The sequence below is a fragment of the Pyrus communis genome, chromosome 10, assembly GCF_041283825.1.
Source record: "Pyrus communis isolate YQ-2024b chromosome 10, ASM4128382v1, whole genome shotgun sequence".
Classification (NCBI taxonomy): domain Eukaryota; kingdom Viridiplantae; phylum Streptophyta; class Magnoliopsida; order Rosales; family Rosaceae; genus Pyrus; species Pyrus communis.
Window position 1 is genome coordinate 4,078,425 of NC_142574.1, and position 70,886 is coordinate 4,149,310.

Consider the following 70,886-nt stretch of genomic DNA (forward strand, 5'->3'; position numbering starts at 1 on the left):
ATGGAGATATTATGTGGGCGACTCATAACCCTTCATATATAATTCTCCATTCATATGAACTCCTTTACAACCTTGTGTCATATCATGTGAGTGTATTTCACAGTATTACAAATGCCCACATGTAACCTTTTAGGTTCAACATCTTTTGGCTATTTGTATTGTATCCAAGTATATAGGTCTATTTTTCTACGTTCTTACAAAATTATAATGGAATTTGCCTTTCTCCATTTCTTGGCCCATAATTTTGTTGATGGAATAAGAACGGGACTCAATATCACCACAGCTCATTGATGAATTTAGTAGCTACTTGTAAAAACCAAAATTACCATTGGTTATCATCAATCTGTGATCCCATATTCTCATGTGTATGCGCATGCATAAAAGCTTTTCATTTCTTTTGGATATCCATTGCCTCTTCAAGGGCATTACACTATCTCTTTTAGGATAGTTATAATTTAGAGAATGCGGATCATAATCTCCTTTTGAGCGTTATAGAGCTTGGATTTTAATCTCCACTTCGGGAGTTGAGTCATTGGAACTTATACGTCTATCATGCTTCATGCATGAGACATCAATATTCCCATGTCCGCGGATTGACCTTTTTGGGACAAGTATCCTTGCGGCAACTGTCATGCATCTGGCATGTGACAGTTATGCTTCAAGAATGCAATAGTTCAGTAGTGTCATATCCTTCTTTTTTCTAAGGACTGAACCTTTTGAGTCTTAGGGGCTGCCACACTTCAGGCGTGCAACAGATAAATCATTTGCTGCCATATTATTTTGTCCAACAGGGACATTAATTCTTGTAGGCACATTTGCAGTAAGTATATGTGATTTCATCACTTTCGTTGCATCATTAAATGCATCATTCAATTATTCTCACTTCGTTTGTATATTGATTGCTTCATGAATCAAAATAAGACAAATTCTCTTCGTTCTTCTGGAACGGTTTTTTCTCATCATTCTTCTGGAATGATATTTGTTCATCGTTCTTCTGAAACGAAGTTATTTTCTCCCCCTAACGGCGGGAAAATTGTCTTAGCAAAATGACAGTCCGCAAACCACGCGGTAAATATATCCCCAGTCAAGGGTTTTAAATATTGAATGATAGATGATGTTCAACATCAATGCCTAATTTGCAATGATGCTTCATTTCAGTATGTTGTGGCAGTGCAAGAGGCACATAGATAACACAACCAAAAACTCGTAAATGTATAATGTTTGGCTGGTTTCCAAACACGAGTTGTACTGAGAAGTATTGATAGTTGTCCATAGGTCTCAACCAAATCAATAATGCATCATGTAAAATGACATGTCCTATGTAGAAAATTTGGCAATTTCATTTTCATCAGCAGAACGCGGGTAATCAATTTCATCCGCTTAATAAATGCTTCTGCTAAACCATTTTTTGAGTATGGACATAAGGAACTTCTGATCCTTATTTAATAGTCTGTAGACTAAGATTCTTATGGCTTTTATTGTAATTAAGTTGAGGCACTTTGGCTCTTCAAATTTAAGGAACTTCATGTCATGATCTTTTTGTTTGATGGAACTTCAGGTCCAATCATTTTTATTTGATGAGGATCAAGAAACTACAGGTTCTGATCTGATCAAGGAACTTCGGGTCCAGTATGTACTCATCGTAACAAAAGAAGTACAATAAATAAATTAAAGCAATAGGCGGTAATTCTAGCCATAATGAATAAATTGCATTTAAGTAAATAAAGCTTGTGACAATGGCTTTAATTTAGCACCATTCACATAAATCAAAACTTAAAGCGGTAGGTGGTAAAACCGTCCATGATAAATAAATTGCTTTAAGTAAATAGAACTTGTGAAAGGGTTTTAAACCAACACCAATTCACATAAATAACAAGAAGTATCATACCTCCTTTTATTTATTATTTTTCTTTCTTTTTGTCAGCACTTATTCAAACCTTACTTTTCTTATTTCTGCAGCATGGTGCCATGCACCAACAGAAACCATTTATATCATTTTGACTAAATGGTGTCATGCACCATTATGATCCTTTATATATATATATATATATATATATATATATTCTTATGTTGCAGTCAACATCCCTTTTTTTTCTTCTTCACAAGTGCCTTGCCATTCCATCAATCCCCCTTTTCTATTATTTTTCTTCCTTCTCTGTCTCTGCCAGTCTCGAAACACAAGGCCAGCTGGGTAGTTATGGAGGTTGCCCAAATTCAATTCAAAGGCTACTAGAGACTGGCGTTGTTCTTGCATGACCCAGGGAACATGACATCGTTTAAGCAAGAACTTCCTTACAGAGACATAGATGACATTGGGGTTGATGGAGGCACAAGAGAGGGAGGCCTGTGTGGATTCATTCTTGCCATCACCATCTCAAACAACCAAGTATTCATGGGAGTTCTCGAGATCCGTCGAAAACAACGTGATCTGGGTTTCCAAGTCTGATGAGATTCTTCTGGATCTCTGGAAACCAGTTGTCAAGTACAAGTTTTCTCATCTCGTGACGACTTCAGGTCGTAAATTTCAATTTTCACCGGAATTCGGTGGGGCACTTCTGGCGCAGTGGGAGAGACGAAAAATGGACATACCTTTTATTCTGTGAGATTTTAGATGACTGAGGTGAGAGGTGGATAGTGCTTCACCGGATTTATGGCGTTCTGCTTTCCACTGACATGAGAGCTTTTCATGCTGATAACGTGTTGTAAAATAGACGATGTATGTACAGTGGAATAAATAAAACAAGACACAAATTTTACGAGGTTCCTCTACAGTCAGTGTGACTGGAGTACGTCCTCGGGCAGTAGTGGTGCTTTCATTATAATTGGAATAATAAGAGTACAAAGATAACTCTATTTATTCTCTCCTCTCCTCTTCCTCTCTTTCTCTTCCCTCGTCTCTTTTTCTCTGTGCTATATCTTCAAAGCATACAGAGTGCTCTATTTATAGAGCAACTCCAAGCACACATCTTTGACAATATAATCTCCACATATCAATATTCTGCCAAGGTTTTCAACCCTTTGGCAATGTTTTCAATGTTGTGGCAGGTATTCAATACTGTGGGCATTCATTACCCACTAGTATTTTCAACACCTCCGGCTTTATATATGGAAGACATATTTTGTAATTGTATAGTGTGGTCACTGTGGTGGGGTTACAAGGGGAGGTTGGGAGGAATCACATGTACATGGATTCAAATCAAATAATTATATTGATGAACAAATCCCTACGAGTCTCTTTAAGATCCATGTGTTCCTTGGAGGGTCCACCTATTCAATGCCATGTTTCCTCTTCTTTTCCTAGTTTTATTTTTAGTTTTTAACTTTTAATATTTCTATTGCCAAAATTAATAGGAAACAAATTGACACGACAAACAGAGAGAGAGAGAGAGAGAGAGAGAGAGAGAGATAGAGAGGTCCACCTATTCAATGCCATGTTTCCTCTTCTTTTCCTAGTTTTATTTTTAGTTTTTAACTTTTAATATTTCTATTGCCAAAATTAATGGGAAACAAATTGACACGACATACAGAGAGAGAGAGAGTTTCTTTGATTCAGAATTAAGTAGCCTCCAATCAAAGATAGCTGGTGCCTTCAAGCATTCATTTATATATATATATATATATATATATATATATATATATATATATAATGTTACCGAAACTAAAATTTTAAGCTATGTTTTATGGAAGCAGATTGTCTGCTCTCCTGTTACCGTGTCATTCCCATCTTTTTCTATTTATACGGTCATGGTTAAGTCACGTCAACATTTTATATTCTTATTACTTTTTGTCTTAGTATCTCTATAAAAAAAATCAATATAAAATGTTAACGTGGATTAACCGTGACCGCACAAATAGGAGGGGATGGGAAGGGCACGGTAACAGGAGGGTAGACAATTTGCCTCTATATTTTATAAACTAGATGATGTGATTGTTGATAATTAAATTATTACTTAAATATTGATTAACGTGCTTATTTTTTAATAATAACATACCATTTAATTTCAAATTTTAATCCCCTATCATCACCATATATCTTAATCACTCTTCAAGAACCTTTCTATTTTCCTTAACAAATTTAAATAGTGCAAAACGAATCGATTAATGCATGATGTTAATTGGTGATCAGAGGCATTAATTCATTCAATACTGTGGAAGTGACCGTGAATAAGCCCCATTCAATAGGAAAGTGAGAACCCCGATGACTTTACAGTTGCATGAATTACAATAGTGCTAATTTTTTAGTTTGGTACGAAAATCCTCTAATTTCATATAAGTTGTCATTTTTCTATACTCTTTATCTGCTTGATTTAAGTGCATCTGAAACATTTTATATTTCTTTTGTGATAAAAAAGAAAAAAAAATAACACAAAGGAAACATCTTCACCTTGCGTGGAATTTTATCATGCACAACGTTGTATTCTCTGACTCCCAAAAGTTCTTGTATTATTTTCATAGGCTTCCAAATAAGCACAGGATTAATGTGTTGGAAGTTTCTCTCCATGTCCAAAACACACTCATGGTGTTGCATTGTGGGCCAAAAATCATTGCCAATTGGCATCAGAAGCTTATTTATTCGTGTTTTTTTCTTCCAATTCTCCTCAAAGATGTAATCATTACAACATTGAAAGCGTGCTAAAAGAACATATGATGATGCAGAAGTTCATAAGCATTTAGCTTTTCGGAAAATTTCCAAACAAATAATTTCAACGGAATCATTTCAGATGATTCAGGTAGGAAGGTATATCTTTTCAATTTTAACCTAAAATGTTTCACGTCATTTAGTATTATCGGTCTAATACTATTCATCTTCACTTATAAGTGAGAGGTTTAGGTTCAATTTCCACCAAAGACAAATTTGAACCATATTATTGCTAGCCCATTGTGAGATTTAACTCACTTCCCTACCTCCTTAATGTAGATAATATCGTTTGTTAAAAAAAAAAAAAAAAATTCAGAAATGGATGTATATTCCAATATCATAAATTCATGCAGATTCGGAAATTTAATAATCGGATTAAATTTCAAATTTTCAAAATCATAGAGTTGTATGGCTTAATACAAAGATTAAAAATATGCCATCTCTCTACATAAGATATATTTTTATATTTCTCCTTTTTTTTAATGTACTTTTGGAGTTTTGGTTTCGAATTTACATCAAATGGAATACTTGAAACTTTATGAATTTTGCCATCCAAGTTGCATCCCTAGTAAGAGCCTTGGTAAATTTCCTTACTTAGGGAGGGAGGTAAATAGACTTGGACAATACCCTAGCTAGGCCAAGCACGTAATGAAGAAACAAGCTAAAGCATAGCTAGTTTGTACATTGCTAACTACGTAATGATGACAATAAACTACTTGATGACTCACACGTGAGAAAGTACTTTGCAAATCGGAATTGAGCCCAAGAAAATTCCATAGAATCCCTAGATTGAGAGGGCAGAACTGCCCAAGTCACGCAAGTCCGACCCAATTTGAGAGGCTGGAGGTGCGTTTGTCAACCAATCCTACTGAAGTTTCTTTGTACAATGTGTATATGTTGCATAACCATGATCGTGTGAAAGCGGAACTCAATAAATAGCCAAGCGCTTTATTTGCTAGAACGATTGAAATTACTACGCATATGAGAATTGTTCCCATAAGAAAGTAGTTTGCACCCAAAAGAAAGAACACACAATGAGAACAAGTGGCATACAACATGTTTTTGTGAGTTTCCTTATCAACCCCATTACCCAAAACATGAAATACACATTGAACAAAATGAAACAGAAGCTCTTCAACATAAAATTTGAAGAGAACTGCATAGATTTCCTCAAAGTTCAAAATCCCAGCTTACTGGAATAGAACTACACAAATTCTCGCCATAGTTGAGGGAAAGAGATACGTAAAGGTGTCTCCCAAAACACTAACCTTTTCCCCATTCTTCACCAGAACATGTTTTTCGATCGGCAACCACACAAGCCTATGACCACTTTCATGGTTCCCCAACCACTCAATCCTTTTCCAGCAAAAATTTCCACAACCAAATCCCATGTAGTGCCTTGTTACTTTTAATCACATTCCTAAGTCCTAACCCTTTTTGCATCAGGACATTTTATTATACACTATTGTTCTATCCAATGAACCCTGTTTTGCTCAACCATATTGCATATATCGAAGTAACTTTGCCTTTCGAATTCTTCCTTGTCAACCAACCCTCGGCACTCATAAGAGTCTATTTAACATAAGTCCCAAAAAACACAAACAAAAAGAATGATAAGAAACCCGGTTTCACAAGAACCACCGTTACGCATGTAACAATTTGACTACTGTATTTTCCACACCCTACATTACATCCAGATATTGACAGACAGGAAGACATATAACTTCTTTTTATCAGTCCAAAACGAAGCTGAAAGTGTACAAAGTAGACCCTATCTAGCCTATAACCAAGAAGGTCAAGCAATCGAGAAGGTTAAGCCTGGGAGTAAGCTTAATGGAGATGGCCGTTAAGCACTATTAAAAAAGACTTCACATATGAACCAACGGTTAAGCAGTAAATAGGTCTAAAATGACTTTGCAGTCATCAGATTAATGCCAAACAATCAAACTGAGTGGGCAGATAAACAAACCGCTTGTTTATTGATTCCCACAAACCATCAAGTAAGAAAGCTATTGGTTCACACATTCAAACCAACACATCAATATCAAACACGAACAATAATTCTAAACACACATTATATATTACTGTTAAACGTAATGCACTATCTCCCTGTTAGTTGTAACGGTTGTTAAGTAGAGTTGTGTCTCTTGAGAAGAGCTATGTTTAGGAAGAGTTGTATCTCTTTAGAAGTCTAGGGTTGTGTCTGCAACTCTTGGAACTAATCCAAGAGTTATGTCTGTTATGAAAAGGTCTGAATGTTATTATAAATAACCAATAAGATGGCCTGGTGTTGTAATCAATTTGAAATCAATAAAGTCAGTTATCAATAAAGCTTCGGTTTCCCGTTTTAGACTCTCTTCCGTATTCTCTCATATCCATCTTCCTCCAACAATTACTGGGTTGAAAAGATCCAACGAGACGAGATGCGGCATCAGTGAAGGGAAAAGTGAATGCCAAAAACAAAAACAGATAGAGCATCACTGGATCAGATGACAATACAAATGATAATGTATTACAATGACGAGATGAAATGAGAAAGCAATAATACGTAAATGATAAGCTGCATAAATTACCAGACTTTAAGTAACTAACAGTTCAGTCAATTTTGCAAGTACAAGATCAACAAAAAAACAATACATCGCTACTTAAAGAAATACACAAGGGCATAGTTCATAACATTTAACTAACCACAAGAAAACTTGTAATCAAAAGTTACCTCTCACTAGGATGGATCTACAAACACAAATCACAGACTGACAATCATACAACATTAATCTACAACACCTGCTTTCATCAGTTGGATATATAGCTATACAACATCCAATGTGCAAAATCAAATCAGCATACAAACCAGCCAACTACTTACTCATTTTGAGACCAAAAACACTTCTGGTTTCTTAGCTTTGCTTGGGGTGTTAGCATTTGAAGACGAATTAGCAGCTGCAACAGTCTTGGCAGCCTCACGTGTCCTCTTATCGAGCTGAATGAGACTCTGGGTAGCCAAAATTGCCTGGGGCACCAAATCATGAGACGCCCGCGCATACAATCGCCTTACTGCAACGGAAGCTGCATCCTTAACATCCTGAGAATTCAATGGGGCCAACAAACAATGCCCCAAAATTCGCAATGCAGGCTGCAAAAGCTCCCAAGGTAATGGAATTCTGGACCCCTTTGGCTCCAAATGTACACCATTGCTACCAGGTTTCTCAATTCTCACCGTCAACTGGTCCATTTCTTCGGTCACAACGTCAATCTCATCGCTGCCCTCCAGGAACAATCCCGGATTCATATCGGGCTCGTTGGTATCATCATCACCGAATTGTCGCAGACAAGAGCAATCCTGGCCGGCCCAAGAAGCTAGGAATCGACAAAAATCGATCTTGGACCAAGTGGGCATCTGGGAAATGTGTTTGTAATAGGAATCCAGGGCAACGCCGACGATGCAGGCACGTTTGGTGGACTTCACCGCGACCTGGGGTTCAAGCGGCGGCGACAAAACCCCAATGGATTGGTGGGGGGCGGTGGAGGCAGTGAGGGGGTTGGGTTTCTGGAGGAGAGGGGTGTGGTAGAGAGACGGTTGAGAGAGATCGGGGATCGAAACGACGACAGGCTTGCCGTTTCGAGCCTTGGTCTCGGCGGCGTAGATGGCGAGGAGAACTGCTTCGAAGCCGGCGAGGGAGGGAAGAGAGGGGGAGTCAGAGGAGAGAGAGTGGACTCGGGAGAGGTAGAGGCCGGAGAGGAGGGGGAGGAAGGAGAAAACGACGAGGCGTAGATGGGGGTCGGAGGAGAGGAAGGTGTCGTAAAGCCAGTGACAGAGGGGGTCGGATCCGGAGCCGCAGAGAGGGGAGGAGAGGGCAGAAGAGACGGCGTCGTAGGATTGAAGGGAGGAGAGAAGGGAGAGGGCGGGGCGGTCGGAGTCGGCGAGGGAAGAGAGGGACTGGGAAAGGGAAGGATCGAGGAGTGACGACAAGGAGTGGATGCGGGAGCGGGCTTTGGAGATAGACTCCCACCAGGAGTGCATTGGGTCGTCGGCGGAGACAGAGTTGGAGGTGGAATCAGGGTTAGGGTTGGGGTTGGGTGCGATGGCGGTGGTGGTGGAGGAGGCAGAGGATGTGGGGGAGTTGGTGCTGTGGTTTAGGTGGAACTCCATAATGTTGACTTTGGGTTTGGACTGGGTGCGCAAAAGTAATCTGAGTTGTGGGAGAGAGAGAGAGAGAGAGAGAGAGAGAGAGCTTGGTTTAGGCGGTTTCTCCTCTCTTTGAGTCGAGTGTTTAGTCTTCTTTTCTCCAAGGAGGCGCAGACGCGGACGGCGGCTGAGTTTAAGTGACAGACAGTGGGAGAAGATACCAAGACAAAACAAGACAAAGCGTGAAAAGAAATGGGGTGTTTCCTCCATATGAGCGAGTTTCGGATTTCGGTAACTGCATTTTTCACCACAAGCTCCGGTGTAATTTGTAAAATGAATTACTTTTAGGGGTGTATTTAATTGAGATTTTGAGATATTTTAATTATTTTAATGAATCTAAGGCATTCAATCAGGATTTTAAATGATTTTCTGAAATTCAAGATGTATTCAATTAAAATTTTAAGATAGTTTATTTAAATCCTTAGAAATCTAGGTTATTCAATTAGAAATTGATTTTAAAGAATTTGAGAAAGTTGAGGAATTAAAGGAAATTAGAAAGATTTCGTAGTGTATTTTAAAAATCCACAAATCTCACCTCTTCCCATAAGATTTCGAGAGAGTTGAATCAAAATTTATATAGAATCTTTACAAATCAATTAAACTTCATAAAAATCCATGAATTTATAAATCTATTAAAGTCTCTCAAATTTTCAATTGAATACACCTCTTTAATTTGTTGTGATTTTATAATTGTAACTTTTTTGTAAATTTCGTCCTTTTATTAATATTATTTGGTCTCTAAGCTGAATGATTGCGCTTAGTTCAAGCCGACTATGAACTTTTTTGCAAAAAAAAAATTAAGCTGTTTGCAAGTTTTACAAGCCGAACATACATAGTATTCAAGTTGGATTTGTTTCTTAATCAACTTAAGTTAGGTTTGGTTGGTTCTTTTACGAGTGGAGCTTTGAGGAGCTAAACACGAGCTTAACTCTATGAGAGTTCAAACAGTTTCGACCCCGTTTACAGGCCTAATTATGTCTATTTCAAAAAAAAAATTATTTTCAAGTTAAACTACTAGACGCGTTCTCAAATTATAAAAAATAAAGTAATGTTAGGTAGATTAAATTTGTAAACTAAATTTGCAATCTAAGTTATGCGTCACCATTAAAAAGTAAGCACGTTAATCAATACTTAAATAATAGTTCAATCATCAAATTCTCTATCAATTAGTTTACAAAATCTAATTTACAAATTTTATCTTCCTATCATTACCTATCCAGTAAAGTTGTTTTGTAAAACTAAAACGAAAAATTTTCATAGACTTGATTTTGTAAACTAAGTATGCAAACTAAAATGATATAAAAGTTGATGATTTTATTATTACTTAAATATTAATTACTGTGCTAATTGTTTTATTAATGACACTTAGAGCATCTCCAAAGAAGATGTCAAATTATCCAAATCAGCAATAACTGTAACAAAAGGCAGCATTAATGTTTTCCAACCGAGAAGCCAAATCTGATGTGACATGACATGGATTGACATCTCTACCCTTGCTGCCAAATTTGACAACATCTTCAGATTTTTTTAATTAATTATTAAATGCTTTTTATTAATTATTTTATTGGTTTAAAACATTATCCTTTTGTTTCTTTTCATTCTCAATGCAAAGAAAATACATATGAATTATTATTTTATGTTTAAAATTTGATTTATCGGTTGGAGAGCAAAGATTTAAAAGATGTCAAAATATCATATAAGCCTTCAAATTTAAATTTAAAATTTAAAATTTGACATCTCCTTTAAAAATTATCTTAGTATACAATTTTAATTTACAAATTTAGTTGCATTACTTGACCGAATCCCATGCCTGTACCAGTCACCAAACGAGCTCAAGAAAATAGAAGTCCCAGCGCGCCTTTTCTCCTTGAATTCTGTACACCATTCTAATGGTTGAACCGCCGCCGCTGCCGCTCCCTCAGGAAGCAGAACGACAGCGAGCCACTACTTCCCCCGGCACCAAAATCGTTAAATTACCATTGCCAACCACCTCGGATTAAACTGTATAATATTTACCCATCCCGACCCACCTAGGGCTACCATTCCCTCCACCACATCACTAGGAGCAACCCGCTGCCTGACCTCGGCCACTCCCGGAGGAGCTCCCCAGTCTTAGCCCGTACAAACTACAATACGTATCATGGTGTTTATTTCCAAGGGTGATTACTTTACTTAGGTATTTTGGTTTGAATTTTAAGAATTTAATTAAGAATTGGGTTAAGAATTTTTTCCAAATTTCCCGTCAAATTCATTGTTAGGATCGGTTTCGGTTGACGCCCAAAATGTTAGCTTCTTCAGCTTCAGCTTCTGCTAGAGCCGTTTTTCGCTCTTGCCCAAATGCGATCAAAAGGTACTTTTTTTTCCATTCATTTCACTTCCTCTCCTGTTTTTTGGCATTTTCATTCATATTTCTGCCAAGAATTTTTAGCATTAGGGTTACGAAATTATCAAACTCTGGATTGATTGTGTTGGAATGTGTATGTTTTCTTATACAGGGACCCTTTTCTCTGGTTGTATTGTGTAACCCAAAATGTTTTCGATCACTCGGTGCCATCCACAACATGTTTTACACACTCTCCTTCCGAAGCTTCGTGTACATCCTCCGCATTGGACTGGTTATCCGTGCGGAGGTCAAATGTTTTTACGTCTCATAGCATTCTTCGAAACTGCCTGCCTGCTATTGCTAGATGCATGAGCAGTACATCATTGGAGGTGAAGACAGACAATGATGTTGTCAGGTTTTCAATCGGCAAGCCACTCGATAAGACTGGTCCCTCAAACAATGGGAACAAGAAGATGGCTGTGACCCGACGTGTTAAAATGTCCAAGAAGGCCAAACTGAATGAACTGCGATTTTACCGCCTCAAGGCCAGAAAGAAGATGAACTCTCCAAACCCACAAGTTAGAATTATATACAAACTTGAAAAGGTTGGTTAGATGCCTTGTTCTCTTTGAATGCCTTGCTGCTACTATCTCACTATCTCATCATCTATAGTTTTACACTTAAGTGCCTTGATTTATCTTTACAAATAACTTTTTTCTTTCTAACTATATTCTTTTATTACTTTTATCTCAGTAAATTTCTGTATTCTTTAGGCAAAACAAAAGGAAGCATGGTTGATTGAGAAGTTGAGGAAATTTGAGGTTCCCAAAGCCCCCGCTGAAACACATGATCCTGAAATTTTAACTGAAGAAGAAAAACATTATCTTAAGCGAACCGGTGAGAAAAAGAAGAACTATGTCCCAGTAGGAAGGCGAGGAGTATTCGGAGGGGTGGTTCTAAATATGCATCTGCATTGGAAGAAGCATGAGACTGTTAAGGTCATTTGCAAGCCTTGTAAGCCAGGACAGGTTCATGAATATGCTGAAGAGCTTGCTCGACTGAGTAAAGGCATTGTGATTGACATAAAACCTAATAATAGCATAATTTTCTACCGGGGAAAGAACTATGTGCAGCCGAAAGTAATGTCACCTCCGGATACATTATCCAAAAATAAGGTAATTTTCAGCTACCATTAGATTGTTCAATTTTCTTAATGTGGAAGTTAGCGCCAGAAAGTATAGGAGGTTTAGACTGGGATTTTGTCTTGTCCTGAAAATAAAGTGTTCGTAACATTTTTGCACGTTATAAGTTCTCAATTTGTTTGAGTGAAATAATTTTCTGTTAATGCTGAGTAGATATGATGTGATTATTGAGCTTTTTGCATTACAAGGAGTGTGCAATATACTGGATGTGATACACCATTATTTCTTCGTATTTTGGGATTTATAGTTTGAGTACACAGGTTCCTTTCTCTTTCAGAAATTTCTGTATTTGCCAATCTACCGGATGTAACACTTGTTTATACTTCTCCAGTTGATTGTCTTTTTTTTAATCCTGCTACAGCATTGTGTTTTTACTGTACTCAATTTTGACCAAATATGAATATTTTTGGGAGAATCGCTGCTGTCTTTTGCATTGCTCTGCTTTTTATCTTTTTGTGGATAACAATTGACACGAAAATTTGACACAGAAAATGTGATCTGAAAATGAAACTTTTCTTTAAATGCGTAGTTCTAATCTCTGTTTTATAGGAAACATAAACTACTTTTAACTAAAAGAAGGGTGAGTTACAAGAAATTTAAATTTTGATTCAGGTTAAATTGTCGTTTTTGTTTTAGTACCTTTATGGAGAAGAGATAAAGTATATTGTAGAGTAGGACTGAAATTTCACAAATTGTTAGATTCCAAGTAAGAAATTTTGTTTTCCAGAATGCATAAATAAGAAATAATTCTGGTTGCCCATGAATGATTTTAAGTCGTCTAACTATTTTCCATGGAAGTATTTTCTTTAAAAGCGTGTAGATGCTTGAGACAATAGGACCTCCTGTACCCATTTCGCTACACACTTGTAGTTGATTCACTTCGTGGACTGGTGGAGATGGCTACGATTTTTAACATGATTGGAGATTTTTTATCGCTGGGGAATGAGTTTATCCCATCTGCAATTTTCTGACGACAATTTCGTCAAGATTATTGAGCTGTTTGGGCTAGTATCGGCGCATAGGGTTGATATTTTCAAGAGTGTTTTCTTGACATCAATATAGGGGACAGTAGGTTAGTTTCATCGGAGAGTTGAGTGGCCTCAGTTATTCAGGTCTCATTGGTGGCAATCCAATGTGTCTTAGAATCTGCAATTCAGTGGTAGAGAAAGTTAGGAAGAATTTAGAAGGGTGGAGGAAAGGTTGTTCTTCAAGGGTTACCCTTATTTGATAGAGTCGCATGCAACTTATTGCCCAATTGGTTTTGGGTTGTGTGGTCATATTATTTCAGGTACCTTGTGCAAATAACCAAGGGTGAAACTGTTAGCAATGAGAATTTAGAGGAGAGAAATAGGTCTTTTCTTGGTAAGTGGTTGTGGAGGTTCCTCTTGAGCAAACCTTGCAGGTCTCAATCCTTGGATGGAACCAGGCAGAGTAATAGTAGAGGGTGGACTGTGGGATTCTCAGCTTTGAGAGTGATTCTCTGCGAAGTCTTTTGAAATACAGTTAGCAATGAGAATTTAGTTTTTGTGTCCTGTTTCTTAGGTTGAGGATGGTATCTTTTGTTGGCTGCTAGTCAAATTTGGTTATGGCGTTCGTCTTTGATAACAAAATTATTCTGTTTTCAAAGGTCTTAAATAGAATGAAATTAAATTTACAGTTTTAGCTTATCTTATTTGTACTCCACATTATGATTCTATTATGAAATCATCACCCCAGAAGGTTGAGATATTGGAATTGACTTTTTCATGAAGGCCAATTGATCAATTGGTTTAAAAGCCATTGATTCTCACATGAATGCAAAGGTTAACGTTACAATTGCTTTTGTGTTTAAAACACTGCAGGCACTGGAAAAATATAAATACGAGCAGTCCCTCGAACATACAAGTCAGTTCATTGAAAAGCTTGAGAATGAACTAGAAGAGTATCAAAAGCATGTAGCTCGATTTAAGAAAGCAAATGAGGATGCAACACAAGAATCTTTGGTCAAGACATGAACAGTAAGGTATTTTACATGCCCTCAAACCTTATTTTGACCTCGAGTTCCCGTTTGCTTGAAAGCATTAATATTTCATTAACATGTGAAATGTTTTGACACCTTTGGATTTGGGATAGTCTGGATTGGTCTCAGACCAAGCTCTTAGAGCAATTGGGCCAGTAATTTGATTAGCGTTTTGAGTTTGCAAGATAGATCATTGATTAAAGATCGTGGGTTTGGGTAACTTGGTGTGTTTTTGGAAGATGGGTCTTCCTCAAAAACCATGAAAAACTTGAATGTTGCTTAGTGTGGTAGAATGACTAATTTTGGGGTCTCGCTTTTGCAGCAAACGTTTATGAAGCTGGTGTTGGAGGTGTGTCAGATTCTGCATTTCAATATCTTTGAAAAGTGAACTTGTCTTGGCTAAAAGATGGATGCAGCACCTTTGTGCTATATGCTCTTCGTGGATTCCGAAACTTTGGTGTTTAGTATTTGAAAGTGATCAATCTTTATCTGAGTTAATTTTCCAGTTCTGTTGATTTCTTGGCTTCCATAGCTGACTGGGAGAGGCGGAGAGGGAGAGAGGGAGAGAGGGGAGGGGCTGCCGTGGGGATGGGAGATGGTGTATGTGAAAATCCATTGGAAATTTGACAAACTAAAAAAAAAACAAAAAAACAAAGAAAGGTCACTTAGTACTACGGTATAGTAATATTCCTTTTCGTTTATAAGAGTGATCTTAAGTTCGATTTTCGTTAAAGGGGAATTTGAACTAAATTATTGCTAGTTCATTTCTGAGACTAAGCCTACCTTTTTTCCCTTAGTATAAATAATATTATTTGTTAAAAAAAATATGTATATATATAAAATAGGGTTTTTATCACAAATGGTTCTTGAAATTGACCATGACCATCAAGATGGTCTTTGAAATTGACAATCAATCAATGTAGTCTCTGAAAATAGGTGTTGCAAATCAATATGGTCATTCCGTCACAATTCTGTTAAAAATTTTGTTAAGTGCTGATGTGACATAAATGGCCCCATAAGATTGACAGGTTTTTATCACAAATGGTTCTTGAAATTGACTCACACTATCAAGATGATCCTTGAAATTGACCTACACCATTAAAATGGTCCCAAAAATTGAAAATCGATGAATGTAGTCATTGAAAATAGGTATCGCAAATTAATATAATCATTTCGTTACAATTCTATAAAAAAAAAATAATTGTTATGTGCTGATGTGGATTTAATAATTAATTAAAAAAATTGTCTAAATACATTTTTGCACAATAGAATTTTTTTCTTATAATAGGACCTAGTCCAAAGAGAGATCCCTTCCATAAATTCTCAAAGGCACAAAGCTTAACTAGGCCTAAGAGGGGGTTTGGAATTAGTTTTCAGCCAACAATAGACGCATCTCGGTTATAACCTCATTATCTCAAGGCATACCTCTGATCTTTGAGTCACCAAACCACCAGAGAAGCGTCGAACAAACTCTTCAAAATTAAGGTTCTGAGGATGTTGACCGCTTAAATGTTAGCAGTGATGTCTCAAAAGTCGTTGCCAATCAGTCAAGCCGTCGTCAAAGGTGATCTCGATCTAGGTTAAATTCTAAGAAGGGTGCCGAAGTGTGTAAAGATTGGTGTATTGAGTTTTTTTTAAAGAATAGACAGCGAATGAGGTAGAGGAATGTGGATTAGTATTGGAGCTGATTGCAGGACTGTGTTTTTGGGTTCTCAACTTTTTATTAACTATTAAATTATTACACCTATTTGTAATTTTTTAAAATTTAATTAGATTCGTGTTATCTATTTATATGTCACATCAGCACATAATAGAATTTTTGACAGAATTGTAATGGAATGACTACACTGATTTGTGACACTTACTTGCGGGACTACATTGATCGATTTTCAATTCTATAGACCATTTTGATGTCGCATGTCAATTTCAAGGACCAGTTTGATGTTGCATGTCAATTTCAAGGACTATTTGTGAGGAAAAAGAAAAAAAAAATTATGTGACCTATTTATGTGCCACATTGGCACTTGTTATGTTACATATGGTAAGATGTAAGTCGCAGAGAGTACCAGTATTATTAGTTGTGGGGCACTGGTCCATTTTGGTTCATAGACGAATTTGAATCAAATTATTGCTAGCCTATTTTGAGTCTATGCCCACCTTCTCCCCTTTAGTATAAATAATATCATTGTTTAAAAAAAAAATACAAATATATAATACTATTGTATGCCCACACATGAAATTTTCTATTTTTAAAATTGAAGGTAAGAGGAAGGGAATGAGAGAGAACTTGGGAGTGGAGGTGGGGAGATAGGTTTTTTTTTTTTTTTTTTTAATTTTTTTTTTTTAAATTAAAGATGTTAAAATCATCTATAGAGGCTTAAACACAAACCAAAAAATTTTCGATTTGTGAATTTACGTTACTGTCCTTAACTTTTTTGTTATGATAGAAGGTTAAATAGCTTTTGTCACGCCCCAATCCCGACATACGTCCAGGATCGACATGTGACGTTACTCAAATACTCGTAATCTCACATACCCCGTCTCATAAATATGGCAAATCACAATTCGAGAATCAAATCTCAAGGAAATTTTCGTTTACCTTAAGGCTGCATCTAACCTCCTCGTTAGACTGCCTACGTACCCTCAAATAGGGATCAAGTCATTCGTAGTTCATTAACACAAAATCAGACGTTTATCCCACTAAGTTCATAAAGAAAACAAAGCATTCCTCAAACATTTATTATAACCTAATAACATGTAATTCCTGGACTCAGGCTACATAAGCAACCCCCATGAAAACATGATTTCTCACCCATCCAACATATAAATCATTATGTATCATCATGATATCGCAATTCACAACATACATCATATTTAAGAACCGACGACACACAAAACCATTCTCTAGCCGCACTAATTAATTAATTTGATCAAAGTAATAACAATCATTCCCGTATCTTTTAAATTCATACCTTATGAAATCATAATCGAATCATGAAAACTCCCGAAGGAGTCACCCGGACGTCCAACATATTTTCTAACTCAATTCATAAGACTCGAAACCATTGACACAAATATATATAAAAACTAAGGCTAAAGTGACTTAGTTAGGCCAAGCCTACTTCTCTAAATAATGGGATTTTAGGCCACTCCACGAAAAATAATAACTCGGGTTCCGGACCATCACTCAGCGAAACTAAACCAAATATGATCACCTACAAAATGTACCAAGTACAATCAATCATCATCACCTCTAGAATGTGCATGGTCCCCCATCATGGGTATACCAAGCAGGACCATCCATGTACCACCTCCACGTGGTGCAATGTCATCATAACACATTGAACACAATGTTACGCATACATGCTATCGATTCCACATATCAACCAGCATCTAGTCATATGGCGCACAACACAAGGAATTCCCTCAATTACTATTTCCACTAAAAATCTAATAAAGTACCTAACTCATCTTCTGACTTCCATCCCCATCTCATGCTAGGTAATAGTGCCAAGTTCAAATAGGTATTCAGTTGGCAAGCATATCCAAATAATTATCAAACAATATTTAATTCCCATAATTGCCATAACGTTCATCATAATTATCAATCACATTATTAAAAAGATAATTAAACACATATATCACTGACATCATCAATACCCAAGCCAAATCTTATTTAATAAGCATAGGTTATAAGTATGTAACATTCACATTTCAATAGAAATCACATTATAAAACCAACTCACATTTTCATACTAGTAAACATGCATAATATTTCTCAACTATGCAATCAACATCGTAAGGTTCTATGCCTATGTTTCGTAACCTTCTTTCTTTATCGTTTAATAACCAACCTAAAGTTAATGGTTTTTCAAAACACTACCTCTTCACTTTTGCCACTACCCCTTTTCGACAAGTATAAGCCGCAATTATATACATATACATATATATATATATATATAGACACACATATATACATATATAAGAGAAGTTGGTTCGTTTACCATTGATTTGAATATAAATACTCGTAAACAAACTAAACTCTTAAACCCCAACCAAACACACTGAAATAAGCACAAAATTAACAAGGATGTTATTTCAACTAGAATTCCCTTCTAGGTCTAGATGATCAAATGTTACATATCAGAAAATTCGATTTTTCCCAAAAATTCCCAAATTTCACAAGAATGAAGATCTCAACAAGAAGAGTAAACTTTATACCTGCGGCCAAGGTCAATTTGGTTGGAAAACACCCCAAACTGGCCACGAACCGTCGGAACCCAAAGATGGGTGCTCTTCAATTCGACTTCCTCGGTATCCCAACGCCCCTACAACCTATTGGGTCTTGATCCTGGGTCCAAAGGGAGTTTACTAAGGGTGGTGATGGGTGGTGAAACTCACCGGAACGGCGGAATCGCCGTCGAAACTCCATGGGTCACCCACATGATTTTTACATGGTTTTGGACCCAAAACCTTTCAATCCTAGGCGAGAAAGGTAGAAAGGAGGTAGTGGAAGAGATTGCAGGTAGTTAATGGTGGTGGTTCAACGGAAAAGATGGCGAAAATCGCTGGAATTTGCTTGGGGTGGGGCGCGGGTGTACGGACGGGAAAGGGTGATCTCTTTCTTCCTTTCTTTTCTTTTCCCTCCATTTTCCTCTTAAAATGCCAGTCCCCCCATCCCAAAAAGGGTTTTGCCCACTTATACTCCTAAGTGGAAATTATAATAATTTCCACAATCTCTAGTTTCACAACTTCAAACGTCCGTAACTATACCGTTATAATTCGGACTCGCAAACGGCTTTCGCCTATGCGCTCGTGGCTTCGAGACCTATTTGAAAACGTTACTTGTGACCTCGAAAGGTCAACGAGTAAATAATAATTTTCCAAACTTCACCCTTCATACCTAGTTTAATTGAAATCTAATTTCAAATAAATTAATATAATTTCTCAAAAATAATATAAAATCTCAATAATACAAATACGTAGATTATAACAGTGAAATCCGGGAACGGGATTTCACAGTTTTTGTCCTTTTTAGTTGACAAAGAACATTCTATTAATATGTGGTTTAGATAAATTAATGGTTCTAATCTTAAGGGTACCCAGACCTGAGACCTTGTGTAGAAATCTTCGGTACTTGTTATGTTACATGCGGTAAGATGTAAGTTGAAGAGAGTACTAGTATTACTAGTAGTGGGGCGTTGGCCCATTGCCGTAAAAGTTTAACATGGTATCATAGTAGGTTGATTGCTTGAATAAAAAATATTGTTGGGTTTTTACTTTGCATGTACGAATTAACAAAAGAAAATTAATGATAGATGTTGAATTATCTGCACGTATTGATCAATATTGGGAAGTTAGCTACTATGTAGCAGTCTCACGTAAAATAGAATATAAAATGAACGGTTCTACTTAAGACTAGTTTTATATTGTTGTGCTCTTGAAAAAAAAAAAAAAACTGCATGTGTTGGGCAATGAGAATAAACAGTTTTGAAATAATTAGTAAACTATAGTTGTAAAGTTGTTATGATGTTTGGTAAACTTTTATATAAAATAGCGTTGACTGTGTAAAATGATAAAAAAAGACTTAATACGTATGTGTATTAATTTCATCATTTGGCAAATAAAGGTCAATTAATAAAAATATAAATATCTATACTAAAGGGGAGGGGATAGGTTTAGGGTTGGTTTTGTATTGCTGTACTTTGAAAAAAAAAACTGCTTCTGCTGTGCTGTGAGAATAAGTAGCTGTGAAATAAAGCAGCAGAGTTTTTGGTAAATTTTTTTGTAAAAGTGCTTTTGAAAAAAAAAAGCAGTATTATAGTGTTTGGTAAACTTTTATGTAAAACAGATGTGAAAAACAACCGGTTTTTCAAAGCTAGGTTTCGCAACTTCTTGTTTTTGGCTTTTTTTCACCCAAAACTGTGAAGAAAAGATGAAGCTGAATGTTTACCAAACACAAAAACAGCTCCCAGTTTTTTTTTATACTAACTTTTTTCAGAATCACCTCAATACCAAACCAGGCCTTAGTCTCACAATGGATTAGCAATAATGTAGTTCAAATTGGCTTTTGGAGAGAATCGGACCAAAGACACCTAAGACCGCTCACTTACAAGTGAAGATGAATACCACTAGACCGTAGTACTAAGTGACAATTATTAAAAATATTTATATTTTAGTTTAAACCTCTCACACTCTCATATCCCCAAATTTAAAAACCCAACAAGAAAATCAAACAAAACAAAAAAAAAATGAAATTTGGTTGAAATTTTCAGACAAGAGAAGCTTACCAGATAAAGGACGTGAGCTAGGAGAACGCAACCTAGGAGAGGAGAGAGATCGCTGGGAGGAAGGATGCCCTAAAATTCAGATCTGATTTCTACAACTGGTAGCGTATAATAAACGAAAAAATGAGGGCATGATTGATTTTTGAAAAGTTCATTTAACGATATTGTTTACCCATGCTATAAGACCAAAAAAAAAAAAAAACCAGTTTTTCGAAGCTGACTTTTGCTATTTCAGTTTTTTGGCTAAAAATTGTGAAAAAAAACTGGTTACAAGTGTTTACCTAGAAACACCCAATTTTCATTTTTTTATTTTTATTTTTTTAATTTAAGCGGCACTGCTACTAGTAGGTGGTAAGATAGGGATTTGGATCCTCTCCAGAGCTAATGGAGAGATCCTCCTAACCAATCATCACGAGCTGTTGGATTTTTATCTAAAGGCTACAATCATTATAACTTTAAAGGGACCCCTTGTTTGTAGCCGTTGGATAAAAATCCAACAGCCCACGATGATTGATCATGAGAATGCTCTCCATTAGCTCAGGAGAGGATCCAAATCCGTAAGATAGCAACAAAATTGTAGTTCGGAACAAATAAAGCTTTTTCTCTGCTGTGCAAAGTGACAAACCAATACAAAATTAATTAATAATTTTTTTGAAGAAAACTAATTAATAATTAATTACAGTAAAATATGTCCAAATGCATTATCTACACACATATATATAAACTAACCCAAAATCCTCCATATCAACGTCGACAACAATGTAAAAACAGCCCTGTCCTAGGTTTTTTCAGCAAGAATGTGCACCATGTCCGTCCTTGTTTTTATCCTCCATCGACATAGAAACATTTAAATAGCTAGCTGTACGCAATAGAATTTTATGGGAATATTTGCTATTGCTTAGCTACAAATCGTCGGTCGAGATTTTCGATTACTTATTGTACTTATTGATCTTTATGCCATCAGTTGCTTGTTCATCATCAGAACAAGTATTGAATATTGATGATGGAAAAACATTACCTTATTGCTGTTCTTATTCTTGTTCCGTGTTTGCTGTTACGTGTTAGATGCGCTACAGCCCAGGTTGGGTACAGCGGAAAGGAGAAGGATGCTCTTACTGCCCTCAAGACTAGTTTCAATCATCCCTTCCTGAATGCTAACTGGACGGGTGATCCATGCTTCATGAGTCAGCCTTCCATGTGGTATGGAATTCAATGCACTAATTTCAGTGACATTGGCCGCGTCACTGGAGTTGTGTTACACAGTATGGAACTCAGAAGCAACATCAAGCTCGACGCGTTCATGGACTTCACTGAGTTGGTAACCCTGAGCTTGAAGAACAACTCTCTATGGGGAAACATGATGGACTTTAGTCTCAACCTGAAATTGACGCATATTGATATGTCCGGCAACATATTACATGGGGAAATTTCACACTCGCTTTTGAGTCTTGGGATGTTGGAGTCGTTGCTGCTTCAAGATAATGACTTCGGGGGTCCTGTTCCAGAATTTAACCAATTGACCTTAAAGGCATTCAACGTCTCGAATAACAATCTTAGTGGATTGATCCCAACAACTCATGCTCTCCAAGCATTTGGCTATGATTCTTTTTCTGGTAACGCAGAATTGTGCGGGCTGCCTTCTTCCATTTTATGCAAATCTTCTAGCACCATTCGTGGAATTGACAACCCAGCATCTGGTCAAGTTGGTAAACCTAGTTCTTCCAAGTCCAAGGATAAGTTAAGCATGTACTGGTTCCTTTTGGATGTTGCTGCTCTTGTAGCTGTAATTTTGCTTTTCCTTCTTTACTATAAGAAATCACAGAAGCTAAAAAAGATGATGAAACAATTGGAGAAGACTAAATCGGCATCAACGAATCAGGACGAAAAAGGTGAGCTTGGTGATGATAAAGACAAGAGGATAGAAGAAGGCCGTCAAGATCAGACAATGAAAGCTTGCGAGGTTAAAGGACAGGATCAACACAAGAGAGGGAAGCTGGAATTCATTCAGCCCCACGGAGCAGATGATCATCAAATATTTGAAATGGGAGATCTTCTAAAAGCATCCGCGGAGAGTTTAGGGAATGGCATCTTTGGGAATAGCTATAAGGCGGAGATAGTGACGATGAATAACGTGGCAGGCAATCAAATTAAGCAATCCGTGGTAGTTAAGCGGCTAAGGGATCTGAAGCCACTGGTTAGTGAAGATTTCACAAAGCAGTTGCAGCAGATTGCCAGTCTGAAGCACCCCAATTTGCTGCCTCTTCTTGCTTACTACTTCTCCAAGGATGAGAAGTTGTTGTTGTGCAAATACATTCGCCAAGGGAATTTATTCAACCGATTGTTTGGTACGTACCTATACATTATGAATACGAGTGAGTTAATTCTTCTAATTGATATTTACGAAGATAGTTGTTTATATATATGCAGGAAAAAGAGGTCCAGACCGCATTCCATTTGGATGGAGGTCAAGACTAATAGTTGCTCGAGGTGTAGCCCGAGCAATCGAGTATCTCCACAGGAATGCGACCTCATCAATACAAAGCGGCAGCAGCAGCAGCAGCAGTAGCACTAGCACCGCTCCTCACGGGAACTTAAAGTCGACGAACGTTCTTCTGGATGATAATGATGGGGTTCTTGTTTCTGATTATGGTTTTGCTTCGGTTGTTGCGATTCCAGTTGCAACACAGCGCATGGTCATATACAAATCGCCGGAGTACCAAAAGTCCAAGAAAGTCTCGAAGGCATCTGATGTTTGGAGCTACGGCAGCCTTGTTTTAGAGCTCTTGACGGGAAAGATCTCAGCTTTCACAGCCCAACCGGGCATGAATGGTGTAGACCTCTGCAGTTGGGTTCACCGAGCAGTTAGGGAGGAATGGACGGCTGAGATATTCGATATGGAAATAACTATGCACAGAAGAGCCAGTAGTGATATGGTTAGACTGCTAAAAATTGCAATGCGTTGCTGTGATCCGTCCCCTGAGAAGCGACCAGGGATGGATGAAATTGTGAGAGAGCTGGAGAATATAAGGGTTACTGAATCGGAAATCAATGAAGATGAAAGCTCGTCTTTGGATCAATCCTTAACAGATGAGTCCGTATCAGCCACTGCCCTTCCTGCAAGATATAAGTAGTATTATCATGGCCTTGTTACAGGGATACCACAATATAACACACAATATACTTCCATTCACTTTATGGGACTCCTCCTTGTCAATCTAGTTGTAATTAGCGTATTTTTACTTATAATGTCATCAACAGAATCGTAATTTTACTTATAATGTCATCAAGGCTTGGCTCCTTGTCAATCTAGTTGGCAGTTTAGTAGTTTACTCTTCTGCTTTACATTGAGGCGTTTTAGTAGGGTTTCTATTTGCTTAATTCTGTACTTATTTTGCGCTGTTTTCTATTTGAATGAATGAATTAATTAATAGTTGGAGTCTTACGCCTTCATCACAATTGAATCGATCAAATCGGAAAGTGTTTACTTTGCCTTACATATTGGACGAAACTAACTTTTGGATATGTTATAAAATCGACAATTACGAACAACGATTGTGAAGGTTAATCCGAAGCTTGAATTTAGGTGTTTATAAGGTTTGCACTTACGAGGGAGACATAATTTGATGGTTTGGCTCAAGAAACAAAGAGTAGAGTTTAGAGTTGTTTGGTATCTTAAAGCATCTTCAATAAACTTTGGGAGGAAAATTACTCGTCAAATGTGAGTGTCTCACATCTTTGACATGAGAAATTATGGTCTAATATGATCTCAAAGGCAAAAATAGCCTAGAACATCAGCACTGCTGTTGAGACGTCTCAAATTTCGGAAGCTTTTACACTTACGAATTTTTTAGGTGAATTTTGGAAAGCTAATAAAACTAGATTAAAACCATGGAAAATGAAAAGCTATGAGGATTTTGGCTGGAAACCTCCAGATAATGATTATGTTAAAATTAATTTTTATGGTCGTGTCAAATCTAATGGTGATTTTGCTGCAGGTTTTTGGATCAGAAATTCTTTTGCTAAAACCATGTAACCCCTCCTATGTGCTTGGCTTACTTATCGAATTGCCCATGGCTAAAGATATTTGGAAAAGTGTGACTTAAATGTCACGATGGATGTGATGAATCCCTGATCTATGAGTTACGATGCAAGGCTCCCCAGACCAAACAAGAAGGTCGCCCAATTCAATTGTATTTTGCTGAATTGAACAATATTTGGCAAGAGCTTGACAAACATCAACCTAGCAAGTTGGTACGTGCGGCTGGCTTGAAGAGCCGAAAGAAGGATCTGATCAAAGACTAGATCTATGATTTTCTTGCTGGCCTTGGTGATGTGTTTGACAAAGTTGGAAGTGATATTCTCCCGATGAAACCACTTCCGGGGTTGGCAAAATGTTTCAACTTTGTCGGTCGTGAGGCTCAGCGGCAAGCAACCATGCTTGGCACTAAAAGCCATGTGGATGATTCTCCCATGGCTATGGTTGCAAAAGTCCATATTTTGGAATGTCTCGGTCCGCCCATTCCTCTGAAAATGTTGACAAAGATAGTCTTCATTCTATTTAGAGCCTTTCTCTTATGAGATTGTTCAGCTTTTGTTTTCAAATTCTCTGCGATTGTGGGGTGGTACTGGAAATGGGGCTCTATTTGGGGTTTCAGGTCTCTCTTAGCTAGCTAGCTCTGGGAGATAGTGGACCTTATATTTCAATTTTTATTTCTCTTAATTTACTTCTTTTAACCATCGCCCTGCATCAGAAACCTTATTTCACTATATGACATCCCCTCCTAATGGAAGCGTAGTAACAACAACTAAACATTCTCTTCCTGTGACGAGGACCGGTTCTGTTGCCGCTACACCTACTTTATCTTTACATCGTACCTTGCAAATTCCTGCTCATCTTTTGTATGTTGATCAGGTTACTGAACAACTGGATTGCATTATATTGCTGTTTCCTCTTTTTTGCTTGCTTTAGGATATCCAGATTCGGGCAATAATTGCGCGTGGTACTAAGAGAAGGGGTTGCACTATGTGGATGATGTGACACCAGGTCGAGTGAATCAAGTTCGCCGTGGTGACAGCAAGAAGATTAAAAATATATGGTTGTGGCATCGTCGGTTAAGGCATGCTTTCCTTGGTTATTTGTGGGCATTACTTCCATCTTCATCTAGTGGTGTTTCAAACTCTAATCTAAAATGTATGTTTTCAAATTAGCTAAGGGTCATATTTTTCTTTTATTCTTTGAGTTTTAATAAAAAGACCGAACCCGTTTGATTTAGTTTATTCTGATGTACGGAGAGACCCAATTTCTATATTTCAAAAAGAATAAGAGTGATATTGGATTCATTTTATAAAACTCTTATAAGATGTTTCAGACTCAATTTCCACTCTCTATCAAAAGTTCTCCAGTCTGAAAATAGCGGTGAGTATGTCAATTCATAACTCTAAAAACTTTTCGACGAAAATGGTATCTTCATGAAGCTCCATGCCCACAAACTCCTCTACAGAATGGCATGGCCGAGCAGAAAAATTTACACATATTGGAGATAGCTCGGGCTCTTATAGGTGGTGCATCAACTCCAGTCTTACTGGGCTGACGCAATTACCTATGCTATATGTCTGATGGATTGGATGCCCTCTAGGATTATTGACTTCTGGACTCCTCTTGAGGTTTTGGTAGACCATATATATTTATCCTCTACCCTTAATCTTACGCCATGTATATTTGGGTGTGTGCCGCATGCTCATGTTCAAGAAAATCAACGAAGTAAACTCAACTCATGTGTTGTCCGATGCATTTTTTGGGAGCACTTATGGTTCCGTATATTGCTTACTGATATCGGCTTTTTACCTTGTTTTTTTTTTTTTTTTTTTTGTAACTGGGTTTTCTTGTTTCAAGCAATTTTCTATTTGTTAGGGTTTGGCTTCAAAAGATGTTTTTAGCGGGTATTGACCTAGTTCCCCCGCTTGTTTTACTTTTCCTTTTTTTTCTTCATATTATTAATAAAATCTAGTAGAAAGGGGATGGGCGGGGGTTTTTTGGGTGCAACGGTCTTTTCTCCTTCGGGAAAGGGTTGGTGACTCGCATACGACTGTTGGCGAATAGCTAATCTCGCCTAATCCGTCTCTACAAATTAAAATAAAAGAATTAAAAAAATTAAAAATAAATAAATAAAGATCGGGTTTAAGTCTCCAGGGGCTGTACAGCTTTCTTGTCATAATCAAGCAACTAGGGAAATAGCAAATAATCATGTCCAACATGACCGAACTAAGCATGTGGAGGTAGATCGATACTTTATCAGAGAGAAGCTAGTTGTGAGGTTACTAGATATACCGTTTGTAAGGTCTAAAGAACAGTGGGCAATTGTTCTAACAAATTATATTTGCTAGAGTCTTTCATGTCTCACTTGACAAGTTGAGCTTATGAGACATCTATGTACCAACTTAAGAGTGAGTGTTGTCGTGAGGCAATGATTCTTTGTATTTATTGTATTTATTATAAGATTGTAATTTTCTTATTCTATGAGATTTCTTGTATGCTTGGTCAGCTTGTACATATATTTCACGTCCTGGAGAGAAGAATAGACATTGAATTATAACCCCTAATTTTCTGCTATCAATTTTATCTTTTGGTTTTGTAATATTATAATATTTAATTTTTGTATGAATGAAAAATAAGAGTCATGTGTCATAGTTGAATTCAAATTCAAGAGTTGTATATGTCCGTTGTAACTTTAAACAATAGTCATAATGTTTCAAAAAGGGTGGCTTGAGTTCTATATAAACACAAGCATCCCACCTGTCTAAGAGGATTAAGAGAAGAGTTTTCTCCAATGTCTTAGTAAAAATCCAAGCCGTGTCTTGAAAATACAAAATATATGAAGTTCGCCAGAGTCCGAAGATTGAAGTGCTTTGACTTCGGATTATAGATTGTTGAATCCTGGGAGACGGACGCCTACCGAACTACAAGCACAAGAGTAGGGGCAAAATTCTGTCTTTAGGACATTGCATTTATGCAAACCTCAATCTCCAAGTTTGTCAATTTTCTAACTTTCTCTTTTGTTGTTTATATTAATCTCATACATAATTGATGTTGTGAATTTCTTTATGATTATTATTATTGTAATTTTTACATTATTTTCATATTTTCTAATATTGCTCCAACAGTTTGTAGGCCCATTGTCTTCATCTTCTCATTCTTTTGTGGGCTCTCCCAACGCCCATCTATTAGGTCCAAGGAGCTAATATTGTTTTAATGGCCATGAAAGGATCGTGCGTTAATAATAGTGTCGTTTAGTATATGTTTTCAAAGGAGTTGAATAGTGTCGTTTAGTATATGTTTTTAACAACCATAAACTGCAAGTGACCTCATAGTCTTGGGGCGCTGACGTGGAAAGAAACACTTTTAAATTTGTCCCATGCCTTAATAACAACCATGAACTGCGAGTGACCTCGTAGTATTGCGGTGCTGGCTTAATAGTCCTTTTCAAAAAACGATTGATGGTCAATATTCCTACACAGTATCGGCCTGATAACTTAAATAGGTGGAACATAAATGCTAAAGAGACCCTTTTGGAATAAGATTTTATATGGGTTATCTATTACTTCATATTTTTTTGTACAATATTTTATAATATTGGCACGAGAATTATATCCAAAACATGAAATGGTGGATAGTTCATAAAAGGTCCAATTTTTTAGAGTCTCCTTAGCATTTTGTTTAGAAAATTTTCATTGTAATGGGAACATGAATGATACACCACATGTTTTTATGTAAGTGGTGCGAAATTTTATTTTTTAAGTTATTAATTTTTTAACGCACATATCTTACCATTTTTATAGTGACACATGGTGTATCACCTCATGTGCCTATCACATTGAAAAATCTCTCCATTTTGTCATAAGTGAAACCTTTCTTTATATGAGAAATGTTAAGGAAACTTTCTTAAAAATGAGATTTTATGATACCTCATATTTTTGACATAATATTTTATAAAGTTTACACAAAAAGTATTATTAAATTGTGAAGTGTCAAAAAGCGGACGAAGAGTTTCACATTTTTATGCATTGATTGCCTTGGCTGGTAGCTTATGAGCAACCTTTTTATTTTATTTTTTATTTTGTTCAGTTATCTTAAGAGTCGAAGCCAATCTTGGATTTCTAAATCCTAAAACCTCCTTTAGTATTTTCGAATTATTACCATAAACCATAATTTAATGCAATTTTTCTTTATTTGCAAGTATTAGAATTTTAATTCAAATATCGTGAATAATAAGTTTGATATTTATCCAAAAATAAAAAATAAAACTCGTTTTTAGTATGTTGGAGTGTTTTGAATATGACGATTCTCTAAATTCAGTAATATTGAAGCAATAATTTAATACAATTTTTAAATTTTGTAAAGTTTGAGTGTACAAGATGAATTAACTATGAATGAAACTTGTCCCTCTAATTGTATCAATTTTTACAAATTGGAAAGCGACGCTTTTCCTTCATTACTAATGCATATATCTAACTTGGACAAATTTAAAATTACATCCATTTCTTCATTAAACAGATAATGAATCTAATTAGTTATTTGATACAATTCAAATTCTATCCACCGAACGAGACATAAATTAACACCCACTTTAGTACCTTCTTGTGCTCAATTGATGTTTTGCTCATTCATGCATCCACACAACAAAAGACACAATTAATGTATATCGACAACAACATTTCGCTCATCCATGCATTCACACGCAAGCGGCGTTCGCTCATCCATGCATTCACGCGCAAAATATAATGAAAACGTGATGAGTGAACTCGGTATGATACATGCAGATGGTCAAGAATTTGAATTTTCAAAACATTAAATTCTCAGTAATTTGATGGACCAAGAAACCAAACCCACAATTCTCATTAGTCTAGTCCTTTACGTATCTATCCAATTGTGGTGAAAAAACAAACACAAATAAAATAATTAGGAGCATTGAGTTTTTTTTTTAACAAACCATATTATTTACTCTAAAGGGGTATGAGAGTGAGCAAAACCTCATAATAAGCTAACAATGATATGGTTCAAATTCGTCTTTGTTAATAATCGAATATAAGACATATCATTTACAAGTAAAGAGAAATATCATTAAACCGTAGTACTAAGTGAATTTTAACAAAACGAGTGAACATTTCAGTCTTATGAACCACGGTCCACAGTCTCCAAATTAAATTTAGGGACAAAACAAATGTACGAATTATATAAAAAATAAAAAATAAAATCAATTTTAGTCCCTTGACTCAATGTTCATGTCAGCATACATTAATTACCTCATATACTAATATATTTTGATGTTTAATTTCTCTTTTTCTTCTTAAATTTTTAATATAATATTCTGATACACTTTGTGCTTGGTAGTCTAGTATCCTTATGCATGAAGATAATCAATTTGATAGTTGTGGTCAAACTCTATTATGGATTTTTGGCCACATTCTCCATATGCCCTCTTATCTATTCCTTCTTCGAGCTCGGGTAATACCGGATGCTCTTACTAAAGTACATATACATATGGGTATTAATATATCACACTCTCGGCTCAGTGACAACACGCCGCCAATTCTAATCGAAATCGAAAGGGTTAGAATGAAATCAAAAAAATATGTATCTTTATTTTATATGGTATTTACATGGGATTGTAGTTCAATTGGTTAGAGCACCGTTCTGTCAAGGCTGAAGCTATGGGTTCAGGCCCCGTCAGTGTCGACGAATCTAAATCCAATAAAAAACTATATCAATTCATCTCTCTATTTTTTGTGAAAAGAAGTCCAAATAATAGAATTTCATTCCCAACAGTGATCCCTCTTCTTTTTTTCTTTTTCGTTTCACATTTATCATCAACCAAAAATCTTTTTCCTCCGCTTGCTTCTGCTGGAAAATTTTTTGTAAATTATATCAACAAAACATAAGAAGGTATTTCTATTCTTTTGTTGATCAGGCAACACCCAGATTTGAACCGGGGAAAAAGGATTTGCAGCCCCCCATCTTACCGCTTATTTTATATATTTTGGCATATCAAACTCAATACAGACATATAGGTACATTAATTTAATATAATACATTTTAGTACATCCATTTATTCATTAAACAGATTAATACCCACTTCAGTACCTAGTTATACCATTATAACTAATTGTGCTCAATTAATGTTTTGCTCATTCATGCATCCACACAACAAAACCCACAAGGTATATTGAAAACAACGTTTCGCTCATTCATGCATTCACAAGCAAACACACAAAATATAATGAAAACGTGATCAGTAAACTCTTCGTGTAATACATGCAGATGGTCGAGAATTATAATTTCCAAAACATTAAATTCTCTTTAGTTTGATGGAACAAGAAATCAAACCCACAATTCTCATTAGTCTACTCCTCTACATAACCGTCTCTATCCAATTGTACCAAAAATACAAACACAAATACAAAATAATTCGGAGCACTGACTTATTTTTTTATTTTTATAACAAACGATATTATCTACATTAAATGAGTGAGAGAGTGGGCGAAGCCTCACAATGAGTTAGCAATGATGAGTTCAAATTTAACTTTGACAAGAATTATATCTAAAACTTCTCACTTCTAAATAAAACGAAATACCATTAAATAATAGTAATAAGTAGTAGGAGCTCTGACTTTTAACAAAACGAGTGAACATTTCAGTCTTATGAACTATGGTCCACGGTCCTTAAATTACATCTAGGGACAAAACAAATATATAAATTATGAAAATAAAATTCAATGTTAGTCCCTTAACTCATGTCAGCATACATTAATCACGTCATATACTAATATATTTTGAGTTTAATTTATCTTTTTCTTCTTAAATTTTTAATATAATATTCTGAAACATTTTGTGTTTTTTATTTAAGTACATTAATTAATTTAATATATTTTAGTATATCATATTTAGTACAGACATATATGTACATTAACTTAATATAATACTTTTCAGCACACACATTTAGATCAAAGTCGACGTTGAGGGAGAGCTACCAGTACCGTAGCATAGGGCCCCAAAATTTAAGGGCCTCCAAAATAGTTTTCTCTCTTCTCGAGTATCGTATGAAATAATATTATATTATTTATATAAATAAATATACTAATCAAAACCAAAGAAAAGATATACAAATCCTAGTGGGCCCACAAGCCACAAGCTACATGAATGCCTATATAAGCCACCAAATAGTAAGAAATTTTATAAAAATTATAAAATAATGATCCTCACAATATTTCTCAATTCTCACTCCAAGAGTCATGGTCCACTTTTCTCTCACCCCGACACCCCCTCTCCTGCTTCTCTTGTACAGAAAAGGATCTTCATCAGATTCTTTTTCTGGAGATCCTAAGAATCTTGTGATCACGATGGTTCATTGTATATTGTGTGATTAGTTTTTGTTAGGTACTATTTATATTTAATTTTAAATTTTAAATTTTAAAACGATTTCTAACCGCATGATGTACGATGGACGGTCCTGATTATGGGATCCCTAGGATCCCCCGGAAAAGGATCCAACGAGGATCCTTTTCTCTCCTGTATCTCCCTTCCTCACTACTTTTTTTTTTTTTACACAAATCATTAAACCCTAAATACAGAATTTCATGTCATTGAAGAAAATTTTCCAAATCACGAAGACAATTGAAGTGGTCAGAGTGGTGTAGATTTCGATTAAAGTAATGATATTTTTTTTCCTTTTGTACTTTTTAGGGCAAAACTCATAAAAATTAAGAAAAAGTAAGGAAAATGACTTGAAAACTTTGAGTTTTAACGATAAAGGCAAAATAAAGGGTTAAGTGAATAATACCAAGATTGACTTTTTAGTGTAAAAATATGGTTTTTCGTTAAAGTGAACAGTACCAGGAGCTTTTCGTTAAAATTCCCTAAAAATTAATCAAGTAATCGTCATAGCAAGAGGGGAGCAGTAAACAAAAACCACTAGACGCACATTCATTGCGAACTATCAAGTTTTATTGTTTATACTTAGTATAATTTAATTGTGATATTGTTTGAGATACAAAAGATGACAGCTACTAAAAAAATATTCATGTGGCTACTTGAAACACCAAAGAAAAAAAAGTTGAACAGTTGACTCTCTAAAAAACGAGTTATTGATAGGTTTTTTGTTAAAGAAAAAGAACCACGAAGTTCAAATTTTTTTTTTTAAAAAAAAGTTGTCTTAAGAAGGGTCCATTTTATAAATTCGCACATGACCCCTCAAATCTTAGAGACAGCCCTGATGTCACATCCCGACCTAGGGGGGACCACTTCTCGGGCCCGCTCCACCACCGTAGCATGATATTGTCCGCTTTGAGTCCGGACTAAGCTCTCACGGTTTTGTTTCTTAGAACTCACACGAGCACTCCTAGGATGGTGCGGGCCCGGGAAGTGGTCCCCCCTGCCCCGGGATGTGACACCTAAAATTTTAGGTACATTAATTCATTATAATGTATTTCAGCATATATATTTTAGTATATACATTTGAGCACGTCAATTCATTTTAACATATTTCGGTATGCATTTACATACTTCTCTTATGTGTCACTATTTTTCTAATGTTTTCTCATTTAGGTGCGTTCATAAGAATATAATCGGAGGAAGTTAAACAAATTAATCAATTAAAATGTGTATTACTAAATTCAAATATTTAATGGGGAGACATTAAATAGAACACTTTAAATATTAAAATCATTTGAATTAAAGTACAAAGAACTATAAATCAATATTTAATCTAAGACAAAGTTTTAATTATCTATTTTACCATAATATGTAATTACCGTTAAATTATCTATTTTACCATACAAAGAACTATAAATCAAATTTCTATAATTTTCAAGGATTAAAGTTCAAAACCCTACAAATTATCTATTTTACCATAATCTGTAATTACCGTTAAATACAAAATGTATTTACAATAAAAAGTAAAAACTTCTCAATACACCCTGTTGTCATAAAAAATTGAGAGGACAACTAATTGGGCCAGGTCGTAATCAGCACATAATAAATACGGGATTTTAGAGGTTCACCCTAATCGGGCTACGTTTACCGTGGTTGAATTTGTATTCCACTATGTGTTTGGGGTGTACAATTTATATTAGAAGAGCTATGATATCTAGGGAGGGAGAGGAAGGCTTTGAAGGCATTTACATAGAGAAACGGGAGAAAAGTGTGCCCAGGTTTCCTTCTAGCTGCCTTCCTCCTCTTAAAGGCCCTTGGTGGATAAGAATGTATGATTTAGGGCATGACTTAGAGTATCTCCACCAGTTGGACCGAAGGCAGAACAAGGGCAAGAAACATGTCTGCAATCTCAAAGATCGTCTCCAACGATCCAAGAAGAAGAGGTGGACCATGGGAAACTCACCCAAAAGCTCGAGCAACTTATGCCCGGCCTTGCGCCAGCAAGCGTGACCCGACGTCATGCTAGCGTCAGCGAGTATTCCCGAGTTGACGTGGCGAGTCAAGATGATTGCATGGCCATCCTTCGCTCGTGGAATACTTGGCCATCCTTCACTCGTCGGATAATGGTTCCCTCCATGTCATCCTCAAGGCTCCCAAGTCTTCCTTCGTTAGTGACGTGAATAAGTGTGATAAGTGATCCTCGATTTATGTGCAAAGTATGTAGGATCAACACACCCAATACTGTATATATAAAAGTAATGCTATAGAGATTAAATTTGTAAATTAAATGATATAAAAGTTGATAAATGAATTATTACTTAAACGTCGGTAAACATTCTCATTTCCTGTTAGTGACATATCATTTAATTTATAAATTTAATCTCTCTAACATTACTCTACATATAATCCAACTCCGACAGAGTCAATTAAAGTAGTCCCATAAGGCACCCAGCTCACTAGACGGCGACCACTACTCCCTTTCATGCCACCGCCATTGCATGCTAGTATCTCCACCAGGGGGCGATAACTTCACTGGGAGAAGATATTCATTAAATAGTGTGAACCCAAAAATAAAAACTTGGACTTTTATGAATTTTGATTTTGCATCTTCTAGTTTGATTTGCCTCAAAAGATTCTATTAATCTGAATGGAATTTTTCATGTGGTGATTGTTGTCACTTTGTCTGCTCGACTTTTATATGTTTTTATTAACATGACTTTTCTTATGGAGATAATGTGAGCCTTTGGCCGATGCTATGGAGTGGCGTGATGATCACTGTGAAGTAGAATAGGTGGCTGTCTGGTACAAGGAGGGAAGGAAAGAGAGAGAGCAGAGGCTGCAGAACAATCCCAATTTGTTTTAATATTAAATCACATTATTTTTTTGACATTTCTTTAACAAAATGAAGTTTGTAAAAAATGAAATGTCCAAAAGGCCTTTGAATTTAACATTTCTATAATGAAATAAGGTAAAGTGAAATCAAAAGAGTTGAAAATGAAAGTTTTAAGGGGCAAAGTGAGACAAAACCAGATTCAGATGATAAATTAAGACTAGATAAAAGTTTCAGGGGCAATAATAAGCCTTAATTGGTATATATTAGTTCACCCTAGGTAAGGAGAGTTTGACATAAATATTGGGTGTAGAGATAAAAGTTGATTGTAATAAAAAAAAAATATGTATGGTTGTAAAGGGAAAGTTGAGTGTAGAGAGATAAATAATGGGTTCAAATAAAATTTTTCTTACCTCTATAAGTATTACTCCCATAATGGTTAAACATTAGCACGCAAAAGTGGTCATCTTGCCCAAGTAGGCCATCCTTTGGAGATAATTAGATATAGAAATAGAACCAAGTTTCTTGTCAATTATTAGGTTCAATTCTGAAGATTTTGTTTAATAACCAAGTTCTATTGACCTTTGATCCAAACCAACTTTCCTATTGGAAAAAAAATTCCGTGAATTAAATTCATTATTCGTTAGTTAAAATTGATCGGTTGGTAGTTTGGCTGAACCTGTTTGGTAGACGCAAAAGGCTGGCTGCCTGCGTCTGCATTTGCTGGGCTCATGCTGCAACTGGAGGCGCTGTGGCCTGGGCCTGGGCCCCTGCTGCTGGAAGCGCTGTGGTCTGGACCTGTGTTGCCTGGTTCTAAGCTCGCTAGGCTACCTCTGTGTGGGTTGAAGGCTGGCGCAGCTGCCTTCTTGCTTAGTAGATTGGAGACATGGCTATTGCAGTGATAGGGAGTGATGGCAGCCTTCGTCACTTTGTGGTCCGCCACATGGATGAAAAGAAAGCATGTAGAAAGTGTCATTCCTTGTGGTTTCAAAATTTTCTACCATTGTATAATTTCTCCTGAGATTGATTGAAGAACTTTAAAAAATCATATCATTAGTAATCTTGACGTGATGACAAGTTGAGTGTATATCATACACGTGTAAGCTGGATGCTATGTTCGTAGTATGGACAAATTGAATAACATAATCATACAAGTCTAAGTTGGATGTCATGTTTGTAATATGGACAAGTTGAATATATGTCATACACATGTAAGTTGGACGGTCTTGTAGTATTCATTTGTACTTATATGTGAGAGATCTTAAGTTTGGATTTCGTGGGTGACGAGTTCAATACCAATACACACACACACGTGTGTGTGTATGTATATAATTGAGTAATGGTTTCTACTCATGTGCCCCACGTTCGAAACTATTATTCGAACCCTCATCCTCCCACCCCCTATCTGGAGGCTCTTCGAACCAACATGAATCAACATTAGAAAAATAGTTGTTATTAACACCAAATGAAATAAATATTCATATTTTTCATTCCTTCGATTCATGAAATAAGTAAAATAACGTTAAAAGTAGTGGTATTTTAATTTCGATGTGAAGCTCCCACTTATACTACACCTCTCTAGTCATTAAACAAAGTTAGACTAGGGTCAAGCTCAACAAGGTTTTCTTTCCACAATGATTATGCCAAGCTCATTCTCTTGGCTATGATTTCATTGGATAGTAGACAAGGACAATAGAAATCTTGTTAATATTAATCCATTCATGTGTGTCACTTATTAGATGACGAGGCATTTGACTACCTAAAAAGAGTCATAGTTACTCCAGTTGTTTACCCATGCTTAGTTGAATTTCTTCATTTTAACCTCCAAAACACTGACAGAAATCATATTGCACTAGCATTCACAGACTATCGCTATGCTTTACTTTAACCAAACAGTCGAATTCTCCTTATCAAATAAAGAAAAGACATGGAAATTAATTTCCCATAAATTTCGTCGCATACCGAACGGAGCCGAAAAATACCTTTTAACAACCAAAAAAACTAATTGTGGACCAATTGGCTTGGCTAACCTTCCAACAACCCAGAAAGCTAATTGGTTAATTGAGATCACAACTTGAACCACACGACTACACGAGGGCCCCGGTCCCGTCCTCTTATTCCCACAATTATTTCCCAAGAGGGGAAAAAAATTTGTACACGTTACGTACATTTTAAGGTTCTTTAAATACCGGGCATCCTTAACCATTTCCCCAACAAAATCTCTCTCTCTCTCTCTCTCACAGAAAGAGAAATTGCCCATATCCATATGGCTTCTACTTTTAATCTTAATGTCCACCACAATGCTACTGAGCATGAATATGGTTCAGCTGTACTGGAGATTGAAACACAAGTACTGCCAAGGGCTGGCGGAGGAGGAGGAGGTGGCGGCGTCCAAAACAACAACCATGCAAATTTGGAGGAGGGTGTGTTGCTGACATGGGAGGACTTGTGGGTGACAGTAGCTTCCAAGAAGAACAGTATTGGTAGCAGCAGCAGATCAATCCTGCAAGGTCTAACTGGTTATGCCAAGCCTGGGGAGCTCTTGGCTATAATGGGTCCTTCTGGCTGTGGCAAGTCCACTCTCCTTGATGCTTTAGGAGGTAATAATCGATACCCTACTTAATAATTCATTCCAATTTCCATTCTACGAGATATAATTTCAGCACGGTTAACGATTGCATGCAGGTACAGAGATAAGCATCCGGATGCTATTTTTTGGTTGTCTAGTCAAACAATATTTATATGAATTTGTGAAATAATTTTAAAATCTCGCATCAGAAAATTAACATAATAAATACAATATATAATGAACAGTTCCACATTTAAATATCAAGATTTTAGAATTGTGCAAGCAATCCACTACTAAACACATCAATATTGTCCTAATTTAACAACTTGCAAAGTCTAGTAGGTGTTGGGCTTTATTATAACATGCATCGATATTAGTAGGAATGGAACTACGTAATTATAATTAAGATAAGATTTTTTTTTTGCCAAACTACCAGGTCAGCATGGGATTTTCAACATGCTCCTCACGTGAAACCATACTTTTATTGGATTAGGTGAAAATTGAATTCCACACCGAATAAGGAAAAGACAAGCACGTGAATACTACACACTTGGATTAGACCCATTAATTGGGGTCATGTCAAAGTAATTAAAAACCCAGTATTATAGCTCAAATAAAATTCGATCTTATACTATGTCAAAATTTCAAATATTGTCCCAAATTAACCATATACACAACCCGATATGTGTTGTTTTTTATCACAAAAAACCTTAATGTAATTAGGAATGAAACCATGTAATTATCTGTTGAAAATTGTTTTATCAAACTCCGATGTTGGATTTACAACACGAATTGCATTGAGGTCTTTACTACTGATAAAACTGCTCACAGGTCATCCTATGCAAATAGTACATACGATGCAAATTTTTCGTTCATGTTTTTATATAGTTCAATGACTAAACAGTCTCATATTTTAGTGATTGCAAGATGATCTTTACAAAGTGCTTTATAGGATGAACAATTTTTCCATATTATAAACATGAAGTTTTGTAAAGTCGGTCATGTAGTGACTTGGGGAGGAACCCCTCCTTATCTATAGTGGTGGAGCTAGGATTTCATGTGAGGAGGAGCCTTTCACAAATGCAAAGAAATATGATGAATAACAGTTACAAAACTACTAATCAAAACACCATAATAACACGTGCATCTATAATATTTTATATTTTCAATAATCATAATTGTCTCTCAAGAATTTTCATATTTTGAAATTGTTGCATGATAACGTCGTTATCTATACTATTAAATTTAATAAGAAGAATTAATCAAAAGGTCCAAACTCTTAACACTTAAGTAAGATGTTAGATAGACGAGAAACAACAAAAAAAATTATAGAAAGTAAGACAGATTTTACAAATAGTATTGTTTTTGTTGAATTAATTTGAATTTTACATGAAAATAGATATGAAATTTCAAGAAATGAGAAGAATAATAGCTTTTCAGTCTTGGACTCTTGCTCCTGGGTTGACTGTGAAAGAAAGACCAAAGAAGTTTTTTGTTTTAATTAAAAATGGACAGGTTTAATGTTAAGAGATTTTTTTTTTTTAATCAAAATGTTAAAGGTTATTGATTTTATGTCCACTAAATAAATATTAAATTAGTGTTGGGATGGAATCAAATATGGGCGTTGGAATTTTAAATAGGAGATCATTTATAATGTGTTTTGTATTATTGACTAATAGGAGAAGGTTTGTAAAGAAGAATAATGAAAGATGTTTATAGGGGAAGGCTTGTAAAAAAAATGTGAGGATAGGCCTAGCCTAGGCCTATCCTATTCTCTTCTTGCCTCCGCCCCTGCTCATCTATTGAGGGGCCAAGTTAATTCGTAATTAATTTGTTGGACTGCTGAGTTATTAACAAACACCATGTGCATAGGTACTCTAACTTACAACTCATGTTTATACACTGCAGGGAGATTGAGTTCAAACACAAGGCAAACAGGGAAGATCCTAATTAATGGGCATAAACAAGCACTAGCTTATGGAACTTCGGTGGGTGTGGCTTCAATTATACGTATCATTCAATGCTTCGAGTCTTTTAGCCGTTAGATTTGATTTTTCATTATTTTAGATCATTTATTTTCAATCTCAATCATTCATTCTTGTATTATTCAATGTTATGCAGTATTTTGAAGAAATCTCCCTTAATTTTTCACTCTTTTTATCATATTTTTTTAATAAATTACATCTACTTATATACGGATACAGGCATATGTCACACAAGATGACACTTTAATGACGACGTTAACCGTTAAAGAAGCCGTATATTACTCTGCTCAGCTGCAACTGCCAGACTTCATGGCCAAGTCAGAGAAGAAAGAGAGAGCAGAAGTTACAATTAGAGAGATGGGTTTGCAGGACGCCATGAACACAAGGATTGGAGGTTGGGGAGCTAAGGGCCTCAGTGGTGGCCAAAAGAGGAGAGTAAGCATTTGCATTGAGCTTCTCACACGCCCTAAGCTTCTCTTCCTTGACGAACCGACAAGCGGCCTTGACAGTGCAGCTTCTTATTATGTCATGAGCAGAATTGCAAATCTTGATAAAAGTGATGGAACGCCAAGGACTATTGTTACATCCATCCATCAGCCTAGCTCTGAAGTCTTTCAACTTTTTGATAGTCTTTGTCTTCTGTCTTCTGGAAGAACTGTCTATTTTGGTCCTGCTTCTGCAGCAAATCATGTAAGGCTAGCTCCATGCATATGAGATGGCTTTATTTCTAATTAAGTTCAGAAAATCAGAGTTATTTAAATATATTGTTAACTATGCACTGATGTTCTTAATTGGTTGCAGTTTTTCACTTTAACTGGTTTCCCATGCCCAACTCTCCAAAATCCATCGGATCACTTCCTTAAGACCATAAACAAAGATTTTGAGCAGGTAAGAAAATCTCTTAGGAAACAAGAAGTCACATAACATGCTGATAAACCTTTAGAAATCTAATAGAACTTTGTAACACGTCGCAGGACATTGAGCAAGGCGTAACCACACCAACAGAAGTAGCAATTGATACTCTAATAACGTCCTATAAAGAATCTGAAACCTTTCAGCAAGTTCAAAGACAAGTAGCTGAACTGTGTAAACAGGTAAACTAGTAATCAGATTCATAGAAGTAATTATGTATGAACCTTTTTGAATAAATTTCAAATTGAAGTAGTGACCCCAGGATTAGTGGGGGACAACATCGACTAACATTAATTCACATGAAATTTAGGACTCTGGTGAAAAATTGGAGAAGAGAAGCCGTGCTGGCTTTCTTACACAATCTCTCGTACTTACAAGAAGATCCTTCGTGAACATGCATAGAGATCGAGGCTATTACTGGTTGCGCCTGGCTATCTACATCTCCATGACCCTAGGCCTCGGTACTATCTATCATGAGCTTGGACATGGTTATAGATCTATTCAGGTAAGTGAGAGAGAGAGATCTATATATGTACTATGTATACAAGGAAATTGTCCCCTTAGTAGGCAGTTAATTAGTACATAATATTCGTATGTTGCAGGCAAGAGTCTTGCTGCTCACGTACATATCTAGTTTTCTAACTTTCATGGCCATTGGTGGATTCCCTTCCTTTGTGGAAGATATGAAGGTAAATTAATTTAGTTTAGAATACTTCATTAGCGATCAATGTTAAAATTAGTGTTCCTAAACTCTACTTTTTGTTGTAAATGCAGGTATTTGAACGAGAAAGACTGAACGGGCACTATGGTGTCTGTGCATTTGCTTTTGGCAATACATTTTCTTCTGTGCCTTTCTTGATAATGATTTCAGTGATTCCCGGGGCAATAACTTATTACCTTGCTGGACTTCATACCGGATTGGAACACTTTGTCTACTTTTCTTGTGTGTTGCTTGCTTGCATGATGTTGGTTGAGAGTCTTATGATGATAGTTGCTAGTATTGTGCCCAATTACCTCATGGGAATAATAGCTGGTGCTGGAATTCAAGGTCTTTTGATGTTATGTGGTGGATTCTTCCAATTACCAAGTGATCTTCCCACGCCGGTGTGGAAGTATCCAATGTACTACATTGCCTTCCACAAGTATGCATACCAGGGATTGTTCAAAAATGAATTCCAAGGAACAATGTTTCCAGCAAGTGAAGCCGGAGGACCATTCATCAGCGGCGAACAAATTTTGAGAGAGAGATGGCAAGTGGAAATGAGATATTCTAAGTGGGTGAATGTTGCTGTGTTGTTCGGGATGGTAGTTCTATATCGAGTTATGTTCTTGGTTATCATCAAGACTACAGAGAAGGTTAAGACTACTACTACGGCCCTTCTGTCAATGCCTACCAAGCGAAACCTGCAAGTATTGGTTAATCCCTCATCTACGCCCGTGCATGGAGAGAACCACTAGGATAATATCAATATTATGTATTGTTTTTACGACAGACAAATTCCAAGGTATGGCGCAATACAAATAAAGCTGTGCGAGTAGATAGATATATATATATATATATATATATATATATATATATACACACAGACACATACATGTACTTCGAACAATATCATGTGTGTAATAATATTATAATTACCATATTAGGCAGAACTTACCCCAATGCTTCTCCTTATGTAATAGAAAGTATTTTTCAAGTTTTAAGACTGATTTGAAATCATATGGAGAGTTATATTTGTTTGTTTTACCTTTAATTGGATTTAAAAAGAAATTAAGAACCAACTAGCGATTCGTTTAGTGATGTAATTTCAAATCTCCAACTCCTTAAGTAAATATTTCATGAGTTGTATAAAAGAAAAAAATGATCGGACAAATTTATTATAGAAAATTAGGTTATGACTCTTTAGGCTATCTCCAAGCGAAATGACTAAACATATCCTTGTCCAGAATTATAGCCCTGCAAAAAAAATTATCTTAAATGAACTATGTCAGGTCATACTCATATATCATCTACAATCGAAGAGGCTAAACATATCCTATAATAATTTGTTAGTTCTAAGTTTAAATTTATTGGTTAAATTAAACTACCTTTGGATGTTTTCAAATCTAATTGTTAGATTTGAATCAATTATTATAACTGAGGAGCTGGTCTCCAGGAAACAGGCTAAGAGGGGGCTACATTTAGCCAGCCTAATGCCCCTTTGGCCAAATAATATTCTAGTAAGCTCCATAGAATTATACCCTAATCATCAGTTGAAGATGAGTTTTTGGACAAATCAAGCCATTTTTTGACTTTTGGACATTTAGCCTCTCCATTAGATACGACCTTAGCCCTGAGCTATAGTACAAAATTATCTTTGCTATTGTTTTATATAACGATAGATTTACACTAAGGATGAAAAAAATATATTGATATCAAACTTGTCATTTTCGAGATTTAAGCCTAGAAATTCTTTCTTTTAAGGAAAGAAAAATATTATTAGACTATAAGGGGGCGTTTGTTTGCCCTCACTAAACTTTGTTGGATTGGACTGGCTTAACTGGAATTGCTAAGTCGTGTTTGGTGTGAAGGACTAGCATTAATGAGTCTAAGTCGGATTTGCCCCAACTAAGTCCTTCGCTAGGTAGCCTTAGTGAGTCCCCCTGAAATGTATGGGATTGTTAGTCCCGTCTCCAAATCTACTTCCTTTTTACACTGCATCGTTTGTACATTACTTCGTCTCTGTTTACCCACCCCCAAATCAGCTTCTCCCACTGCCAAAATCTCAAAATCGAAACACCAAAATTAAACAAAACAAAAAAAAAATAAAATGAAAAACAATAACAACAATAGGAGAAGCTGATCAGCAAGCATTCTTCACGCATTCTTCATTTTTCCCATAAAATTCTGAGATGGCTATCTTGCTCTGGAATTGCAGACGGAGAAGCCAACGCATGTATCAGAGGGAGCAGAGAGATTCGAAAAATTTTGGGAGAAAAAAGGTGAGGAAGGTGAAGATACCTAACAGTGGGAAGAAGGTGAAAGGGATGAGCTTGTCTTGAAAGATCTACCATGACCTTGTTTTGAAAGATTGTGTTTTGCAAGAAATACAAGGAGAAAATGAGAGAATGGATGGAGTAGGAGAGAATGGATGGGTGAAGGTTCTAGAGAGAGGTAGAGTGGGAAACAAGAAAGAAAATGGTTAAATTAATATTATTAGATAAAATAATAAAATATTATTAGATAAGTGTTAAATAACATAATATTATAGTTTGTTTATATTCAATTTTTTAGTCCGATACTGTACCAAACGCTTCATTAAATTAGTCCAGTTTATTCTAGTCTAAGATAATCTAACTTAATCCTAAAGCTAGTCCAGTCTAAAATAACTGCGTGAAACAAACTCAACTATGTGACCATAACTTATATGTGAACAAAGTACAAAAATAAGGTGGGAAGTTTTAAATAAAATGATGTGGATAACTTGGTAAATTTCTGTGCACATAGAAGCGGGCCAAGCCCAAATGAAAAATAGATAAAGGCCGGTTATTTTGGCAGACAAAAATCCCTAGTGTTGGTTTGACTGAGTTTTCCTTTGGCATTCTGCGACTGTGGCAAAATCTAAGTATCCAGCGACCAATTGATCATTTGATGATGCTGGGGTTACGCGGTTCAATCGCAACCGTTTCTGATGCGAGTCGTCGACTCCTTCAATCTGTATCGGTAAGTTCGAATACCTTAAAAAACTTAATTTTATCAGACTAATCGTTTCTTTTATTGAATTCAAACAAACTGTGTTTAGGGTTTAGGGTTTATGACTGTGGATCATGTTCGTACTAAAGATGGTGCTTTAGAATTTTTCTGGGGTTTCATGAATTGTTGGTTGCCTCGTCTGGTTTTTAATTTTTGGGTCTGAAATTGTCCCTCATTTGGTTGCTGTAAAATTATCTAAGTAAAGAAAAAACAACACATGCCTCGTGGGGTTGGTTTTTTTTACTAAGATTTGTCATGCATTGGAGAATTTTTGTTGATTGAATGGTTTTTTCCAATGCGGGGTGAGATCAGCCGACCAATTGGTCCGTCAATCGGCTACTCACATCTCGCAGCTATCCTGCAAAATTTGTCCCCGAACTGTGATTTTATATTGCGGGCCAGCCTTGGCACAACAGAAAGGTTGCTCCTTTGTGACTGAAAGGTCACAGGTTTGAGTCGTGAAAACAGCCTCTTTGCCTCACCCTAACCCTTGCAAATTGGGGACCCTTGTTAGCCTAGGGTCGCCCCTTTATCTGAGATTTTGTATTGACCAAGGGGTTTTCTCCAATGCGGTAACGGCCACTCAAATCCCACAACTAGCATGCAAGATTTTTCCCATATTGTAAATTTCTGCATCGACTAAAATGATTGACTAATTCACAGTTTTGAATTAGTTGCTTTTTCATTATAAATTGTAACAACACCCTAAGATCCAAAAATCGTGATGAGATATTCTTACCACCCCCAATATGCTAAGCATTTGAAATTTGAAAGGTTACAGATTCATATGTTGGTTTAATGATCATATTTGAGCTTCCTGTGTCACTTGCAGTTTCATGGGGTCCATGTGCAATGCCTGAATATAAAAGCAGGAATGGAGATTCCAGACAATAAGCCCCTTAAGTATGCGCTTCAGTACATACGTGGGATCGGCAGAGCCAGGGCTGGCTTGATCATATCTGAGCTAAACATGACCAACAAACGTGCCAAGGACTTGACCCGAAGAGAAGTTGTTGCCATTGGCGATGAAATCTCCAAGTACTTAGTTGGAAGGGAATTGGTATACATAGCTCTCTCTGTTTCTCGCCCTCCTCTCCCTCTATTTTAGTGCTACTTGCATCACTAACAGGTTTGGGTTTTTCGGGGGTTTTCAGGCGACCGTTGTCGAGAGAGACATCAAGAGAATGAAGGACATTCAGTGCTACAAAGGGATCAGGCACATCGATAAGTTGCCTTGCCGAGGGCAGCGCACCAGCACCAATGCCAGGACTAGGAAAGCTAATCCACGGATTGCGGTTGCATCATCAAACAAGGTGAAGAATAAGTAGTCAGTATAAAAGAAGTCATCAGTTTGGAAACAGAAGACAGCTTCTTTTCACAACTTTTGAGTTTTGAAGCCATGGTTGTTAGATGTCTTACTACTTATCCTCAAAGTTTCACTCACCCATCTCTCTTAACCTTTCCAACTTTTATGTTAAACCAACTCTTGGATATTATAATCTCAAGAATTTTCTGAGAAGTTTCTTTTGGTTTCTATTCGAACAAAAGGTAACCATCAGTTTCCAAGCTTGGCAGTAAATCAAAGTGAACACCAAAGCTTGCGCTTTCAAATATCGAGTGAACTTCTCTTAGATTTAATTGACGAGGGGGTCTGCCACCAAGAAGTGAAATCAAATTCAAGAAGTCTTGTTATTACAAATTTCTCGTGTCGTCCCTACAACTTTGTGATTGAGAAGTTTCCTTTCGGTTTTATGAAAGAATCAGCATTTCATGCCTACTTCTGTAGACAATACTTTTACATTTCCGTACACACAAATGCTGCTAAGCGACTGCTCTGCTGCCTAATCCAGTTTTCGTAGGGAACTAGATTTTCCGAAGGTTCGGTCTTATACCTTTGAATTTCATTCTGGCAGTTCAAGAACTTATAGGGCCACAAACAGCTGCCACAGACAATTTTTTGAGTTTGCTTGGACGAGGGCAGACGCCGAAGTTGGTGTTTGATATGGTCACTGAACATTTCTGCTTACATAGGCACTCCTGTAAAGATAAAACATTTCTGCTTACATAGGCACCCCCACAGAAAGCCACAGAAAGCCAACGCCTTCAGTTCTTTTCATTTTTTGTAAGCGGATAGGTCAAATCCAGGCATGCTTGGTTAACAGAAATGGAAAAAGAAAAGAATTGTAAAACTAAAATAATAAGAGAAGTAACGAAAGAGAACAAGATTAACTAGTTTCTCTTGTCGATCCGATTCTTGAATTTAGATGATGAGTGAAATAATTATCTTACCCATATTTTAGTAAACGCCGAAAACACAAGAATCAAAATGATTTCAATTCTTTTTTATTGTGGGATCAAGAATTTTACTGGCCGAATGATGAACCGAAATACAACTGCTTCATGAGTCCGACATTCACTTAACGGCTCCGAATCAGACTAAGATGCCTAGTACTTTATACAAAGTTGACTGTCGAAGAGGCTTTGGCCGGCACCACACCAGTACCTCATATTAATCACGATTGTTTGCTCCTTGTGTACATGATCGTTCTCGCATACTCTTATTATCCACTTCCAACAGCTTTCAAGGGGAACATTTACTGCCCCAGCCTCAGCCGCACCGAGTATTCAGACGTTTCCACGTGAAACCTTTTTATCTCAACTTAATCAGAACCGTTCATATTTGATCCAACGGTGTCGAAACGTTGCGCATATATTGTGCTGCGCACTTGACATTTGGCCAGAACAGGATAACTCGACCCCATCGTCTTCATCCACACACAAACACAAAGCTCATCACTCCCACAACTCAGACACAGCCATGGCGCAAACACTGGCAATGCCTCTGGCACCCTCCCTCTCTGTAATCTGCAATGGAAGAAACTCTAATCCCCTCTCCAACAGCCTCTCCTTCCCAATCAGACCCCCCAATCAGGTAAATTTCACGTTTTATATTCTGGGTCGACCTCAAAATTTATGGGTCTCGTTGATTTTGCGCAGGTTGGTGGCTTGAGCATCAAATGCGTGCGTGTTGGCGGAGTTGAAATCCCCAACAACAAAAGGGTCGAGTACTCTCTTCAGTACGTTCATGGAATTGGGCGTACTAGGGCACGAACAATCCTAATCGACCTCAACATGGAGAACAAAATCACCAAAGATTTGTCGGAAGAAGAGCTCACCATTATCCGAGATGAAGTCTCCAAGTACATGATTGAAGGAGATTTGGTAAACCCTCAAACTTTAGTTGTTGCAAATACAATAATTTTGCTCATTGGCATAACTTTTATTGTCGTTAGATGAGTTTAAATTTTGACATTTATGTAGCAAATGCATTAGATCACCTTCGTTTAACCGCAATCAATTGCGATGGGTGGAGCAAAATGCACCCTTAATTTGTTAGGGTTTCCTTTTTCATATAATGGGATGTCATTCTGGCGGTATCTCAAGTCAATCATGCACGTCCTGGGTTATAACTTTCGCACATGGGATTGCCTGATTGGCTTGGGATGTGGCCACAGTTTCCATTGGATGAAAGTTCTATTGGGATTTTTTGTATGTTGCAGAGGAGGTTCAATGCCTTGAATATAAGGAGACTCAAGGAGATTCAGTGCTACAGAGGCATACGCCACAGCCAGGGATTGCCTTGCAGAGGACAGCGCACCAAGAACAACACTAGGACCCTGAAGGGTAAGAGGGTCACTGTTGCTGGAAAGAAAAAGGCCCGTTAAGTAATCGAATGGGTTTCGACTCTTTTTATAATTGGTAATGAACTCCTTTGTCTGGTTTTGTGTTTTAGCATTAACTGCAATTGTTCTGATCGCTTTTGCTTCGTTGAGCTGTGCCCTCACCTTTGGAAATGTAGTTGGGATCATCAATGTGTATTGAGCATTTTATCATGACTTGTATATGTTGGTGTTCTTGTTTGATCAGAATTTTATTCATAGGATTGTCAAATGTTGAGAAGGAAATGTTGTCTAATCACTTGGTCACACTGCAGTAGATTCTTGACTACTTGGAATGCTATGAAATTTAATCAGAAGCGATGAACTTGCTGAAATTGTTTACAAAATCTAGATGGCCTAGTTTCTCAAATCATCAAAATCCTTGTCATTCGGTTTGATCATCTTTTTCATCTGTCTTTTCACCAGCATGCTTCACTGTTTCTTCCTGCTTGTGCCGGAATTTGTCCTCCATGCTTTGTCATGTATGATGGGTTTGAAGTGTTCAGCACGTATTTAATCACTCACAGTTCTGCAATTTTGTGAATCACCACTTGCATTTCTATATGCATTCATCAATCACCACTTCCTTACAAACTTGTTCAGAAGATTTCTACTGTTTCACATTTCCTCTGGTAATTAGAATGCTTTTCATACGATATATTACTTGAACGCATGAATTTTAACTGTAGTTGGATAAGTATGGAACTTGAAATGTTTGGTTAATACTTTTGCATCTCTGTCCACCCAAAAAACTCAACCTCTGGTTCCTTTGTTATTCTGTAGCTGTTGCTCTATAATATAAATGTTGAAAAATTGAAATTGGCTAGTTACGTGAGTATTTTCGGGGGAAGAAGTTGCTGAGCTTGGTATGGTTACGTAGTAAACATGGGTACAAATATACTAAAACTTCTCTTATGCATTGAAGAAGTTACTGAGCATGGTACTAGTATTTATGTTCATTGCATTTTGTCTTCCAAGTGTATGATTATTCTATGGTCTTGGGTTGAAAGTAAAGGTGTTTACTTTCAAACGGGCACCATGATATTGTATTACGTTCACGTGATGAAAGTCTTATAGCTAAATCTGTTAATTAATTATGTTACAACGTTGTTGTTATGGACACAAGAATCCACTTGTGATGCTACTTAGGACTGGTTTGGTATTTCTGTATTTTGAAAAAAAACTGCTTCTGCTGTGTTGTGAGAATAAGCTCATTTTTGTTGCTTCACTTTTTCAGCTTATTTTCACCCAAAACTGTGAAAATAAGTTGTTTTTAAGTGTTTACCAAACACCTTTTTGAGCTCAGTTTTTTTTTATACCCATTTTTTATAAAAGCATCTTAGTACCAAACTATTAATTAGTACTACTGTTTAGTGATATTTCTTTTCACTTGTAAGTGAGAGGTTTTAGGTCATCAAATGCGAGTTTGAACAATATTATTGTTAGTTTGTTGTGGCACTAAGTTTACTTGCTTCCCTTAGCTAAATAATTATCGTTTGGAAAAGAAAAATATAAAATAAATAAATAAATCTACTTGTGGATAGTCAAATTGACATAGACTAAAGTGAATACGACAAAAAAACTAACCATAGTAAATGTGGTGCCTTATCACTTAAGCATAAAAACAAAATAACCGTGTGTCGTTGAAAAGTAGTGTTACACGGGATTCTTTTCTTTTTTCTCTCTAAACACGCAAGTCGAAATTAAGTGTGAGAAAATTTTGCCCTCCGTCCGGCTATTAAGAAACCGAATTACGTGAGCGACGTCTCGTACTTATAATATTAAGATTACAAAGATAATATAAAAATATATATTATTGACCATTAAGATAATATAAAAATATATATTATTGACTTGATACGCCATCGTCGACCACCCTGGTTGCTAACCCATCATTTAGCTTTTGTTTATGCGATAAAATACAAACTCTTGCTTGTAAAGCGAAAACGAGCACCATCCTTTCATCTTTTCATCTTTTCATCTTTTAACTTTTAAAGACAACATTTTCTCTCTCTATAATTGCACTATTGACCCATAACCACTTTATTTCCACTTGATTAACACGTCACGCAAGACGACAAACTTGAAGTGTGTACAAAAACCCCCAACCCTATCCACTCCCCGTCCTCATCGGACACCATCCCATCATCACATTATGTAATTATATATATAAAATATTATAATAATATCTACACGATCGCTTGCGGCACAGATGATTGCCACGTCGGTCACACAAGGGGCTTGCATGCAGAGGTCTGCGGGTCCCACATGGCTGGCAGTAGAAACCTCCGCCCGTTCACCCCGACCGCGTTGTAGCTCGCCCCGGTCGCCTTGTCCACCAAGACTTGACCCGGATAACCCGGGTATGCCCCGGTTCCGAAAATGCCCGTGCAGGCGGAGACCGCCTCGAGCGGCGCGCTGGCCGGCCCTTGGAAGTATCCATTGTTGTACGGATTGGTTACGGTTCCCGCCAAGAGAGTGGCGAGGTTTATGATTATGCCGTCAACTCCGACGTCGCCGTTTGGGGCCACTAACGGCGGGGTTTGCGGGCCGTAAATGGGCTGGTGAAAGGGCCAGGCGCATTGGCCGGGGCACTGGACCAACGAGTTCCCAACCCACACGTAAGCCGACTTCTTGTCCTGGGCGGAGCCGTGCGTCCCGCAGCGGCTACAGAATCCATCGACCGCCACGTCACTGGCAGTCAAAACCACGTTGATGGCCTTCAACGCGTTCACTTTTCCGGCGAGGGCTACCAGGTGCCGGTTCCCGAGGGACTTTCCGAGAGAGTAGGCCTCGTGGAGGATTTGCCTGCCGACGACGAGATTGGAGGCGCCGCCCTTGTACTTTTCGGTGGTTTTCCACCAGGAGGAGGCAGAGGGGAGTGGGCCGCGCCGAGGGGCGAGGGAGTGGATGAAGTCGACGATGATGGACCGTTGGATTGGGGTGAAGTGGCCGTACCAGATGAGATTGACGGTGATGTTGCCCTTGAGAAGAGCGCCGTTGTGGTACTTGAGCACCAGGGGCTGCTCCTCCACTAAAGCACCCATACCGGGCTCGGCCAGAAACATGAGCAGCAAGAGAGAAGTGGCAAAGTGGTAAATAGGATACATTGCGAGGGGCAAGAATTTAAGGCTTTTGCTGGGAATTGGGAGTGGGGAGAGTGAATGAATACTACGAATTTGGTTTGGGGTGGTATTTATATTCGGACGATAAGGGAGACAGCTGTAGATAGCAAAGGTTTCTCTGTCTTAGGCGTCCACGTGGGAGTTGGTGATTAGACATTGAGGGCTCTCGAGACCGGAGAATTTGCCAGGCTGTAAGGTTTCTCGGATGCGGGGTAATGAAACTAGAGAGGGTTGTCCCAGGAAATTGATGCCCCGCTTTTAAGCGCTTAGACTCATCACCCCGCATGGCTCTCACCCTCATAATTTTGTGTGATTATTTTATTTGACACGTAAAAATAAAAATAAATTGTGAATAATTAAAATGATTATGTCAAAATTACTCCCATTGTACATGTGATTTTGTTTTTAATGGTTACCAGAATTTGAATCGACCTTCAATAATATTTGCAAATTCTCACTTGTGTTTGTGCTGTTAGGGTTAAGGCCTTGTTTTTTAGTTTTCTTGAGCAAGCCGTATAATCTGTTTTTAGGCCACGTATCGTTTCATTTAATAAAAAATCAAAAAATGAGAATTTTTCTCATAACTTTTGGTATTTCAGGATTTTATCTAAAGATGACTGTTTGTGAACCCCAAACCATAAACTCCGTTGTGTCACATATGACAAAAATGGTTTATTTTCTTGCCTTGACAACGTTTAAGGGACCATTTCTCTCCCCTTCCATCTCTCTCCCCTCCCTTACCCTTCTTTAAATCAGGACCATTCAACCTAGATTCAATGGCTAAGAGTTATGCCACCTCCTAGAATCCCAATTATTTTACCCTTTACCTCTCTCTTCTTGTGTTGTTACCTATATCTGAAAAATTATAGGAAAATCATATTTTTGTACTTGGTGTAACATCTAATATGTCAAATGGTGCGTATAATATTGATTGTATGAATCAACTGCCCTATTATATAGTACACTAATGTGATTGAACTACATAATATCCCTAACATTACTCCCAACATATGATGCACACCAGCAGCTTATCACTAATGGAATGGCTGCAATCAATCCAACTTCATGAATCAGTGTCCAAGTCCTCCATGGCTTCTTGTCCTCTCTCAAGCCCTGATGCCTACCTTCGACGAAGAAATGAGCATCGTCGGAGCTCGCTCTAGCCCCCACATGCAGAAGACCCTCTACTGGTTCGACTTCGTCGTATTGTCGTATTGGGCATCAGCGGCATGGTGGATGATGGTGCCTTTCATCGACTATTTTTTTCCAACGGCTCATTTTTTTTTTTTTTTTCTTACACGGTATAATCTTGTGTTTTAAATTAACTTGTAAATATTATGAACGAGTGAACTATTATCATATCAATTTAGATAAATAATTGAGAAATGTGATGATGTTTCTAAGATTATTCTCAGTTTCAATTTAAAAGTTTAACGATAGATATTAATCATATTATCACATTCTTAAAGTTTTCTTCGAGTGCTCTTTTGCTTCGTTTTTTGTATTAATTTCTACTTGTTGAGGCGTACAAGGATTCGTGACACATTCATCTGCGCCCTCCACTCTAATCTCCATCGGTTCTTTTCTTCCATTTGGTAGCCCCACCTAGTAGGTCTAGCCTGAAATAAGTGAAAAATTCGTGATTTGTCATGGGTTGTCTTTTTTTTTTCAAAAAAAAAAAGGAAAAAAAGTCAAAGGAGGTCCACTATGGAGGAGTTGATAAAGAGTACTGCTACACTTGATATCTAATTGTACTATCTTTCTAATAAAAATAAGGCTGTTCAATAAGTACGAGTCTCATTTCTATTACGAAAATAATACAAATAGATTGTAGAAATAAATAAAAAAATTTGTTGATAAACAATGACATCATCTAGCTACAAGAAGAGTACAAGCTTTGCCTAGGTGCAAACTTCCAGACCCAAATTTATTCACTGCTTTTGGGGGATTATTCCAAAGATATTATGCTCCCGCATGCATGATTGTTGCCGGTTGAATATTATATAATTAAATATGAACCTCAGTCGCTCCTTGGAGAAAATAAAATAATTTACGTGGAACCAGTTCACGACAATTTAATATTCGAAATTATTTTGTGCTGTGAGCTACTGCAGCCAACAGGAATTTTTCCGAATTCTTTTAGTGAAGATTTTGAAGATTCAAGAATCAAGTTCAATTATCGTATATCATACAGTTAGTTTTTTTAAATATTATTTGTATTTAATTTGAAATAAATAAATTTCTAATCGCATAATATATAATAAACAAACAAAATTAACAAATTTCTATAATCTTCACAAGCAGAATTCGACAATCCGGATTCCTATTGCGGTATGCACAAACATTTTGTTGGGCACTCATTCGTTACGTCAGCGTGGTGTTTTTTATTTGGTAGCATAATTGGGAAGTGCGCTAAAGCTGAGCACCTAGTACCAACAACCAAGGTAAGGTAGGATTGGTTTTGGTTTTGGTTTTGGTTCCCTAGGGGTGGTCCACAGTATAGTGGCCTAGTAGTATGGTTTTCCAAAGTTTAAACACTGCTTTTTTTAAGTAATAGAGATCATCTCAAATATTGACACGAGAATTACGTCAAAACATAAGTTAAGGAGAGAATTTATAGAGGGTTATATTTTTTTAGAGAGTATTTAGCTTCTTTTTTTTTCCTTTTGGCTGGGTAAACAAAAGCGGTTAGTGTTTAAAATATTCACAAATTGCCTTCAAACATTCAAAAAGTCAAAGATTGATATGGAAAAGAAGGTAAAGTACAAACTTCACCTATTGGGCAAGATATAAAAAAAAATTAAGAAGTGTTATTAGCATTTCAAAAATCTTATTCTACACTTATCACAAGTATATTTTTCTTTCTAAATATAGAAAATTTGAAGGGTAGAATGTGATTTTTGAAGTGCCAATAACAATTCCTAAAAAATTATTGAATATCAATAATATTTATCGATTAACTATATATTGCTGAACCAACCATAAGTTTCCAATTTTTGAATTCTTTTAGAATTTTTTTTTAATTAATTTTGACTAAATGAGTAGATATACCAACTCTATTGTGAATTTCTATAATCTTTTTTAAAAAAACAATATCGATTTATTGATCTATATTTTTATAAATTTATATGTTGATATTTCTATTTATATCGATGTTTTAATCACTAAATATATCAATCCAAACAATATACTCATTAGTCCAAACTGGAGATGCTGACCATTACGCTGCTTTCAGCACGGGTCCTATCAACCATTTCTGGTCTCCAAAACCAAAAGTAAAAAAGTAACAATAATTTTCACCTAACTCATGGAGAAGTCAGGGTTGGGAAATATCGATTTAATAAATTTTTTATTTTAAAAGTATGCAAGAGATATTTGTTAAGGACATTTTTAAGAGGAACTAGCATCTGTAATCCAATTTGGTTTTAATTTGAATTTACCTAAAATCTCTTGTAGTAAACCAAGACACAAGTACACTTTTAACACATCTAAATCTCGACAACTGCTACATTCATTTGAGTTAATTTGGTTTTTGTAATTTTGGTTTGGTTTTCTTTTAAAAGTTCTGAAAGATCAACAAATTACTGGTATTGATCCAACAAAGTAATTGTGTGATAAAAAGGATGCACTGATACAAATAGAAGCAGAACCAGGATTTCCAAAATAGGGCGCTACGAGGGAAGAAATTGTACAACAAAGCATGAAGTTGTGTCTAGTATATTAGAGCTTTTAAAAAACAGAATGAGCCAAGGCCACTGCAAGCCCCAACTGAAGCTGGCCTCTATTAGAGATGTAGTACCAATGTGTACGTAAAATGTGATACGTAAATATTTTGTATATTTAATATCGATTTTAATTTTCTTTACTGTGTCATTGACACGTGGAATGAAAAAGATTGTTTATTACACTCTTTACCAATTTTATAAAAGGTAATGCTAGGAAAACTAAATTTGCATACTAAATTTACAAATTAAATGATGTGTCACCAATAGGAATGAGTACGTTTATCAACGTTTAAGTCACATTATCAACTTTTATGTCATTTAATTTATAAAATTATGTCTACAAATTTAGTCTAATGACATTATACTTTTGCAAATTCAGCTTAAATCATATATTTACAAGGACCACTAGTTTGTCATGTTAAAAGAAAATTACAATAAGAAATTGAAGGAAAAAAAAAAAAGAAAAAAAAGTTGGTGACTTGTCTTCGTGTCATAACATCGTGTCATAACATAATTTAAAAAGTAAAAATAAAAAGGGTCTTTTGTCACGTGACTGTCAACAAGAGAAGGCCTTTTGTTTCACGTGAGTTGCTATAGTGCGGCAACGTCGGCAAAGACGGCGACCGACAAGCTGTGGTCAAATGGCGGTGTTGGGAGCTCGATGGGGAGGGACCGGGGAGGGTAATTACATTTTTCCCAAGGCATTGAAATATGAGAGGGGTTGGAGCAGATGGACCCTCTTCACTTTGGACAAGGATTGTCTGCACTTTCACTTTTCGTGCTTTCTCGTGTTTTTCTGTTTGTGCGATTATAGTTAAGCTACATTAACATTTTATATTACTATTTATTTTTATCTTATTATATTTATAAAAAAATAATATAAAATGTTGACGTGATTTAACCGTGACCATACAAAACAAGAGGGCACGGGAGGGCACTAGAAATGAATGGGCAAACAATCCTTATCCCTTCACTTTAGCCCTTAGTAACTTTCTACAATTGACAAGTTTTCATCTCCGCATACGTTTCTTACTTCTTTTTCAATAAGTACAATAAGTAAACGGGTTACCCCATTGAGACATTTTGAACGAATTAGAGTACATGTAAAATACACCGGTACTAAAACATAACTCAAGATATCTTTTAATTGTTGAGGTCGTTGTTTCAGATGTTGTTTTCCCGGTGTGAATCCAATTGATTACGTAGTTTTAGAATTATACTGACCTAAGTACTCCATCTCCATAATTGCATATAAGAGTATATAAAGTAAAGGGGAAAAGGCATGACCGAATAATTGTGTGAAATAAGTGAATTTATCCAGTTGAGATATTCTTGATTGTAAGGAAAAAAAAAAAAAAAAAAAGATTCCTTCTAGAAAAAGAAAAAAAGTAGTCCTTACCATCCTGTTTTAATGATTTACAAAAATTTGAGTTTTGTTTAATTCTTCAAATAAAATACTTCATGCCAGGTTTTCTGTGTTAACCTTTATTGCTTTTAATTTAGGACAAATTTATAATGAAACGAGCCTCAAATCTATTTTGGTGATCTTACTTTACATCTTTGACGTATGTAACTTCTACTTTAATGGAAAAAATGTAATTAGAAAATTTTTGATAAAAAAGCAGTGTAGAATATATCTATTTCAAAGCATTTTACATCTTCAAAGAAATGCTCTAATACTACCAAAAAAACTACCATTTTTTTTTTCAAAGGCACGAAAAGGAAAACATTGATTATTGTGATATTTTACATCAATGAAGGCAACTTCACGATTGGACCTGCAAAGTGGCCAAATAGTCTAAGCAGTCATAACTAATTTGAAGGTTTTTTGTTTTGTTTTTTTTTTTTTTTTTTGTAAAGGTGACTAATTTGAAGTTGTTATGTGGACTTAGGGGTCTTACAAAATTGCAGCTTTTTACATAGGGTAGTTCTACATGCACTAAATTTGTGCACCTACGTGCACGTACCAAATGACATGGTACATCCTACACCTTATAAATTTTTATTGGTATCACATTCACAATTATTAACCAAATTCCAACTTAAATTAAAGTACAAATTTGGTATACCTAGTATTATTCTTTTATAATTTAAGGACCGTTTTTCTTTATCAAAATGTTGTTTCACTTTAAAGTTAGGGAATAAAAATTGTTTGGTAAAAATAAAATATCAAGTTTTATTTTAAAAGCATCAAAAGATTAGCTGAGTCAATAATGAATATTTCAATTCCTACTATAACCTCACTGGTTTTCAAAAAATAATAGTGTTGATCCTTCTATACACACATTTTTTTTTCTATTAGAAATGAAATCATCACCATCGCCTACCACTGCAACCACCAACCAAACACTACCACCAACATCGTTGTTGTCGTCGCCACTGCTTGGACAATGCCACCACTGCCACCACTGTTGCCACCACCGCCACAATCCACAAATGCCACCATTGTCACCACAACCACTGATGGGTTGGGAATGCAAACTAAAAGTTGAAAATCAAAGATAAAAAATTAAAAACTAAAAACTGAAGTGTATTTCAAACGGCGCCTAAGGTGGTGTTAAAATTTCAGTAAGTGAAGGATTCCAGCCCTTCAAATATGACAACCTAAACTGTACTTGTAATAATGCTTTTGAGTTACAAAAAATCGTATTTTTCACATCTTATTATTGAATTTATTCCCCTGTAATGTTATGATTTGCCTTTTCAGTACCAATAGTCCGTCAAAACTCTTGTAATTATTCTTTGAATTCAATCAATGTGATCTAAATCAATGTCATCCTTGACGATAACTCCGTCCAATTTTCTCTCATGTATTGTCAAGTCAGTCAAACAAGTCCAATTTAGAAATAAAAAGTAGGTCCATAAAATATAAGAAAAATGCTAAACAAATTAAAAGAAAAATAAGACAGGTGAGATGCACCCATCATATGTATGTGCAATTGTGCATGAATGGATGTTATTAGGTACCAATCATTTGTTGGGTGTCGGGGAGAGGGAGTGATACGGTCTAATCCGCCCCATAAATACCAAGACTTAGACAAGATAGCGACGCAGTTTGCGAATTTAACAAAAAGACAAGAGAACCAAAATAATGCATAGAGAGGATTTGGAATTTGATTGGTTTTTCTGTTCTTCCACTATTATTAATTATTATGCATGCAGCCCATCCCTTTTCAAAGTCTTTGTTTCTTTCATAAATGCAAATTTCATTTGATTCGTGTTTGTTCGTTCAACTTTGGGACCATATAATTAAAGAGAACTGTTATTATCATTTTAAAAATCTCATTTTACATTCTTCACAAATATATATATTTTTTTAATTATAGAAAGTTCGGAGTGCTAAATGAGATTTTTGAAGAGCTAATAACAATTCTCGTAATTGAATTACTGATGGACAACAATTTATATGACATAGATACACCAATACGGTATCATTCTATGTTAATGAATTAAAAATATGTTTATGTCTTTGTTCACATATAATTTTGTACACGAAACTTTACTTAGCCGTATAACCGTACAATGTATGTTGTTATCTTACCCGTACACAACGACGGAACACAAACATAGACACTGTTATTGTTCTTTTTTTATTAATGTCTTTATTTGGGAAGGAATTTCATCCCTTCTCGTCACCTTTTGTACTTCTTTAGTCCTCTTATATTTTGATTTATTCAAATTCAATAACTAAACAAAATAAAGGAATTGTATAAGGTGAAAAGAGTAGTGTATAAATCATTTCGCTTTCATAATAGGTAACTAGTAGAGAGCACACACTTTGTGTGTGTGAACAACCGCTCATCTCCTCCCACGTTCTCCTCAAGCGCAACCACTTTAGTTCATTCAAACTATCCAAAAAACATTATGATTTCACTTATCTGTATGAAAAATGATGGTGGGACAATTTTTCTTAATAAGTGCATATTTTTATCTTATGTAAATATCTTGATATAAAATTACTATTTTCCTTCCTTATGTAAATATATTGTGTATCAAAAGTGAGGGTAAAATAGGAAAAAAGGAAAAAAGTTCAAAAGATACAAAATTACTATTTTGCCCTCCTCGTGTCAACATTGTGTATTCAAAAGTGAGGGCAAAATTAGAAGAAAATGGGGCAAAAAGTTGACAAGCTCTCTTCTCTTAATAGAATAGATAGATAAATATAAAACAATAATTGATCAGTCGTTAATAAGGATATTCACTCACTACACTATCACCTCATTAACAACTGATTAATAGCTGTTAAAAATATCTACCTCTACTTTAAATTTGTATGTACTGTTGAAATCCCTCAGTGTAATTATTAGATAATTAGTTAGTCAGCTATGTCTATATCTAACTTTAACTAGTTATTTATTTAATACAACGTTAATCGCCCTTCTGAGCTGACTCTACTATATTTTATACGATCCGAATTGTTCATTTATAAGGTCTTCACTTATAAATCATCCTCATCAAACTCGAAAGTTGTTGAGTTATTTACTATGACTTGATATATAAACGAACAGTCTCATACCGCCCGTGGGTCTGGCATCTTGAATTCCCAGCCCGTGTCATATTCTCATCTGGTTGAATAATTTGAATAATAATTAAGGTGGTCTGAATATCCACATCCTAACTAGTTGATGACACTTAGAAGTTATCACCAATAAACAGCTTGTATTAGACGATGCAAAGTTGACCTAATTATATACCCAGAAAAAATGCAGATGCAGTCCATCTTTCTTGTACTATTATTTGATTTTCCGCGTGTATCGACAAACATTATTTAATTAAATCGGTAAGTGATTAATCGGGACAGGGCAAGTAGCCTACTCCATACAATACGAGGTCGGTCTGTGAGTTTGACCAACTGTATATTGGGTGTGTGAGTTATTGACCAACTGTATATTCCCACGGGGTCGATTTCATACAGCTGCAGTTTATTTAGGATTTAATTACTTCGTCCTCAGAAAAATGAAAACAATTATGCCAATATTGCAGAGTTTGTTGGAGAATGTAAAGTCCTGTATCAGAGATATGACAAAATAATATGTAATTAATATGTGAAAGATTCACAACTAACGTCTTCAAAGCCTTTTGCGTTGAACCACACATCTAGCAATAAGTTATTAAGTGAGGACAATATCGGTGATGTTGATGGTAGAACATGTTGGGCTGAAAAAATTTATCAGAGTTTTAATTTTTTTTTAAACAGAAATATTCATACTTCATATTCAGGCGATATATGTGGAGTAAAAAATAATCTGAAAAATCCTGGAGTTGATATTTGGGCCTTTATGCACAAGTGATGAGCACACCCTCATTAAATTGCATAGGCCCACATTTGTTCCGAGCACAGTTCAACCTTCAAGAAGCCTGAGCTACTAACTATGAGTTCTCCAAGTTCTGCTTCCCATGCAAGGAGATAAGACTAGGGAATTAAAGATAGAATTAATAATTAATCCCTATCTTTAAGCTTTCATTATTGAGATAAGACTAGGGAATTAAAGATAGAATTAATAATTAATCCATATCTTTAAGCTTTCATTATTGAAGACCAACTCAATCATGCAACAAATCACAATTATATCCAATTAAGGATGCTACGAGATAATTCCAAGACATAATTTAATTAATAATATTTTTGGGATAATTCTCTTCTCATCCAATAGTTGAAATGACTTGACCAACTGGCTAAAGACACATAGCGCGAGATCTCTCTCCCCAGGCCACATCTCCCTATCAATACTCAATTGTATACTAAATTTTGGTAAGCTTTTGCTACGCAATTAAGTCCTAAATTTTCTCTCTTTTCACATAAACTGATTTAGGCATTGGAGATCCATTGACAGTTGACCAACAAATTCGTCAAGACTGAAGAAGGTAGATTAGGCATCGGAGGTCCATTGACAGTTGACCAACAAATTCATCAAAATTGAAGATAGCAGATTTTTGCTAATACAATATACAAGTTTAACTAAGGACTAAGAAACTACTAAAATTTTGATTGTTTGGGAATTTGATAGTAGATCAAAAGCGATAGCTATGTTGCGTTAATCCTCGTAGTTTTTGTTGTTGATTTAAGTCCGTTTTACATTCGTCTGTCTCAGCTTATACTTCCTCTGAACTGATATGGTAAGTCTAACTTACTATTTTTCATACCAAATAGCAAATGGTTTTAGCGGGACATCACTGCAGAAGCAGGCAGATGGATATTGCCTCAATAGTACGCAACAAATTTCGCAAGCGTACCAAACACTGCATTGCTAATGGGAGATACCATACTCCAAGGTCTTGCAAGTGCTAGCACCAAACGGAGCAAAAGGGTTAAGAACCTGTCTCCTATGAAGAAGAAAGTCTCATTTGGAAACCTTAGAATATTTTGGATGTGAATTGCAGCTTCATTTGATGCGATAACGAGCAAATGTGATAACGAGAACAAGATAGACTCATGGTAAAATGGATAGAAGAAGATCTACGAAGACTTGGAAAGAGACTTTAAGAAAAGACATAGAGTACTTGGAGCTAACGGAAGACTTGGCGCAAAACCTAGCCCAATGGTGTTCTAGAATTCACACAGCCAACCCCATGTAGTGGGAAGTGGGATAAGACTTTATTGTTCTATTTTAGATTAATTTGATGTCTTTTGGGATGGATGTTTGATGCATTTTTATGGAGCTACGAAAAGGATTAACTTGCCATATTTTAGTAGTTTTTGTGCATTGTGATAAGAAGAAAGTAAATATGGAGGGATTTAATTTGGATGTATTTGTGATTATATTCCATATTTAGTTTTAACAACTTGGGTATGTATATTATAGATAGGTGGAGTTAAAACTTAAATGTTGTTTATCAGAGTGGAATGTCATTTCTCTTGTTCGCATGGACTCCACTTTTACACTCCAATATGTACCATGAAAGCCAAATAAGATTTTCAGTCTGACCCACAAATTTTATGAGATTTAACTTTTATGATACATTGAAGAAGAGAAATGTTTTCTTTCCAACTTTTTTATTTTTTCGTCAAGGAAGATAATTTATATGAACTTGTTTATAATCTTGTGTCATATCATGTGAGTGTATTTCACGGTATTACAAATATCCATATGTAACCTTCTAGGTTCAACATCTTTTGGCTATTTGTATTGTATTAAAGTATATAGGTCTATTTTTCCACGTTCTTACAAAATTGTAATGGAATTGCCTTTCTCCATTTTGGCCAATAATTTTGTTGATGGAAAAAGAACGGGACTCAATATCAACACAGCTCATTGATGAATTTAATAGCTACTTGTAAAAACCAAAATTACCATTGGTTATCATCAATCTGTGATCCCATATTCTCATGTGCATGCGCATGCATAAAAGCTTTTCATTTCTTTGGATATCCATTGCCTTATCAAGGGCATTACACTATCTCTTCCAGGATAGTCATAGTTTAGAGAATGCGGATCATAACCTCCTCTTGAGCATTATAGAGCTTGGATTTTAATCTCTACTTCAGGAGTTGAGTCATTGGAACCTATACATCTATCATGCTTCATGCATGAGACATCAACATTCCTATGTCTGCGGATTGACCTTTCCGGGACAAGTATCATTGCGGCAACTGTCATACGTCTGGCATGCGACAGTTATGCTTCGGGAATACAATAGTTTTAGTAGTGCGATATTCTTCTTCTTTTGAAGGACTGAACCTTTTGAGTTTGAGGGTCTGCCACGCTTCAGGCGTGCAACAGATAAATCATTTGCTGCCTCACTATATTGTCCAATAGGGACATTAATTCTTGTAGGCACATTTGCAGCAAGTATATGTGATTTCATCACTTTCGTTGCATCATTAAATGCATCTGGCATTTGATTTGCATATCATTGCATCATTCAATTATTCTCACTTCGTTTGTATATTGATTGTTTCATGAATCAAAATAAGACAAATTCTCTTCGTTCTTCTGGAACAGTTTTTTATTTTATTTTATTTTTTTAATCATTCTTCTGGAATAATATTTTCTCATCATTCTTCTGGAACGATTTTATTTTCTCCCCCTAACGGCAGGAAAACTGTCTTATCAAAATCATAGTCTACAAGCCGCGCGGTAAACATATCCCCAGTCAAGGGTTCTAAATATTGAATGATAGATGATGAATCAAATCCAACATAAATTTTCAATTTGTGTTGATGCCTCATTTTAATATATTGTGGCAATGTAATAGGCACATAGATAACATAACCAAAAACTCGTAAATATGTAATGTTTAGTTAGTGCCCAAACACAAGTTGCACTGAGAAGTATTGATGGTTGTCAAAAGGTCTCAACCAAATCAATAATGCATCATGTAAAATGACATGTCCCCATGTAGAAAATTGGCAATTTGATTTTCATCAATAGAGCGCGGGTAATCAATTTCATCCGCTTAATAAATACTTCTACTAAACCATTTTGAGTATGGATATGAGGAACTTCTAGTTCTTATTTAATAGTCTGTAAACTGAGACTTTTATGGCTTTTATTACAATTAAGTTGTGGCACTTTGGCTCTTCAAACTTAAGGTACTCATTAAGGAACTTCATGTCCTGATCTTGAGGATCTAGGGACTTCATGCCCGATCTTTTTGCATGATGGAACTTCAGGTCCAATCATTTTTATATGATGAGAATCAAGAAACTGTAGGTTCTGATCTAATCAAGGAACTTCAGGTCCTGTATATACTCATCGTAACAAAAGATAAGTACAATAAATAAATTAAAGCAATGGGCGGTAATTCCAACCATAATGAATAAATTGCATTTAAGTAAATAAAGTTTGTGACAAGGGCTTTAATTCAGCACCATTCACATAAATCAAAACTTAAAGTAGTAGGCGGTAAAACCGTCCATGATAAACAAATTGCTTTAAAGTAAATATAAATTGTGAAAGGGTTTTAAACCAACACCAATTCACATAAATAACAAGAAGTATCATACCTCCTTTTATTTATTATTTTTCTTTCTTTTGTCAGCACATATTCAAACCTTATTATTGTTACTTTTCTTATTTCTGCAGCATGGTGCCATGCACCAACAGAAACCATTTATATTATTTTGACCAAATGGTGTCATGCACCATTCAAATCCTTTATATATATATATATATATATATATATATATATTTTTTTTTTTTTCTTATGGTGCAGTCAACACCTTTTTTTTTTTTCTTCTTCACATGTGCCTTACCATTCCATCAATCCCCCTTTTCTATTATTTTTCTTCCTTCTCTGTCTCTGCCAGTCTCAAAACGCAAGGCTAGCTGGGTAGTTGTGGAGGTTGCCCAAATTCAATTCAATCCAAAAAGGCTACTAGAGACTGGCGTTGTTCTTGCATGACCCAGGGAACATGGCCTCGTTAAGCAAGAACCTCCCTACAGAGACATAGATGACAATAGGGTTGACAGAGGCACAAGAGAGGGAGGCCAAGAGCCTCACGTGCCCACGATGAATAGGGGGTTTTAGCTGAAGAACCTCCGATGCCAAAGTTAGAATTTTGAGGGAAAAATGTTCGGAGAATTTAGAGAGTTTAGCAAGAGAATTGGAATTGCGTTTTGGAGAGAATGAGAGGCCTTTTATAGGGGTGTGGCCGGCCTCCTTGGGTGAGAAAGGACCGGCCACTTGGCTCTCTTTGTGGGCTAGGTTCTTGATTTGTGTTTAATTGGGTATAATTGAATAATTAACTAATTAATTAGTCAATTAATAGAATAATTGCCTAATTGATTAGCTAATTAATATAATAAAAAGGGAAAGATTTGGGAGTTACCTTGTGGAGAGGATTTGATGAGGATGGATGAAATAAGTTTTGAATTGTTACCTATTTTGGGCACTTTGACTTGGTTGAGGGATGATTGCCCACTGCTCGCGTGTAGGAGTCCTGATATGCCTAAAGGGTATTTTTGTCATTTTTTATCCAAAAATCCATGTGTTGTCTTGTGATTATTTTTTGCTCCACAAATGCCCCCACACTTGTTGGACTGTTTGCAGAAAAGGGTAACGGGTGTAGTGATTTTCTTGCTTTAGGAAACTTTGGACTGCTTCCTATTTTGATGTAGATTCCCTCTTTAATAAGAAATTAGATCATTCTAGGAAAGGAAAATAAATTTCTCTCAAGGCCTATTTAAGTCCACCTTAAGTGTGTTATTAAATCAATTTTGGAGCGCTATTTATTCTACCTTACATGAGAGAGAGCTTAGAGGATATTTGTTCCCCCTCCTCTAGCAATCTTCTACATCTTGCTTGTGCGAAATACCATCTTTCGTTGCTTTCTCCATCTTCTCTGTGCCGCACTGATGTAAGAAAAATTTAATTTTTCTTGTCTTTTTCTTAGATAGTTCTGTCGCAGGGTAGCTATCAGGGTGTTGCGGCACGTCGGCTGGCAGGGGCCAGGAGCCGGCTAGGCATGGACGGAGGATGTGTTGTGGCATGGACCACTGCTTTAGGCTGCTCAGCTTGGCTAGAACCAAGGGTATTTTGTGCGACTGAGGCCATGGATTATGGCGTTAGGGCGCAGTGTTAGGAGAGTCGTATGGCTCATGTTCTTTTGGCTTTTGGACTTGACACGGGCCAGGCCGGTGATTGGGAGAAATGAGGAGGTCGCGGGCCTCATGGGCTGTTAGAATGTTGGGCATGCAGGCCTCCTGCCTGCTACTTTGAGAGAAGAAATGAGAGAAAATACAGTATGGGTTGAGCTCCCTTGCTGAGTACCGTGAATGGCGTTGGTTGCTTGGTCCTCTTCACCGGGAAAAATATGGGCTGCTCTCGAGAGAAGAGATGAATAGGATCAAGGCGGATGCATTGTCTCGTCCAATCGTTGTTATGGATCCTGCTGCAAGTGAAGGTGGGAAAAGAGATCTTCCCTGTCTGCTCAAGAGATGCCGACTGAGAAAAAACTAAAGACTTTTTCTGCTGCTCGCAAGGGTTCGCCGGCTGCCCTAGGCTTGTGATTAACTTGATTTTTTCCAAAGGGACAAAATATATGGTTGCTAGATTTGAGCTAGTGACTTCTTCCATGCCAAAGATGGCTAGTTCGATTGCTGATAAGGTTGTTTAGCGTAGAGGTCATGTCATGCCCCCAATGCCGAAGTATGTACCAAGACGTCCGTTAGGAGCTAAGTTTGGTTCACCTTGGAAAGGCTTGCTATTATGAAGAACGATAATGTGGACTCTATTGCTGAAGTGACGCCAAAGCCCACTCTTCATGCTGCTGAAACTGATTCACCTGTTAGAAATAAGGAGATTACTTGCGTGGGTAGCTGTGAGAAATCCACTAAGCCTACTTCTGGGAAGGTTGTTGAGATTTGTGTGCTTTTGAAACCAGATCTGTTTAAAGACATGGGCACTTGTGCCAAGTGTGTCGATGGCGTTAGAGGGGTTGTTTGCCCAAGTTACTTTGCGAAACATACAACAGAGTATAGGAAGACTGCCCTACTTGCCATGATATAGAAGACGACTATCCTGACAATCGAGTCTATGCTCCTTGACCAAAAGGATACTAAGGCTGCCAAGGAGCTGTCAAAGGATATGGTAGCTGAAACTTATTCTTCAGCTGAGAAGATCAAGAGTTGGAATCTGAGCTCGTCGTTTTAAAGAGGTCTAATATCTTTGCCCCCACTTCTCTGCAGCTTGAGACCGCTCGTTAAGGGATTGTTGACTTGAAGACTATGCTTGATGCGATCCAACTTAAGTATGAAAATGTAGAGAAGGAAATCGGATGTCACATACCTCAAATTCAAGATCTTGAGCGTGCCATTTTTGAGCTTCATTTCATTGCTTATGCAAAGGATAAAGAGTTGATTGCTGCTTATAACCAAGTGATCCACTTCAAGAAGGTTGTTGATAGGTTTGAACCCCAAGTGTTGGAACTCCAATGTGCACTAATGATTAACGAAAGTTTGAAGAAAAAAGTGGATGAGTTGCATTGCGTCTGTGTTGGTCTACTCAAGGAGATCAGGCTGCTGAAAGGTAAAAAGGTTGGGCTCGAGGCTCCGCTTGTTCAGAGTTAGGCAGATTTCTATAAGCTGGGTTATGTAGATAATCTTTTTGGTAGACTGTTTAACTTCAAGTTTGGTGGGAGAGACTTCGAAACCTTCTCTATTTCTCTGGAAGACTTGCTTGCCTTTACTTTTGAAGCCTTCATTGGTGAAATAGTAGGAGATGTTGATGCCCAAGTTGGAGCAGTCGAAGGTGAATTTCCGGATGGTGCCGTTGCTGAGAATGTCGTGGTTGCTGAAGGTGTTGCGACCGAGTAGTCATGGAGTGTCCAAGCTGCTGAAGAGTAGTCTTCTAGGTAGTTTTTAGGATTTCTTTGTTTCCCTCGTTGCTTTTTGCTTTGCTTGGACTCCTTCGGTCTTTGCTAGTTGTTTATCAATTTTGCTAGAAAAATTAAGAAACTTGTTTCCTTCATTTTTCTCCATCTTCGCTTCTTTTGTTCATGCCCTAACCTTTAGACTTTATAGACCAATGACAAGCGTGCTAGTTTTCTATAAGCAGACAGGCCCGTATAGCCGATGCAGCAATAGGTGTTGGTGTAAAACTTTGCAAAGTTGTTAGCTATAGGATCGGCAGCCGGATGCCTTACTTACAGAAGCAGACAAGTCGGAGTGACCACTAGGCTGTTAACCTTGACTTTCTCCAATTACAACACTTTAGGATTTGGTGTAGGTCGTTCCGCGCTTGGGTGAAGCTTATCGATTGCGTAACAAGTCGGTAGTGAATAAAGCTTCGTATATGCACGCTAGCTTGTTTAACCTTTCATAAGAATGTGTGGTTGTATAAGTCTAGCGTGGCTTTACTGCTCGAAAGGCTAGCCGTAGGTAGTCTTCTGGAAATCGTAGGCTACCTTAATGCACTTGGTAGCAGATTTATGGTTCCAGGGTAGCCATCTGTAGGGCGTTCTACGTAATGTGCCCCTTCTATCCCTAGGGCCTGGTTCCCTACGGATTAGGCCAAGAGACCCAAAATCCTTCAGCTAGTTAAGCCTTGAAAAAGGCTATTGTGGCTACTTCTACTAATCCCGGCGCAAGCCATCGTGCACCTAGTTATACCAGGGCAGCCCGGCTCATCCATGTTTGGATATTCAAAGTGTGAGTTTATCCTCCATCCTTGGAAAATAGACCCATGTAGGTGTCGAGGAATTGGTTTACCCTCTCGCACCGGAGAGCAATTAGTTTATCCTTTCGCACTGGAGAGCAGACCCATGTGGGTGTTGGGGAATTGGTTTACCTTTTCGCACTGGAGAGCATGGTTGGTCCTTTGGGGTGCGCAATTCTTGCGATTAGTCCTTAAGAAGGGTGCGGTTTTTTTTTTTTTTTTGGAGTGCAAGAGTGATCAGTTGTTGCAATCATGTAACCGAGCCAAGTTGCAAATTACTTCTGAATTTTTCATTGAAAAACGAGTGAAATGAATGAGAACTTAGTTGTAAGGTAGGAACTGCATAACAACTGGATTGTCCTCGGCTTGTGAGGTGGTGCATGTCGAGCTACTTGAGTCTGCTTTGATGTAGCGGGAGGTTACACATGGTAGTTTCTCAGAGTGTAGGTGTTCCACTGCGTTTCAATCATCTTTTTCGTTCATGGTGGTGAATGTGTAATTTCCTTTGCCACCTATTCTGCTGAACTTGTACGGACCTTCCCAGATGAAATTCATCTTTTTAGAGCCCTCTTTGCTGGTAGTGATTAAGGTTTTCCTTAGGACTAGATTTTCGGGCTAGAACTGCTGGATCTTAGCCATTTTGTTGTAGCTGGAGAGGAGTTGCTGCGATACGAGTGATGGTTTGCTCACATTTCTCCTCTGCCAGATCTAAGCTTGATACTTGGCAGTTGAGTGCGGTGGCTTGTCGTTTGGTGGTGTGATATGCCCTCAGATATCTGAGGAGTTCATCTAGCCATTTTCCCTTCTTGTCGATGAGGAACTTTGCCAAATCTTTGCCTACGAATTGCGGGGTGTTGTTTGTGACGATGGATTAAGGGATACGAAATCTGCAAATGTTGTTTATTCATATGAAGCGCTCTATGTCCGTCTGTGTCATGGTAGTCATTGGCTCTACTTTTACCCATTTGGTGAAGTAATCGGTTGTCACGATTGTCATGCCTTTGTTCTTAGTAGCGGGAGACATTGGCCCTACCAAGTTGATTGCCCACTGCATGAATGGCCAAAGATTCGTTTGCGAGTGTGATTTGATGGTAGGTAATGCTGGTGCTGGCTTGTAACGTTAGCAACGGTCATATTTGTACGAACTCCTTAGCATCTTGGTGCATGGTAGGCCAGTAGTAGCTTGTGTTTAGAACCTTTTTTTGTTAAGGATTGGCCTCCGGAGTGATTTCCACAAACGCCTTCGTGGATTGAGCTTAAGAACCTTTAGGTCATCAAGAGGTGCTAGGCAGCGGAGATGTGGTCCAGTGTAGGATCTTTGGACTAGAATGCTATTCCACATATAGTACTGTGTTGCCTTTATTTGGAGCTTACTAGACTCCAACCTTTCTGTAGGGAATGTGTCATTGACTAAGTAGTCTATAATAAAACTTTGCTAGTTTGGAGTTGTACTAACCTATGACACTTCGACTGCTGGCTTCACCTCTATGCTTGGCTTGTCTAGATACTCCACCGAAATAAAGTGTTTAAGTTGGTGGTTGAGAGTGGAGCTTAGGCCGGCTAGTGAGTCCAGGTGAGCATTGTTTACTCACGAAACTTGAGTGAGGGTGTAAGTCTGAAACCCCTCAAGTAGTCTGGCTAGTGATTATCTGGCAATCAGAATGAATTGCAAGCCTTTTCACTGCCAAGTTTTTTGCCATTCGGAGGCTTGCTAGTAGGGTCTTGTACTCTGCTTCATTGTTGGATACTTTGAAGCCTAGAGTGATCGCCTACTTGGGCATCGAACCATGTGGAGTGAAAAGGACTACACTTGTTCTCGAACCTTTGTAGTTGGATGTCGACATAGAAATGCCAAAAGTCTCCATCGGGTGGAGCAGGTGCGGCTAGGGTGTGTTTGGCTACATCCGAGGCGTTGTTGGGCTGCTTTATTGCGTCGTGAATGTGTGGTAGGGAGCCATGAAGCTGGGGCCATGCTACACGCAGCAAGAGATACTTAACTGCTGGTATTGGGTCACTCTAGAGTTGAATTATGGAGTAAGGGTCAGCTGGGGTCGTGTGACACGTAGCAAGATGTGGTGTTCGACTGCAGGTACATGTTAGTCTTATGTATAATCTTTTGGGGCGACGAGGACAAGACTTGCTTCCGAGTGTGTCCTTCTAGTGTTCGTTTGCCCTTGGCGCGCCTTTGGGCAAAGTTGTTGCGTTTGTCAGAAAATTTTACATCCGTCAATGTTTACGGCTTTATCGTCGTGCATCTGGATTGGGCGGAATAATGCGTCATGAGGATGACTGTGCGCGTTTGAAGGTAAAACTTGAGCTTTCGGGTTACAACAATTATTGCCAAAGTTAGCTTTTGAATTTCTGGTAGCATCGAAGAGAGCTTTTGAACTATGGAATACAGGTAGTCGGGCCCCCAGCTCTTCTCGTATGATGGTAAAGTTTATTGCTACTTTAGATACCGTCAAACATGCGAATAAGTCATTTGTTGCTTTCGGTTTAGATAGTATGAAGGTGATGTCGGGTACTTCTTCAAGTCATTGAATGTGCATCAATAAGCCTCGTCCCAAAGTGCATGTTTCTCTGACATAGCGAAAGAGTCTGCAGAGTTAGATCTTCTTTCATGATCAATTTTTCGAACAACGGGTGATCTACTGGAAGTCATTTTTGGAATGCTGCTCTAGCTATCGAGTCGTTGCATTTGACTATCCTTGATTTCTTTTCTTTGAACCTCTTCACATAGTCGCGAAGCGACTCCTTTGGGTTCTTCTTAACGTTGAACAAGTGGTCGAACTTTTTCTTGATCGAGCGATGCGATGAATATTCTTTGATGAAAACCAAAGAAAGTTCAACGAAACTCTGGATGGATTGTGACGGCAGGGTGTAGAACCAATCTTGCGCCTCGCCTTATAGAGTGGTGGAAAATATCTTGCACATGAGATCGTCGTTGTTTCGATAGAGGATCATTGCGCTTCAGCAGTGCTTTAGATGTCTCTCTCGGTCTTCATCTCCTTTCAAGGAAGTGAAATGTGGCATGCTGAACTTGCGTTGAGGCTTTGCCTGCTCGATCTCCTCCGTGAAGGGTGACCTGCTTATGTGGGTCATGATCCGTTGTAGTGCCTCATCAATGAC

At 36.9% G+C, this 70,886-nt stretch overlaps 7 protein-coding genes and 1 non-coding gene across 10 annotated transcripts; 5 read left to right on the plus strand and 3 right to left on the minus strand.

Moving 5' to 3' along the window:
- Positions 1-7,258: 7,258 nt before the first annotated feature.
- LOC137729309 (uncharacterized) lies at positions 7,259-9,036 on the minus strand. Its single transcript, XM_068468216.2, has one exon. The coding sequence runs from the start codon at positions 9,033-9,035 to the stop codon at positions 7,506-7,508; it is 1,530 nt and encodes a 509-aa protein (XP_068324317.2). The 5' UTR covers position 9,036; the 3' UTR covers positions 7,259-7,505.
- Positions 9,037-10,616: 1,580 nt separating this feature from the next.
- On the plus strand, positions 10,617-14,854 carry LOC137730065 (RNA-binding CRS1 / YhbY (CRM) domain protein). Of its 3 annotated transcripts, none has more exons than XM_088677106.1 (6): positions 10,617-11,001; positions 11,084-11,175; positions 11,321-11,753; positions 11,922-12,323; positions 14,192-14,352; positions 14,672-14,854. In XM_088677106.1, exons 2-5 carry the CDS (start codon positions 11,108-11,110, stop codon positions 14,342-14,344), a joined length of 1,056 nt encoding a protein of 351 aa, XP_088533232.1. In that variant the 5' UTR covers positions 10,617-11,001; positions 11,084-11,107; the 3' UTR covers positions 14,345-14,352; positions 14,672-14,854. The 3 variants fall into 3 exon arrangements, with proteins under 3 accessions (XP_088533232.1, XP_088533233.1, XP_088533234.1); XM_088677107.1 differs by having other exon boundaries at positions 10,647-10,984; XM_088677108.1 differs by having other exon boundaries at positions 10,971-11,175; positions 14,192-14,347.
- Positions 14,855-15,636: 782 nt separating this feature from the next.
- Positions 15,637-15,788, minus strand: LOC137730361 (U4 spliceosomal RNA). The gene has a single exon (XR_011068124.2). It is a non-coding gene; the product is annotated as a U4 spliceosomal RNA (small nuclear RNA).
- Positions 15,789-21,900: 6,112 nt separating this feature from the next.
- Positions 21,901-23,908, plus strand: LOC137727689 (pollen receptor-like kinase 2). Its single transcript, XM_068466515.2, has 2 exons — positions 21,901-22,981; positions 23,064-23,908. The coding sequence occupies exons 1-2, from the start codon at positions 21,901-21,903 to the stop codon at positions 23,765-23,767; spliced, it is 1,785 nt and encodes a 594-aa protein (XP_068322616.2). The 3' UTR covers positions 23,768-23,908.
- Positions 23,909-37,106: 13,198 nt separating this feature from the next.
- On the plus strand, positions 37,107-42,077 carry LOC137729579 (ABC transporter G family member 1-like). The gene is made up of 8 exons (XM_068468554.2): positions 37,107-37,491; positions 39,369-39,448; positions 39,665-40,135; positions 40,247-40,333; positions 40,420-40,539; positions 40,668-40,862; positions 40,960-41,046; positions 41,132-42,077. Exons 1-8 carry the CDS (start codon positions 37,158-37,160, stop codon positions 41,813-41,815), a joined length of 2,058 nt encoding a protein of 685 aa, XP_068324655.2. The 5' UTR covers positions 37,107-37,157; the 3' UTR covers positions 41,816-42,077.
- Positions 42,078-43,900: 1,823 nt separating this feature from the next.
- On the plus strand, positions 43,901-45,609 carry LOC137728947 (small ribosomal subunit protein uS13m). Its single transcript, XM_068467760.2, has 3 exons — positions 43,901-44,060; positions 44,923-45,150; positions 45,245-45,609. Exons 1-3 carry the CDS (start codon positions 43,989-43,991, stop codon positions 45,416-45,418), a joined length of 474 nt encoding a protein of 157 aa, XP_068323861.2. The 5' UTR covers positions 43,901-43,988; the 3' UTR covers positions 45,419-45,609.
- Positions 45,610-46,585: 976 nt separating this feature from the next.
- Positions 46,586-48,055, plus strand: LOC137728948 (small ribosomal subunit protein uS13c). Its single transcript, XM_068467761.2, has 3 exons — positions 46,586-47,022; positions 47,088-47,312; positions 47,651-48,055. Exons 1-3 carry the CDS (start codon positions 46,909-46,911, stop codon positions 47,813-47,815), a joined length of 504 nt encoding a protein of 167 aa, XP_068323862.1. The 5' UTR covers positions 46,586-46,908; the 3' UTR covers positions 47,816-48,055.
- A 1,550-nt stretch (positions 48,056-49,605) lies between these two features.
- Positions 49,606-50,989, minus strand: LOC137728946 (protein EXORDIUM-like 2). Its single transcript, XM_068467759.2, has one exon. It carries the CDS (start codon positions 50,917-50,919, stop codon positions 50,038-50,040), a length of 882 nt encoding a protein of 293 aa, XP_068323860.2. The 5' UTR covers positions 50,920-50,989; the 3' UTR covers positions 49,606-50,037.
- Positions 50,990-70,886: the final 19,897 nt, after the last annotated feature.

Bases quoted from the DNA above. Each gene is read 5' to 3' on its own strand.
- LOC137729309 (XM_068468216.2), bottom strand. From the start codon at position 9,035: ATGGAGGAAACACCCCATTTCTTTTCACGCTTTGTCTTGTTTTGTCTT.
- LOC137730065 (XM_088677106.1), top strand. From the start codon at position 11,108: ATGTTAGCTTCTTCAGCTTCAGCTTCTGCTAGAGCCGTTTTTCGCTCT. The intron at 11,176-11,320 runs GTACTTTTTTTT...TTTCTTATACAG, and splicing joins TGCCCAAATGCGATCAAAAG to GGACCCTTTTCTCTGGTTGT. The intron at 11,754-11,921 runs GTTGGTTAGATG...TGTATTCTTTAG, and splicing joins TTATATACAAACTTGAAAAG to GCAAAACAAAAGGAAGCATG.
- LOC137727689 (XM_068466515.2), top strand. From the start codon at position 21,901: ATGGAACTCAGAAGCAACATCAAGCTCGACGCGTTCATGGACTTCACT. The intron at 22,982-23,063 runs GTACGTACCTAT...ATATATATGCAG, and splicing joins TTTATTCAACCGATTGTTTG to GAAAAAGAGGTCCAGACCGC.
- LOC137729579 (XM_068468554.2), top strand. From the start codon at position 37,158: ATGGCTTCTACTTTTAATCTTAATGTCCACCACAATGCTACTGAGCAT. The intron at 40,136-40,246 runs GTAAGGCTAGCT...AATTGGTTGCAG, and splicing joins CTGCTTCTGCAGCAAATCAT to TTTTTCACTTTAACTGGTTT. The intron at 40,863-40,959 runs GTAAGTGAGAGA...CGTATGTTGCAG, and splicing joins ATGGTTATAGATCTATTCAG to GCAAGAGTCTTGCTGCTCAC.
- LOC137728947 (XM_068467760.2), top strand. From the start codon at position 43,989: ATGATGCTGGGGTTACGCGGTTCAATCGCAACCGTTTCTGATGCGAGT. The intron at 44,061-44,922 runs GTAAGTTCGAAT...TGTCACTTGCAG, and splicing joins GACTCCTTCAATCTGTATCG to TTTCATGGGGTCCATGTGCA. The intron at 45,151-45,244 runs GTATACATAGCT...GGGGGTTTTCAG, and splicing joins ACTTAGTTGGAAGGGAATTG to GCGACCGTTGTCGAGAGAGA.
- LOC137728948 (XM_068467761.2), top strand. From the start codon at position 46,909: ATGGCGCAAACACTGGCAATGCCTCTGGCACCCTCCCTCTCTGTAATC. The intron at 47,023-47,087 runs GTAAATTTCACG...GATTTTGCGCAG, and splicing joins CAATCAGACCCCCCAATCAG to GTTGGTGGCTTGAGCATCAA. The intron at 47,313-47,650 runs GTAAACCCTCAA...TGTATGTTGCAG, and splicing joins ACATGATTGAAGGAGATTTG to AGGAGGTTCAATGCCTTGAA.
- LOC137728946 (XM_068467759.2), bottom strand. From the start codon at position 50,919: ATGTATCCTATTTACCACTTTGCCACTTCTCTCTTGCTGCTCATGTTT.